We start from the raw sequence: 72,089 nt of genomic DNA, 5'->3' as shown, positions 1-72,089 counted from the left end.
GTTGTTAAGACCAACAACAATAACAAGACCACAAAAGATCGCCATTTTTAAGCGACGAGAAGCAGCAGCTATACAAACACGAAGTCATCCATTATTATTATTATTGTTGTTGTTGTTGCTGCTGCTGCTTCTTCCGTGTTGTTTTTGCTTCGATATTCGCACCAAGGTTTATGCAAACGTAGCAACGTAACTGACGTATACAGCGACGTAACTGACGTATACAGCGACGTAATGACGTGGCTTCCCTTAGCACTGCGAGCTATGGAAAAGCAAACTGGTTCTCAGCTGGGTCGCAAGTTGAACGAGTTGTGAACCAGCACCAGCACTGGCCCCGAACCAGCCCTGGAACTGATTTGGTGGAAAAGGGGTATGATACACACTCAATGGCCACTTTATTATGGACACCTGTTCAGCTGCTTGTTAACACAAGCATCTAAAATCAGCCAATGGCACTGCATCAACTCAATGCATTTAGGCATGTAGACATAGTCAAGACAACCTGCTGAAGTTCAAACCAAACATCAGAATGGGGAAGAAAGGTCATTTAAACATGACGATTTGAATGTGGCATGGTTGTTGGTGCCAGACGGGCTGGTCTGAGTATTTCAGAAACTGCAGATCTACTGGAATTTTCACACACAACCATCTCTATGGTTTACAGAGAATAGTCCGAAAAAGAGAAAATACCCAGTGAGTGGCAGTTCTCTGGGCGAAAATGGCCAGAATGGCCAGACTGGTTTGAGATGATAGAAAGGCAACAGTAACTCAAATAACCACTCTTGACAACCAAAGTCTGCAGAAGACCATCTCTGAACATACAACACGTCCAACCTTGAGGCAGATGGGCTACAGCAGCAGAAGACCACACCAGGTGCCACTCCTGTTAGCTAAGAACAGGAAATTGAGGCTACAATTCACATGGGCTCACCAAAATTGGACAACAGAAAATTGGAAAAATGTTGCCTGGTCTGATGAGTCTCGATTACTGCTGCGACATTCAGATGGTAGGGTCAGAATTTGGCGTAAACAGCATGAACGCATGGATCCATCCTTCCTTGTAGTTTCAACGGTTCATGGTGGTGGTGATGGTGTAATGGTGTGAGGGATATTTTCTTGGCACACTTTGAGCCCCTTAGTACCAATTGAACATCATTGAAATGCCACAGTCTACCTGAGTATTGTTGCTGACCATGTCCAACCCTTTATGACTACAGTGTACTCATCTTCTGATGGCGACTTCCAGCAGGATAATGTGCCATGTCACAAAGCTCAGATAATCTCAAACTGGTTTCCTGAACATGACAATGAGTTCACTGCCTCCACAGTCACCAGGTCTCAATTCAATAGAGCACCTCTGGGATGTGGTGGAACGGGAGATTCGCATTGGGGATGTGCAGCCAACAAATCTGCAACAACTGCATGATGCTATGATGTCAATATAGACCAAAATCTCTGAGGAATGTTTCCAGCACTTTGTTGAATCTATGCCATGAAGAATTAAGTCAGTTCTGAAGGCAAAAGGGGGTCCAACCCACATTGTCAGAAATAGGGGTACATGAGAAGTCAATTTCTGTCCTCCAAGGTACAATGTACACTAATGTACCCCTTAGAGTTCATTATTGGACTTCAAGGTAACTATGTGGGGGTGGCACAGTGGTGTAGTGGTTAGCACTGTCACCTCACAGCAAGAAGGCTCTGGGTTTGAGGCCAGCGGCTGATGGGGGGCCTTTCTGTGTGGAGTTTGCATGTTCTCCCAGTGTCTGCGTGGGTTTCCTCCTGGTGCTCCGGTTTAGATTAGATTAGATTAGATTCAACTTTGTCATTGCACATGTCACAGGTACAAGGCAACGAAATGCGTGGGTTTCCCCCACAGTCCAAAGACATGCTGGTTAGGCTAATTGGTGGCTCTAACTTGACTGTAGGTGTGAATGTGAGTTGTTGTTTGTCTCTATGTGTCAGTCCTGCGATGACCTGACAACTTGTCCAGGGTGTACCCCGCCTCTCGCCCATAGTCAGCTGGGATAGGCTCCAGTTTGCCCGCGACCCTGCACAGGATAAGCAGTTATGGATAATAGATGTATGGATGGTAACTGTATACCTTTTTAGGGTCAAAAAGGTACATATATTTTCCCAATCAGTATATAAATGGTACAAATAAGTACCTTGGAGGGTACAAGCCGTTGTACCCCCTAAAGGTATACTAGCTAGGTGTACCTAATAAGGTGGCCAGTGAGTGTAAATGTTTCTTAGATAGATAGATAGATAGATAGATAGATAGATAGATAGATAGATAGATAGATAGATTGATTGATTGATTGATTGATTGATTGATTGATTGATTCATCCCCCAAAGGGCAAATTGCAACATTACCTGACAGAATTAATGTTAACAGTATAATAATAAATACTTAGATTACAGACTTGAGTATTAGCACTCTTTTTCCACTTGCATTGGTTTTGACAGGTGTGATTAAGTAGAATATAAGTGCTGCAAATACAGCACTGCTGAAGCTTCATGTTCCAGCAAGAATGAAGAGTAGAGGCAGAAAACACTTGAGTAATTGTACTTACTTACGATACTCAAGTACTATTTTGCCATATTTATACTTTATTGGTATCATTCCAACTGAACACTTGTACTCTGGCTTAATGGTATGAAAAACACTTTTCATCCATCCATCCATCATCTGTAGCCACTTATCCTGTACAGGGTCGCAGGCAAGCTGGAGCTTATCCCAGCTGACTATGGGCGAGAGGCGGGGTACACCCTGGACAAGTCGCCAGATCATCGCAGAGCTGACACATAAAGACAAACAACCATTCACACTCACATTCACACCTACGGTCAATTTAGAGCCACCAGTTAGCCTAACCTGCATGTCTTTGGACTGTGGGGGAAACCGGAGCACCCGGAGGAAACCCATGCAGGCACGGGGAGAACTTGCAAACTCCACGCAGAAAGGCCCTCGTCGGCCGCTGAGCTTGAACCCAGGTCCTTCTTGCTGTGAGGTGACAGTGCGAAAACCTTTTTCACGCCTTACAATTTTATTTAGACCTCCAAAGTAGTCATTACAAATATCTTCTCGCTTCCCACCAATGACTGTATGCTATACATCATTCAGCGCGCCTAGTTTAGTATCTGATATTTTCTGTTTAGCATCTCATCTAAAAGTTCAGCAATGTAGAAAAAAAACCTGCCAGTTGTGACTTGTATAAAATGTGGTGTTTGCTTTGCCGTACTGTATGGCATGAACTTCAGCCAATTTGAAAAAGCTTGCTGAGGTACGTTTCAATAATTTGCTAACAATAACTGGTTATATTGAACTAAGCTAGCTTGTTCTCCTTGCTAATGTCAAGTTAGACTAGCATCATTTCCAGAAGCTAGCATAATTAGCTAGGGAAGTGAGGTAAATTCTAGCTAATAGTAAATACCAGGTATGATATTTCACTTTTGATTGTTTTTTGAAAAATATATGTTCATTCTGAATTTGATGTCAGCAACACGTTTAAAAAAAGTTGGGACAGAGGCATGTTTGCCACTGTGTTGCATCACCTCTACTTTTAACAACACTCTGTAAATGCTTGGGAACTGAGGAGACCCATTGCTGTAGTTTTGAAAGAGAAATGTTGTCCCATTCTTGGCTGATATACAATTTCAGTTAATCAACAGTTGTTGAGATATTCATCATATTTTGCGCTTCATAATGTACCAAATGTTTTAAATAGGAGACAGGTTTGGACTGCAGGCAGGCCAGTTTAGCACCCGGACTCTTTTACTACGGAGCCATGCAGTTTTAATATGTGCAGAAAGCGGTTCGGCATTGTTGTGCTGAAAGAAGGAAGGCCTTCCCTGAAAAAGATTTTGTCTGGATGGCAGCATATTGCTCTGAAATGTGTAGATATCATTCAGCATTAATGATGCCTTCCCAGATGTACAAGCTACCCATGTCATGTGCACTAATGCCCCCTCATACCATCACAGATGCTGGCTTTTGAACTGTGCACCGATAACAAGCCGGATGGTCCCTCTCCTCTTTAGCCTGGAGGACGTGGTGTCCATGATTTCTAAAAAGAATTTCTACTTTTGATTTGTCAGACCTTGGTATAATTTTCCACTTCGCCTCAGTTCATCGTAAAAGAGCTCGGGCCCAGAGAAGGTGGCGGTGTTTCTGGATATTGTTTATATCTGGTTTGAACTTGCATTTGTGGATGCAGTAATGAACTGTTTTCACAGACGATGGTTTTCTGAAGTGTTCCTGAGCCCATACAGTGATTTCCACTACAGACACGTGTCTGCTTTTAATGCAGTGTCGCCTGAGGGTCTGAAGATCACAGACATCCAATGTTAGTTTTCAGCCTTGTCTCTTGCATACAGAGATTTCTCCAGATTCTCTGAAAATTTTAATAATATTATGTACCATAGATGATGCGATCCCCAAATTCTTTGCAATTTACATTGAGGAACGTTATTCTTAAATTGTTGCACTGTTTGCCCACACAGTCTTTCACAGAGCGGTGAACCCCTCCCCATCTTTACGTCCAAGAGACTCCGCCTCTCTGGGATGCTCTTTATATACCCAATCATGTTACTGACCTGCTGCCAATTAACCAAATTAGTTGTTTTTTAGCATGACACAACTTTTTCAGTCTTTTGTTGCCCTTGTCCCAACTTTTTTTGAATCGTGTTGCTGACATCAAATTCAAAGTGAGCATATATTTTTAAAAAAACAATAAAATTTCTGGTTCCACATTTGATACGTTGTCTTTGTACTACTTTCAACAAAATATAGGGTTTCCAAGATTTACAAATCATCATTTTCTGTTTTTTATTTATGTTTTACACAGTGTCCCAAATTTATGGATTTGGGGTTGTATCTTTACATCTAAGCCCTGTGATGACCTGGCGACTTGTCCAGGGTGTACCCCGCCTTTCGCCCGTAGTCAGCTGGGATAGGCTCCAGCTTGCCTGCAACCCTGTAGAACAGGATAAAGCGGCTAGAGATGATGAGATGAGATCTTTACATCTATTTTGTCTGCATGATGCCTGTCTGTAATGGAAATGTCTCTGACAGCACCTCTACATCAACACATGTCCTATGATGTCCTACGGTGTCACCATAACATTTTGAAATACAACGTCTTGACTCTTGTGTACTGAATGTCATGGAAAAGGAGCGTGAGAACATACATCGCCCTCTTGTGGACCGCTCTAGAGGCTTTCTCAATCAAGTACTGTTCTCTTCTGTATGTGAGTGAACTTCATGAACTTTAGGGTCACCATAAACTATGCAACATACCTCGCAGCTTCAAGATGCCTTTCATTCCAATTAACAGGATAATAGAGCTCGGAAAATATGCGTCATTAAAAATTTGTCAGGAATGTTTGGAGTTGAAAAGTAAGACCCAGACTTAATCTGCATAAGAGGAAGCTGGGTATTCATACTGTTACCATTAAACAAACAAACAAAAAAAATCATTATGGAAGAATGTTGATTAGATGACATTGTTGATGTTCTGCTCCACGTATGCATTCATCACATTCTTCTGTTCAGTACCTGAAAGACAAAACACACACAACTGGCAGCAATATACTGTACTAGAGAAACACAATTAACAAAATTTAATTAAAACTGATTAGAATATCTTGGCTACATGCCTGTGATGTTTGGTGTATTTGAATTTAGGGAAATAGAAAATGCCTCAGTGTTGCTTTCTTTTTCTCCCTTTTCACGAAGCACGAAATGAAATGAAAAGAAAATTTGAAGCAAACAGCATGCTGACCTGACAGCGTGAACACAAAATGCAAGTCTTTTTCTTTACAACTGCAAAATTATCGTAGAAATCAGCATGCAACTAAGTGACTGAAAGCAACCATTGCTGCACTTTACCCCAAACCCAGGAAGAACGGTCGTCTCCAGGCAACAGGCGAAGGTTTTGATGTCCAAATATTTGCACACTAAATGTCTCTTTAACTCAATTCTGTAATGCAGTGTTTTGAAGATATGCATCTCTGCTGTCTTTGGTGGTCATCCTGGCACTCACAGGCATGTGACCGGAGCAATCCCGCACTGTGGACCAGTTATAAATATGCTATAAATATATACGCATCTCTTTGTGCTATTGTTCCACTGAAAGAACAAATCTGTAATCGGACAGGTCTGATCGAGATGTGCGCGGGTCTAATGGCTGTGTATGATTCAGAGCGGCGAGGTTATGGGTGGTAAGACAGAGTGCAGGCTGAAAGCCTCAAACCACATTAAGGTGGTATATTACATATATTAGAAATGGTATACATTTACAAGCTTGCTTTCATGTCAAGACCTTTGAATTCAAATTACAGTATAAGGTTATAAATCTGACCTTGTTTTGAGAGGGAAAAAAAGACAAAAATATGTTATGTGCGGCTGAATATATGGGAGAAGCTTTACACGCCAAAAAAAACCAACAAAAGAAATCCTCATCTCATTATCTCTAGCCGGTTTATCCTGTTCTACAGGGTCGCAGGCAAGCTGGAGCCTATCCCAGCTGACTACGGGTGAAAGGCGGGGTACACCCTGGACAAGTCGCCAGGTCATCACAGGGCTGACATATAGACAACCATTCACACCTACAGTCAATTTAGAGCATGGGCGATTGCTCTAAGACAACGAGGGAGGCTCAGCCTCCTCTAAAAATGACGAACATCGTGTAGGATGAATTGCGCTAGGCTTATGTTATAGCCGACCTTATAACATTGCTATTTCAGATCCAGAATCATAGAAATATATGTGCTCAACCCAACTACAGTGCGAAATCATTCCGTTATAACTTTCCCCAGTTCGCCTAATGTGTGCGTGAGTTTTTCCCCCTCGTGACAACGCGATGCAGCCCAGCCTCAGTGGATTTGGAGCTATGTGCTTGTCAATCTCAAAATGCAAGACGATTATTGGACAAATACTGTGAAAACGCCCGCCCACGGAGTCTCACGGACTCCCAGCCTCAATGGACTTCAATGGCATTTGGGAGCTATGCGCTTTTCAATCTCAAAATGCAAGACGGTTATTGGACAAATACTGCGAAAATGCCCGCCCACGGACTCCGAGCCTCACATGGGAGGGACATGGCAGTTTCCGCGAGGAGACTGGTGATTGGTGAAAGCGGCCGGATATTTTCTTTGATTGACAGCTCGTTTCAACTATAGACAGGCAGCGGTTACAGTGTTGCCAGATTGGGCAGTTTTAAGTGCTTTTTGGCAGGTTTTGAACATATTTTGGGCTGGATAACATCAGCAGTATCTGGCAACATCAGTTCAGTCCCATGCGGATTTGCAAGTGCTGTGGTGTATTGTAAGAGATCGGCTTACATTTCGATTTCATTCATTACATACGGTTTCTACCAGCTTTTTTAGTTTGTATATATTTTCACTGTAAATATAGTGTTGTCAAGTTTGCTATCTTAGTTCCAGAAATTTTGTTTATTTGAGTGACTGAACTTGAACTTGAGGGGGCTAGTCAGCTAGCAAGAAAGCTGCGCACGGATGCCAAGCATTGCTGATTTAATTTTGGTGAAGCCATTTGCCAGTCTTCCTTTCGAGGAAAAAATTAAAATTAAAGAGCAGGGTAGACCAACGCCTCAAATTGACTTGGTGAAAAAGGTAGGGAATAATACTCATTCCTTTCAGCTTTCCTGGTATGAGAAAGTGAATTGGCTAACAGCAAGTGACCCACATCAACAACAGTAAATAGGCTACTTATGTCATGGATGGACCAAAAATATAGAATCTATTTAAAATATTTATGTTGAGTATATTATATTGGAATATATATTTTTCTGGATATGAATTAAACACCGCTACAATTTGGAAAACATTTTTAAACAAAAACACAGCCTAGGTCAATTTTTAAACAACATGCCACAATTTTAAAATATAAAATATACCCCCCCCCCCAACACCACCATCATGTATATTGGACAGTAGGCTAATGGGCCAAAAGAACCTGTTATTTCACAGTTTGTGACCCTGCCAACAATCAGCCAGATCAGAGGTAAGAGTATGGGCAAAATTGATGTGTTTTTCTTTTAAAATCTGGAAATATCGTAACCGACCAGCCTCCCCTGTTTGAAAGACTACCAGCCGCCACTGATTTAGAGTCACCAGTTAACCTAACCTGCATGTCTTTGGGGGAAACCGGAGCACCCGGAGGAAACCCACACGGACAACATGCAAACTCCGCACAGAAAGGCCCTCACCGGCCACGGGGCTCGAACCCAGACCTTCTTGCTGTGAGGCGACAGCGCTAACCACTACACCACCATGTTGTGAAACATCCACAAGACAATGTTATAGCAGCTATAACCAGTCATTCCCTCAGCAGCCTCTCTCCCTCTCTTTGTCTTAGCACTGTTATCTCACAGCAAGAAGGTTCTGGGTTCAAGCCCAGTGGCTGGCGAGGGCCTTTCTGTGTGGAGTTTGCATGTTCTCCCTGTGTCTGCTTGGGTTTCCTCCGGGTGCTCCGGTTTCCCCCACAGTCCAAAGACATGCAGGTTAAGTTAACACGGGGCGGCCTTGAGCTGAAGTGCCCTTGAGCAAGGCACCAAACCCCCAACTGCTCCCCAGTCGCTGTAGCATAGCTGCCCACTGCTCTGGGTATGTGTGTGTGTGTGTGTGTGTGTGTGTGTGTGTGTGTGTGTGCATGCGTGTGTTCACTGCTTCAGATGGGTTAAATGAATGAATTTCACCGTGCTTGAGTGTGCATGTGACAAATAAAGGCTTCTTCTTCTTCTCTCAGTTAATAAGACAAAAAAAAAAAAAGCCACCGCTTATAATGTTGGAAAACTGGTACAAAGCATTGACACTGGAGACTCCTTCCATTCAACGTCTCCTAACAGAAAACAAAACCCTTGACTTGCAAGTGACGTCAAAGCAAAATAGAAACCCGGATGTCGGCCATGTTGATGGAGATACAAATGCGGGGTCAAGTGACATTCCATAATCACACGTGCGCAACTCTCCCTGTTTTTCCACTGCTTTAAATGTTCTTTTAGCTCTGCCATATCTTTGTGCTGTATATGGTTATGGTCACAACAGTACTCGTGACCGTGGCATGTTCTGATTTTTTAGAATTCTGTCCGTGATTCGGAAAGAGGGCGAGGAAACTCTGAGGCTTAGTACGGAGAGGAGACGAACACGGCTGAACAACATCAGCAGGGCTGATCTAACAGAGACTAAAACCAAAACAGCTCGTGTTTGCAGTAATCATTTTATCTCAGATGAGATTCAAAAGCTTTCTCAATAATATCATGGAAGAATTTTATTTTGTGTTGCTAGAATTTTGCTATAAAATGAGCGTTCTCTTGTCGTGGTTCACTCGGTCGTTGTTATAATTTTAACAAGTGTATTACCATTTCGCTTCTAGGAGCGCCAGCAAAATTATACGATAGAAACAATCCAGACTGGGCACCCACTCAGAAAATGGGCTATGTTTTGTCCAAGGTCGAACTTGATTCTTCGGCAGCCAAACAAGATAGAACGCGACATCTGGGTACTCGATGGTTAGTAGAAGCGTCTTATCATCAGAAAAGTCTGACTTTTTTGTGGGTCAAAACCACACATATCTATCTTCTCTTTGTATCAAATCTTCGCTCAACCGTTCAAATCGCGGTAATACTGAGAAAATTCAGCATTGTTTACAGACACGCTTTCAGCGGCTGCCATCTTAGTTGCTTTGTATATCCACCATCATGGCGGACGCTCATGACGTAGCACATTTTGATCACATGGTTGCAAGTCATCTATATACGGTCAAAAGTTTGTGGACACCTGACCATCTCATCTCATCTCATTATCTCTAGCCGCTTTATCCTTCTACAGGGTCGCAGGCAAGCTGGAGCCTATCCCAGCTGACTACGGGTGAAAGGCAGGGTACACCCTGGACAAGTCGCCAGGTCATCACAGGGCTGACACATAGACACAGACAACCATTCACACTCACATTCACACCTACGGTCAATTTAGAGTCACCAGTTAACCTAACCTGCATGTCTTTGGACTGTGGGGGAAACCGGAGCACCCGGAGGAAACCCACGCGGACACGGGGAGAACATGCAAACTCCACACAGAAAGGCCCCCGCTGGCCCCGGGGCTCAAACCCAGGACCTTCTTGCTGTGAGGCGACAGCGCTAACCACTACACCACCGTGCTGCCCACACCTGACCATAACACTCATATATGCTTGGTGAACATCCTATTCTAGATTTAGTTCCCCTTTCCTGTTATAATAACCCCCACTCTTCTGGAAAGGCTTTCCACTTGATTTTGGAGCGTGGCTGTGGGGATTTGCGTTCATTCAGCCACAAAAGCATTAGTGAGATCAGGCACTGATGTCAGGTGAGAAGGCTTGGTTTGCAGTCTGCGTTCACTGCAAACCAAAGGTGTTAATTTGGGTTGATGTCCTTGACAAACCATGTCTTCATGGAGCTCACTTTGTGTACAGGGACATTATGATGCTGGAACAGGTTCGGGCCTCTTAGTTCCAGTGAAGGGAAAATGTCACGCTATAGCATACAAAGACATTCTAGATAATTGTGTGCTTCCAAATTTGTGGCAACAGTTTGGGGAAAGAACGACATCCACAGATGTCCACAAACTTTTGGTCATGCAATGTATTAAGAAGTATACATTTGTCTTTGTTAAATAATATGTTTGTAAAACTGGGTTATTATTAATACAGATATGTAAAAAAAATGTATAGATACAGTAACTTCTTAGACCCAGAGCATTAATATAAGCCTGATTTGAATTAGAACTGGAACTGCTGTGATCAGGGGCGTCAGAAGCATTTTTAATGTGGAGGGGACACACTGGTGGGGGGTCTGGGGGTCCTCCCCCAGAAAATTTTTAATTAATTAGATGCCATTTCCTGCATTCTGGTGTATTTTTAACAGGTCGTTAAACACCTCATTTTACCTACAAAAGTCACTTAATTCAATGACTATTTTAGAGACTCAACAGTAAGTCCTCATTCAACTAGTCCATATATTCATCAGCCTGTTTTTAAACCCACTGCTCTGCCTAAGATAATGAGATGAATGTGACACAATTTATCACCAACAATGACTTTATGGGTGCATTTTACTTTTTATTTTGTGTTTCCTTTTTTATTTAGTTTTAGATGTAACACAACATGCCACTGTGCCAAGCAATAGTGACACTCAACTGTATGTTTAAAAATAAGAATATTCATAATTTCACACAATGAACAGGCATGACATGGCATCATGCAAACTTCATAACACAAAATCACACTGTGCCGAGCAACGGTGACACATAAAAAATAACTTCACACAATGAACAGGTGCAATTCTGTTAACCACCAACAGTGACTTTAGTGGGTGCATTTTACTTTTTTCCGCTTTAGTGATACTCATAACAAAAACGACATGGCATCATGCAGTCTTCATAACACAAAATCACACTGTGTCAAGCAACGACACATAAAAGAGAACGTCACACAATGAACAAGTGCAGTTTTGTCAACCTACATGCAATGGTGGTACTACAGTAACATTTACAGATTAGTACAACAAATAGATTTATAGATATAACTCCTTACATTGGTGCCACCACAATTTCTACCACTTCATTACTTTTATCCCCCTTTCCTTCACAATCCACCTGGAATAACATCCATCTCTCTCCATTGCTTTCCTTTCTATTATTCCTTCCCCATACACTGATTTCCCATGTTACTGTCCAGAAAACTGGCAAAGACCAGACAAAACAAGTTCTTCAAATCACAACAAGGAATCAATAAATATCATCAGAGCAGACTTGACCTCATTCTTGGCATTACAGTAAGGCAGGCCTACTGGGGTTGAATTAAATGATAGCTAACGTTAAGCTAGCTGATACATCTCCTAACATTGACTAGCCAGCTAACTGCACTAACATTTCCATTGGGACAAAAAAAAAAAAACGTCCTGTGGGGAAATTTTGACTGACTTTCCGCTTCTTTGTAAAGAATTTCCTGATGTCCATTGTGTCTGGGGAGGGAGCAAATACTGCAAACAATTCATCATCAACCAAGAATACCCCATTAGGCTAAGCTTATTTCATTGTTTAGTTGAACATTAATTTAACGCGGCCTAGGGTTAAAGGAACAGTCCACCGTACTTCCATAATGAAATATGCTCTTCTCTGAATTGAGACGAGCTGATCCGTACCTCTCCGAGCTTTGTGCGACCTCCCAGTCAGTCAGACGCGCTGTTACTCCTGTTAGCAATGTAGCTAGGCTCAGCATGGCCAATGGTATTTTTGGGGGCTGTAGTTAGATGCGACCAAACTCTTCCACGTTTTTCCTGTTTACATAGGTTTATATGACCAGTGACATGAAACAAAGTTCAGTTACACAAATTGAAACGTGGCGATTTTCTATGCTATGGAAAGTCCGCACTATAATGACAGGCATACTAACACCTTCTGCGCGCTTCGACAGAGCATTGATACCTTCACTCCTGTTTTCCCCCTCTCCCCCGCCCCCCTGACTTCCGTCAATACACAGCCAATGTGACTGGAAACATCAGTGCTGTGGTCAGTAATAGTCAGAGGTTAGTCGAGGGGCGGGGGAGAGAAAAAAAAACAGGAGTGAAGGTATCAATGCGCTGTCGAAGCGCGCAGAAGGTGTTAGTACGCCTGTCATTATAGTGCGGACTTTCCATAGCATAGAAAATCGCCACGTTTCAATTTGTGTAACTGAACTTTGTTTCATGTCACTGGTCATATAAACCTATGTAAACAGGAAAAACGCGGAAGAGTTTGGTCACATCTAACTACAGCCCCAAAAAATACCATTGGCCATGCTGAGCCTAGCTACATTGCTAACAGGAGTGACAGCGCGTCTGACTGACTGGGAGGTCGCGCAAAGCTCGGAGAGGTACGGAGCAGCTCGTCTCAATTCAGATAAGAGCATATTTCATTATGGAAGTACGGTGGACTGTTCCTTTAATTTTGAGGGCGTATAACAAAAGAATAAGGTTTTAGCAAAAGCTAGACATTGTGAGGTGGCAATGGGGATGACGTTACCTCCTCCACTTTCGAGCACCTTGCACCAAAATTTCTCTGCTTGCACTGAGATTCACTTCACTTGTGTGCAGTGAGTTGCTGTAGGTAACGCCCAGAAAACCCGGAGTGGATTTTCAGTGGTATGTGTATTCTCTTATCGATCAAGTGGAATAGATTCTTTCACGAAGCAATAGAAACGGCGCTGGGTGAACTAATATTTTATGTTAAATGTGGGGGGGTCCAAACGAAGAATTATGAAATGTGAAGGGGACACGCCCCTTCACATTCAATGGTGGCGACGCCCATGGCTGTGATAGAAAATTTAAACACCTTCTGACCAATCAGAATTGTGTATTTAAAATACGCTGTGGTACAAAAGATTTTAATATCTCAAAATAATAGAATTGCCAGAATGAACCTTATAATTGCAAAACCTCTATGTATTTACATCAGGAGCATTACAGCATCTACGACATCTTCAGTACATCAATGCATTTGATGACAATGTTCTTTTTTCTCAAATCAGTTTTATTCTGAATACAAATATGCATATTTTATCACATTAATCAATAATTATCAAAGCTATCTTGTACTAAGATAAAATTTTAAATAGCATAACCATTACAGGAGCAGTTTGTAATTTTTATTGCTACCCGTATATGATGCGTGGGGGGCGGCATGGTGGTGTAGTGGTTAGCACTGTCGCCTCACAGCAAGAAGGTCCGGGTTCGAGCCCCGTGTCCGGCGAGGGCCTTTCTGTGTGGAGTTTGCATGTTCTCCCCGTGTCCGCGTGGGTTTCCTCCAGGTGCTCCGGTTTCCCTCACAGTCCAAAGACATGCAGGTTAGGTTAACTGGTGACTCTAAATTGACCGTAGGTGTGAATGTGAGTGTGAATGGTTGTCTGTGTCTATGTGTCAGCCCTGTGATGACCTGGCGACTTGTCCAGGGTGTACCCCGCCTTTCGCCCGTAGTCAGCTGGGATAGGCTCCAGCTTGCCTGCGACCCTGTAGAACAGGATAAAGTGGCTAGAGATAATGGATGAGATGAGATGATGTGTGGGAGTTGAATTGGAATTGCAGTGAAAGGCTTCACATGCCTTTATATTTCTCCCAACTAACCATTTAGATTGCCTTTTAAGGAAAAGGGGCAGCTGAGCAGACCTGGGGGTGGAGCTAATTTCAGGGTCAGAAAAAAAAATTGAAAAGATTTCCAACATCTACAGGAATGACATCTTCAGTACATCAATGCATTTGATGACAATGTTATTTTTTCTCAAATCAGTTTTATTTTGAATAAAAATATGCATATTTTATCATGTTAATCAATAATTATCAAAGCTATCTTATACTGAGATAAAAGTTTAAATAACATATCCATTAAAGGAGCAGTTTGCAATTTTTATTGCTACCGTATATGATGCCTAGGTGTTGATTTGGAATTGCAGTGAAAGGATTCACATGCCTTCATATTTCTCCCATTTAGATTGCCTTTCAAGGAAAAGGGGCAGCCGAGCAGACCTGGGGGTGGAGCTAATTTCAGGGTCAGAAAAAAAATTGAAAAGATTTGACGAAAATAATACTTAGCCATATTAGTTCATGATATCATGAATTAGTATTTCTATACTAGGTCTAGAAAACGGTTTAATAAATTACGAACTGCACCTTTAAATCCTGTACAGACCAGATTACATAATAATTGCTTAAAAACAATGTCCACCTTAAATTTTATAGCTCCCACGATATAGAGTTTATCGCTCCCATAGTAGAGATTTCTCCCAGTTACAATGACCATGTACATATTTTCACATCAATATGTTTCTGACACTTTTCCTTTCTTGGGCTTATAATTTTCTGAAAAAAAAAATCATGCAGGTGTAAAAGCACTCCCGAGGCATGTTACGAGAGCACAATGGAGGAATCAATTACACGTAAATGACCCGAATCTTAAGCACAAATCAATATCAGCCTGGATAAGACACTCCGTTTCAGCCATTGTGTTTGGGAGTAAACAGGGCTTGAGGTTCTCCAGAGCTCTCGGCTGTGCTTGGTGTCATGAAGGGGACTGGAGGAAAGGTAATTGCAGTAGGGAAGCTAATGGCTATTCAGGACACCCTAGCGCTGGACAATTACACAGGTGGTCTTCGCTGTTATTTAGGCTCTCAGAGGCAGCTCAGTGATGAAGACGCCCTCGTCTCTTAATCTCCCCCCAGCTCCAGTCATATAATGGGTCAGAAAATGTAGCAGAACAAAGGTTTTTATCGAAAAGGCCATTGTTGGAGATGGTGCTAACAGTGAAATTCACATTTAACACAGCTGGCTCTTAATGGGGCCCAAAGAATATGACAGGCGGTGTGTACTTTTTTCCAAAAATGCTTCTTTTGACAGTGTATTTTGGGATAAAAAAGTGCAATTTGGACGTGTGGAAAAAAAAAAAGAAGAGCTTACAGACAGGCACTAGGGACTACAATTCATCTGAGCCAGGATTTTAGTTCCACAAAACCTGCGTGAAAATGTACCGCAGTGACAGTTCTCTCTCCTAAACGCACAACTCAACTTAATTAACTTATTCAACTTATTAGGTGCCTGAAGCTAAACACACACACACAAAAATGTGCAAATGAAAAACCCATAACTTATTAATCATGTAGGTCTTCAAGTGAATCGCGAAAAGAGAAGCGTACCTTCAAAGAGCCACATTTTCTATTATCCCTTGGCCTCCATTTTAACCTTGTTGGGTCCAATTGTGCACTGCTGCATCATTACACACAGAAGAAAATGTGACCTCTGCTTTTTCAGAAGAGCTTCTCTTCCACTGTTTCAGTAAGTAAACCCAGATTTCATCACGCAACTTTATTGCAGGACAAAAAGCGCCAGTCTGAGCCATTAAAATGAAGCATCGCTTCTGCTTTAAGCGAGCCTTTTGTTCGAGGGATTAAATAAAACACAGCCTTTGGTCTGAAGGTTATTAAGTGTGACTGAGCGATGGAGATCAATTTATTCCTCTTCTATTTGTTCAAAAGTACACAACAGGACAGTCACACAAAATGGTCAGTGGTGAATGAGGAAAGCACAAGGACAGGAATTCGTTTTTCCTCTCAGCCCGTCAGGCCTCACACACATGCATTCAAACTTCAACAGTGAAACAAATGATCGTGCCGACCTTCACATTAAACTGCATGAAGGAATCCCCCCCCCCCGAATAGCCACATTGCATTCTTACCGTACAAACTAGTAGCAGTCGTCTGCTTATGGTTTGAATTCTATGATTGCCTTGGGGTGGAGAAGGCAATTTCGTGTCTGTTTGTTCCAGATCTATAGAAGTTTCATACAAGCAGAAAGAAAAAAAAAAAAAAACACTGAAGCCTTTTCAACAGCACAATGAAGTGCCTGAACTAGATAATTTGGTCTGTTCACTTAATAGAGAACAAGACAAATTCCTCTATCCTGAACGCCACGCAACAATTTAAAATAAAAAGTAAAAGACCTTGCTGTTATTTATTTCCTCATTTTCTATCACATTAAGTGAAAAAATCTAAACTGGAAGCAGTCTGGCTGTCACACAGGGACAACTGGGGAAGTCGTGCAGGATTCACTCGAGATGAGGACACATGACAGGATGAGGACATATGACATGTGGAATAGACCGATTTGATCGAAATACAGCTTTATCCTGGACCTGGGTGTAATGGATGGTGAGCCTGACTAGAAGACATGATTTGTTCTGATAATCACTTCAGCTTTAAAATCCAAAAAACACTGATGAAATAAAAACAGTTAATATATATATTTAAAAAAAAAACAAAAATGAGAAACACACTTGGCATGAACCCAATATTAATTTCATCACTTAATCCATCACTGTGTAAACTAAAATGATAATATTACGATTTTATAGCAGGTTGGATAAATACAGAGCAGACTGAATACTGAAATAATACTGAATACTGCTAATAATAATAAAATCCTCAGCTAATACTGATAAGGATGTCATTCCCAAAGTGAGGGTTCTGGACCAGGAATTCATTCCACATTCCTGTACTTGGTAAAGAGGTTGTAGAGGACACGTAATGTAGACTTTAGGTCACAGTTGACAATGTCTGCGAAGACAGAAAAAAAGATGTAAACAGGTTAAGGTTATGCTTCAGTGGAATGCTGTGAGGTCAATCGCTCGATCAAGCACAAAGCCATTGTTTGAGCCGTAACTCTCATTTGTCTCACTTGTACTGTGGCTCACATAACTCACATTTGCTAACTGAGCATGTGTAAGTATAAGGTGTTTCAAAAAAGTTGATATTATCTCATCTCATTATCTCTAGCCGCTTTATCCTGTTCTACAGGGTCGCAGGCAAGCTGGAGCCTATCCCAGCTGACTACGGGCGAAAGGCCGGGTACACCCTGGACAAGTCGCCAGGTCATCACAGGGCTGACACATAGACACAGACAACCATTCACACTCACATTCACACCTACGGTCAATTTAGAGTCACCAGTTAACCTAACCTGCATGTCTTTGGACTGTGGGGGAAACCGGAGCACCCGGAGGAAACCCACGCGGACACGGGGAGAACATGCAAACTCCGCACAGAAAGGCCCTCGCCGGCCCCGGGGCTCAAACCCAGGACCTTCTTGCTGTGAGGCGACAGCGCTAACCACTACACCACCGTGCCGCCCCAATATAAGATTTATACTTCAAAATTTGAATGAGAAATTCAAAGGTATGTGGATTCCATGAGCAATTTCTGAGACGCAGACAGCCTTCCTCTTTGAACTTTTTGTGCCATGTCCAAATCTGCATTGCAGTTGGTGCATTTTTAGAGAATTCTCTCATAAATGCACGCTGCATGGTCTTGTTCAACTGTGTTCGAGTGTACTCTAACGCACAAAACGCCTTTTCTTTTCCAGTCAATGGCATTTCTATACCTAAAAAGATAAAAACAAAAAACATCAAACATAAAATTTTGACCATGGTGGTGTAGCACTGTCGCCTCACAGCAAGAAGGTCCTGGGTTTGAGCCTAGCGGCTGGCGAGGTCCTTTCTGTGTGGAGTTTGCATGTTCTCCCCGTGTCTTTGTGGGTTTCTTCCGGGTGCTCCGGTTTCCCCCACAGTCCAAAGACATGCAGGTTAGGCTAATTGGTGGCTCTAAATTGACCGTAGGTGTGAATGTGAGTGTGAATGGTTGCTTGTCTTTATGCGTCAGCCCTGCGATCATCTGACAACTTGTCCAGGGTGTACCCCGACTCTCGCCCATGGTCAGCTGGGATAGGCTCCAGCTTGCCTGTGACCCTGTACAGGATAAGCGGTTACAGATAACGGATGGATGGATTGTGACCTGTTTCCACACATGCTGTTAAAATTTGAGGTCAACTGAACGAGAATTGGCAAAGTTACTAGATTGTGAAATTATATCAAATTTGAAACGCCCTGTATTTCACCCTGTACCTTAGGCTCTGATTTACTAAGGCTATGTCCACACTAATATGTTTCAGTTTCAAAACACATCAGTTCGGTGGCATAGTGGTTAGCACTGTCACTTCACAGCAAGAAGGTTCTGGGTTTGAACCCAATGGCTGACAGGGGCCTTTCTGTGTGGAGTTTGCATGTTCTCCTTTGTCTGCTTGGGTTTCCTCCTGGTGCTCTGGTTTCCCCCAAAGAACATGCAGTTATGTTAGCATGGGGCAGCCATAGCCTAAAGGTTGGGCTGAAGTGCAGCACCTAACCCCCAACTACTCCCTGGGTGCTGTAGCATAGCTGCCCACTGCTCTGGATATGTGTGTGCGCTCATTGCTCGCATGTGTGTGTTCACTGCTTCAGATGGGTTAAATACAGAAGAGACATTTCACTGTGCTTGAGTGTACGTGTGATAGATAAAGGCTTCTTGTTTATACCTGGCACCCACACTACTCTGGAGTTTTTGAGCCCCCAAAACAGAGACTTTTGGAAACACTTCTGGCCTCATTTCAGTTTGAAAACTCCGGGGTAGCATTTTAGTGTAGACGGATGAAACTGGAGATGTTTGGAAATGATGACGCAGACACCCACATTCACACGCATGCCCAGTGTACATTAATGATCATGTGATATGTGTTTCCAGGCGTATTAGTATGCACAGAGATCATTTCTGATATGGAGCTAAAACACTCATCTGGACGGAAATCATTTTCGTTTTAAAACTAAAATGTAATAGTGTGGACGTAGCCTAAGATCATCAATAAAGAAGTTAATTTGCATGTGCAATCTGGTATAGATACAAAACTAGGGGACATGTTTTGGGGAACTTCCAAAACGGGGTATGAAAAAATATTTAAATGAGTTTTTTGCTAAATGTTCTTGATAGCCATGTTGAATTTGGATCTCACATAGATTAAATGTTGTAAGGTGTGCTGAAAACATGTGTTCAAAAAACAATATACATTTAAACAAATACCATGTTGATGCCATTCTGTTCTTGATGTATGTACATGTAAAGGAAATGCTAGTTGCATACGTAACCGTGGATGTCTGAACCCTGGGGTCGTGAACAAAGCTTGAATAATCAACTGAGTGGATATGTACGCATGCAAAAAATACCAACAAGATCATATAGTGACAACAAATACCACAATCATACAACAATCTACAATACCTAGAACAATCTTCCACCAAGGAATATTGCCGATTATACAGAGTTCATAAAACCACAGTTAAATATGTAGCTAGTGTTTTATTTGACACTTTCAAACCGCCAGCATTGGTGTATAACACCTGGATAAATTCTACCAACAATCTCATAGGGAACAGGACTCATCCTAGGACTGCCCTGCCAATATGAACCTCATAAAATCTGAAGAATTTCCCACATCTGGAGACACCCAGGTAGCAGCAGTACAGACTTACTGGAGGAGTACGCCTATAAATAAGGCCCAATACGAGGAGATGCCTTTTGTACAGTGGTAGGTTACTGTAGGGGCTGAATGTCCACCATGCAGTGGAGTGTCTTAGAAATTAAAATGCTGGTTTGAGGACAGCATGACTGTCTAAAAGGCATCACAAGGCTTGCACAGGCCTCAGCAAGTCAAATTCAAGGAGGTTTTAAGACACACAAACACAAAGACAGAAGTGCCATTGGAGGCTCCAAAAAGACCATCGCAAATGGTGGCACCTCAACCTTGTTCTAATGTTAGTAATAAGCCGATGGGACTCGAGAGAGATGCCATCCATGGAATTGTTGAGCTGCAAACATCTTTGGCACATACACCTTCAGGATAGATGGACTTACCTGTTAGGTGATCATCAGCCTGAAGGAACCTCCCAGCTACAGCTGCAGACTTGTCATCCACACAAGAGAAGGATGACTGGCCACTGAGTTACAGTATAAGGAGGGTTATGCTGAAGAATGCAAGCCTCTGAGTTACATCGTCTCAAGTGCTGGATCACTGATTTCAGCTGAACCATGTGTGCTACCATGTTAGTCATTTGTCTAGAGAGCAACTCAAACTGCTGTTTGGGCTTCACTGCTTATCAATTGTCACTGGGCCTGGGCATTTAAAACCAACAGCCTGTTTAGACTGAGGAGTTTGAGCCAGATTCAGCTCTGAGCCCAGATTCAAAACTGCCAGCCATGCATATTATGTCTGCACTGGCATCATTATGCTGTCAACACAGGTGTTGTCAGAATGGATGTCTGAAGGAGACATGGCTTCCTTAAGATGGTCAATACTAAGTCACTAAGTCAGTGGGTAAATAGCTGATATCCAGCATGGTTTTCCAAGAGATTAAGACATTGTTTGTCTAAGCATCCTGTAGCATGGTTAGCAGTGGCTGCCTGCTTGGTACAATGTGGACTCTGGGGGCAATCCACCCCACATTTGTATGGAGGGAATACCCATGCCCAAACAAAAAGTCGTGAACTAGCAAGAATTAGCAGGAAGCTAAGAATTGCAGACTCAGCAGTGAACAGAGTGTGGTATGTAGTGGGAGTACCAACTACAATATAACCCTGACACTTAGCAGCACATGTTAGCCACAAGCTCCATTAGCCAGTTCGCAGAACAGACTATAATGTGAAACAATTGAAAAGACCAAACACAGAGGAAGGATCAGCTGGTGGGGGAAAAAAAAGAAAAAAAAGAATTGTACTCTATTGTGCCACTCAGTCAATAGGGAATCACTCAACTCACACACGACCACTCAAGGTAAACAAAGTGTGACAATGCTCTTATGTGACCACTCAGTGTTCTATTGCTGCTTATGTAGCTGGCTATTGCTATGCAATAAGAATGCAAGCAACTTAAAAGCAGAGGGAGATCCATCCATTATCCGTAACCTTGATAAAGCGGCTAGAGATAATGAGATGAGATGAGACTTATCCTGTGCAGGGTCACGGGCAAGCTGGAGCCTATCCCAGCTGACTATGGACTATGGGCAAGAGGCAGGGTACACCCTGAACAAGTTGCCAGGTCATTGCAGGGCTGGCACATAGGGACACAACCACTCACTCACATTCACACCTACGGTCAATTTAGAGCCACCAATTAGCCTAACCTGCATGTCTTTGGACTGTGAGGAAAACCGGAGCACCCGGAGGAAACCCAGACATGGGGAGAACATGCAAACTCCACACAGAAAGGCCCCCGTCGGCCACTGGGCTCAAACACAGAACCTTCTTGTTGTGAGGTGACCGTGCTAACCACTACGCCACTGTGCCACCCCAGAGGGAGAGCCATTTCAATGAAATTACTGTGTATGGTAAATGATATTGATGTTACAGTTCAGAATTTTAGGTCAGGTGGAATTTTTCAAACTAGGTTAGAATTTTTAACCCAGTTCATAATTTGCTACTTGTATGAGGGAGACTTACTATATCTCGGGTTAGGTTTAGGGCTAGGATTTGGGAAGACTTTGTATTTTAAGCTACTTGATGATGTAATAAGACTGGACTCATTAATAAATTCAAAATATATATCATGCCTTCCATTGCAATTGTACTGTAGCTGGTTTAGTGGTTAAGGTGTTGGGTTAAGAATCAGAAGGTTCCAAGTCTGAATCCCAGTTAAGTATGAAAAATGCGTTTTTTTTTAAATGCTAATTAGGTAGATAGGAATAGGTAGACAGACAGACAAGAGGAAATACTAGGTAAGTGTAGACAGAGATGATGTGGATAGAAGAAAGAGCAACAAAAGAAGTGATGGAAAATCCCTTTTAAGAATCTTAGATAATCCAAAATTTGACCTAGGTTGGAAATTATGAACTAGGTTAAAAATTTTAACCCAGGTCAAAAAAAAAATCACCTAGGTTGAAATTTTTTGATCTGTAACATCTACAAAACCCAGACAATGTTATCAACACCGCAGAAAGAAGGATTTGCCTCTCTGGCACCCGTAGAGGTGACCATCTGATATATAACAAGATCAACTGTGAGCTACTGCTCACTTATGTATCCCCCCGCTCTCGCTTATATCAGAATGCAAGCAATCGAAGGAATAGGACACTTATTATGAAGGTTGACTTCAACAAATAATTAACCCTGAAACAAGTAAAGAGCAGTGTTCTCAGGTATTTCAAATAACATCCTGGTAAACTGTCATTTTGAAATACCATTTTGCTTCTTGAAATAGCATCAAAATCCACCCTATATGTTTTGTAAATACATTCAGTCGGTAAACAGGAAGTCGATGTGCGACATACCTGAAAACGGTATACACGGTATAGAACCCCAAGCTGAAGCTCAGTACCAAATATCGAGCAGTTGTGATTTGTAGCTGCTGAGAAAAGTGTTATGAAAATTTTGTAAATCCACGCTATATGTTTCGTAAATACATTCAGTCAGTAAACAGGAAGTCGATGTGCAACAGATCTGAATATGGTATACACAGTATAGAACCCCAAGCTGAAGTTTGGTACCAAGTACCAAGTGGCTATGATGTGTGGTTGCTGAGAAAAATGGTGTTTTGGACGGACAGAAATACGGAGATACGGACAGAGGTAAACCAGTATACCTCCTTCCTTCGAAGTGGGGGTGTTAAGTGCAGAGCTGTAAAACACACAAGGGATAAAAACTAACCCAAGGCTAGCCATCGCTACAGTGCCTAGGAGGTATGGGTATTAAATAATCCCCATAATGTCACAAATGAGAACAGTTTCCTTCTAGCTTTGGAGGGCAGTACACCCGTAGCTCTGACAATCGTTCCAAGCTGCAAAAGCTTGCTCAGGTAGTTTAATAGTGGTCAGGAAAGAATGTAAAAGGGAATAACTGTTGAAAGATAGCAGTATTTGCTGTGAATAATAAATTGCATTTCTTACTACGTGGCCTTGTTGTGCATACCTGCACAAATACAGTGAAAAGAGATGGAACAAAAGCCTTTTCTCCGGACTTTTTGAATGCTCTTGTCATAGGCATGCATTCGTGGCAAATATCTAATATGAAACCAACTTTACTGCAGTAATAATAACAAGAGAAACATTATAATTACTCTGGGATACTGAGTCATAACTTCAAAAAACTTTAATAAAATAATTAATTTGTATTCAAATAGTAGATGCAGACTTACACAAGTTTAATACTTACCCTTCAGTCATATTATTTCACACACTATCATGTTATTTATATGTTTTAATGTACATAAATCAGAGCCTTAGAGGCTCAATATCTTAGAAACTGGATCAAGCCATGTTTGCTTACAAATGCTTATTGGTGAAGTACATATAACTGCAGCCCACGCATTGATTAGCTTCCCAGTCATTAGAGTGCAGCCATGTTCATGATATAATAACAGTGAAATGATACACATGGTAATTATTATTATTATTATACATACAGGACACTTTTTCACTGGAATAAAAATATTCTATTCCCTTCTAGTGGGTTTCATTCATTTGGTCAGTGTTGTAGTCGAGTCACTACATTTTGAGTCCGAGTCCAGTCTGGAGTCCCCAGTGTTCAAGTCCGAGTCAAGTCCAAGTCATTAAAGAAAATTTCGATTCGAGTCCACTATTGATCCGAGTCAAGTCCGACACAAATGCATTTTTTCTCACTGCACGAGAAGTCTGTATTAGCAAAGCGGACAATCCTAGGGGCGTTCTCTCCAGGCATTTTAACACCATTAACGTTAGTTTGTTCCTGAACATGACGTATGAACAGGTGAATGTGCATTCTCTTGCACAAAATTAGTATAAAAATTAATGTAGATATAAATATCTTATGCCAAATTATTATGGCATGTTACAAAAAATAAAGAAAAAATCCGAGCCACTATTTTCAATTTACAAGTCCAAATGCAGTTAATGCACAAGTCCGAGTCCAAGTCGTCAGTGCTCAAGTCCAAGTCAAGTCACAAGTCCTTAAAATTAGGGCACGAGTCAGACTGAAGTATTACAAGCCCGCATTTGGTTTGATAGCATGCAATATTGTTAGCATATCGCTTATCCTACGTGTATTACATCACTCTACCCAATGGAGAATGAAGGTTGAATAGGGTTTACGATATTGTATGGTTGTCAAGACAACATGACGTCACATGTCGGAGACATAAACTTCCGCACTAGCAAGCGACTGTGACAATTTGTAAATGAGCATGGCCACCAGGTTTGCTTCGTTAAATACGGAAGATTTTGGGAGAATTTTGAAAGAGAAAGACGCACTGAACACCCGAAAAGAATGTATAATAATAATAATAATAATATTGGATGGCTATTTTTCATGGTATATCAGATATATTCCATTCAGCTAGCACGATATTGAACTTGTCTTCAACTTGTTCAATATCATGCTCGCTAAATGGAGTATATCTGATATACCACTCAACGCCAGCCGATATTATTTAATTATTACCATAAACTGTAGTCGGGTGTTGCCAGGCAACATGGCTTAACATTTTACTGCATATTCAGACTTCTAAAACCAGTCACAGTATCTGGTAGTGTTGTAGTCAAGATCACCTAAATCGAGACCAAGTCATGACCAAGAGCAAAGTGTGTCGAGACAGAGACAAGACCAAAACTTTGAGGGGTTGAGACCAAGGTAGGGCAAGATTGAGTCAAGACTAGATTAGTGGGTGTGAAGGGGGTGGGGGAGGGGTGACAGCCGTTAACAGAAAGAAAAAATTTTCTAATTATCAATGAGTCACATTACTGGTTGTGTTTGAAGCAACAAATTTACATCCAATTAGAGTAACGATGTTACCAAATAAATTACACAATGTAGAGGCAATTTAGTGAAATCTCCACAGTTCTGGTCTTGAAATAAAATCCAGAGTTCTCGATAGATAGTTTTCACTGACGTCACGGCATTCCGGGGAATGCCCTCCAGCCGCCATCTTGTGGGGCAAACAAAACGGACCATCGCCATTACCGGCTACGTTATCTCGGACGAATTTATGAAGTTATATAGTCAGTTTTCGAAAATAAAGATCAATGTCGGTAAAATCAAGCAAACAGAAGTATATAGATACATTAGACGACATCTCACGACAACGGTATGCAGCCAAACTGGCCTTGATTGGGGGAATTGACCCCTACGAAGTGGACAAAGATGCATTTTCAAGTGACTATGCAGGGCTGCCAAAGCCTGAAACTGCCAAAGCCTGCTCCAAAGCCTGAAACTGACTTCATCAAACTTTAAAGGCTGTCTGATATATACAACTTTATATATTCACAGCGCGCCTTTTGTCGGATGCCGCCTTTTTCACGGCTGAATCGCGCAGATCCGATTTTTTTTTTTAGGGGGGGCATTGGAGTGTCTGACTATAATTTCAAAATAAATTCTGTATTAAAATTACTAAATAAGCAAATCCGTAACAGTCCATGAAACAGGAAGTATAAGGATGAGAAAAAAACAGTTTAAATCGCAAAGCTGCACACATTTGCGCAGTCCTGCACACTGCTCGGGCTGCACAAATGTGCGCAGCTTTGCGATTTAAACTGTTTTTTCCTCATCCTTATACTTCCTGTTTCATGGACTGTAACTGATTTGCTTATTTAGTAATTTTAATACAGAATTTACTTTGAAATTATAATCAGACACTCCAAAGCCCCCCCTAAAAAAAAATCGGATCTGCGCGATTCAGGCGGCATCCGCCAAAAAGCGTGCTGTTTGCATCCCAAACACAAATCAAATCATAAAGAATAGACCTCAAATGTTTTTCAAAAATGACTCTTGCGTGAGTGAAGTGACAAGTTTCAAATAGAAACGTGACAAACGAGCGATATTAAGTGTACATTACAATGTAAACGTACACTCAGAGGTTCCAGTTAGGCATTCTCCAGATATTGTTCACATGATGTTTTGGTTTCCAAAAACAAACTTAAACACAATTGATTGTTTATTTAAACAACTTACCACTTATAAAATGATCGGAGCAGACTTTGCTGTGTTTGGAAGGCTGATAATCCTTGCGGTTGATTCTCGCAAGCCATAGATTTCTCCTTTGTATGCTGAGTTTCTTTGTTTGCTCGCCTTCATGCTCCCGTACAGTGGGAATTCCATAAAAGCTCCGCTTGACTTCATCATCTGACCTATTACGACAGCCGTGAATACAACAGGTGTGCACCATTGCTAGCTTTAAATAGCCTGCTTGGGTTCTTTTGAAGACTTTGTCCTCACGCGTTACAATGTGTGCTCAGTCACCCGTACGGTAAGCTTGACCCGCAAGATGGCCGCCACTAGGGAATCCCCGACTCTGTGACGTCATGTGAAAACTATCTATATTCCGAGATGAAACCGAGACCTTAGCAAAGTGGTCTCGAGACCAAGACCGATCTCAAGTACTACAACACTAGTATTCAGATATGTATTTTGCTTGATGACTTTACAACTGATGTAAATAGCGGTAAGAAAACATTAACACCAACCTTCAGGCCTTGGCTTTGGCTTCTCCAAACCGCCATCTTGCATCAGTTCAAAGGAAAATGAAACGTTGTGCACCTACAATACAAAATTACAAACCTTGACCATCTTATGAGAAATTAAGAGCATAAATAATTTTCAACCATATTGTAAGTACATCTAGTCATCAGCTTCTTCCAGAGGACGTGTGTCCTTGGATTCATACATACCCTGTTGAATATGGAACACTTTCAGTCATAGAAAGTCATAGAAAGTCTCTGAGTCTACATTCATTCAGTCCAGTTCACAGTGTTATACCATACATTTCAACAACGCTGAAAGAATTATGAAATATAGTATGGTCCAAAGGTTTTAGTTCAGTATTAAATTGACCGTAAAATCAATTTTACTTCATATGAATAAGCATAAATAGATTTTATGCTTTTTTTCGGCCAGCGGGGGATAAAAACATGTAAGATCCTATCGCACAGTTAATTTTCTTGATCTCTAAAAAATAACACCTGCCATTGGCTTACTGAGCGTAGTATTATAATTGCTAAAACATCCATGTTTTTTTCCATTTCTTTTTTGGTTTGTTTCCTTGCTGTTTAAGGAAAAACTTTTTTTCCTTCCTCGCTTTGACATGGTTTGTATGATTAACGACGGCTTCAAACAAAGAGAGTGATGACTGTTTATTCTACCAAATTGTTCATTCCCATCCACAAGCTAGCGCTCCCCTATCACATGACCACTACAAATCAGGGATAGTGAGGACTAACATAAAGCCACACACAGCATCTTTACTGTACCATACAGTCAGCTGTTCGTACGGCATCACAGGACAGGTAATACACTCATCGTAAAACACTATCTGCCTACAGTACATTTGAGATACATTCTACTCACCAATGCAATTTCACTAATAACACACTGATTGACAGGGGATTAGTTACTAAGCGCCAATTATGCTCTCTTGGACCCCTGGCCATGAATAGCTGTGGCATCGTAAGGAATTGATCTTGCAATCTCCGGGTGATATGATGAATGATTTTCTGTTATGCTACTCAGGAGCCAAACCTGCATTAAATTTTAATAACTGATAAACCAAAAATACGTCCTAATAGTGAAGGTTTATACCCTCTTGGAATATACGGTTAGTTTAACCTATAATGCACTTTAGCAAGCTTTTTTGTGCCAGGAAAATTATCTTTAAATGGCTGTATAGCTGTTTGCACTTCAGGCACACTGCATGATCAGACAGATTGGTGTAATAAACAGAATTAATAGCAATACCTTATGGTCAAAATTGTCAGGGGTGAGGAAGAAGTTGTAGAGAGGAACAAAATATCCTTCCAGGAGACCCATCAGCAAAACCAAGTACACGCCATCTGCAAACTATTACAACAGGATTATAGAGAAAAAAAATTATATATGATATTTCACAGTTGCATGAAGATATGAAATTTATCTTCGAGTGGTGAACATATTCACGAGTGAGTGAAGGGAACAAGTGAAAATATTTTCAACATGAGAAGATAAACTTCATATCTTCGCACCACCATATAATGTTCTTTATATTATATGGACACATCCACAAAAGAAAAGAACACGCAAGTGATTCAAAAGAATTTAAATTTTGAACCAGTTTGCTATTTTGACAACATGCGTCTAGTCAGCGGGAAAACACTGGGAGTGACGTCATCGGCGTAAAATATCAGGAATTATTATACATCCAGGACACTTTTTCCATGGAATAAAAACATGTATTCTATTTCCTTCTAGCGGGTTTCATTCAATTGGTTTGATAGCATGCAGTATTGTTCGCATATCGCTTATCCTACATGTATTACGTCACTCTACCCAATGGAGAATGAGCGTTGAATATGGTTCATGATATTGCATGTTGTCAAGACAACATGATGTCACACGGCGGAGCTGATGCAAATATCCAATGAGAAAGTTTTCTGCTGCGGATGTGCACAATCATTTCTGTCTTTGCCAGGAAAGAGAAAGACACGTTGAACACCCGAAAGCCTATGAAAACTTCATTAGATATTCTTCGTGCTTATTTACAAAAGAAAAACATACCAACGGACATTGAAAAACTGGAAAAGAGACACATCGGAGATGTAAAGCTTCTACACTAGTGAGCGACTGTGACAATTTGTAAATAAACATGGCCGCCAGGTTTGCTTCATTGTGTGGAGCTGTCGATGTTGATTTTAAAAGTAACGAAGTAAATTACACAGTGAAATGAATACTTAAATCTGAGTGAAAAATGCTGCAGCAAGCGAGTGTGGAAGAAGAGTCTGGAGACAGAAATCTTAGTTTCTCGGTCATTAGCCTGTGCTACTTGCTCTCGATAGCATTGGCTTAACTGCTTTATTAACATTCGCTAACACTACTGATGAACGCTACACCGGCTGGAAGGTAACTTCACCGCTGCGCTAATGGCGCTGACTTGCAGGTAAGCTAGTATTGGCCTTCGAGAATGCTGATATGAAGAGAGTGTGTATGTATTATAATAATAATAGAATAGAATAGAATAGAATAGAATAGAATAGAATAGAAAGCCTTTATTGTCATCACACAGAGTATAATGAAATTCAGAGCTGCTCCATAAAGTGCACACACACATAGAATAAAAAGAAAAGGTATATTCAAAATACAAAAACTACTATTGAACTACTAGTTACTATATACAGACACATTTGTATAGGTCCTGCATGGAGAATACACACAAGACAAAGCACAGTAGATAAAACCTTAAGGTCAAGTAAAGTGGCTGATAGTAGCAGCATCCAGTGGTGTGCAACCATGTGTAACATAATTACAGTTCAAGTATATTGGCATTGTAATAACAGTGTATACCTACACATATACACACACACACATATATATATATATATATATATATATATATATATATATATATATATATATATATATATATATATATATATATATATATATATACATACACACACACACACACACACACACATATACACACATACATATACATACACACATACATTGAGCTCAAGTATATTGGCATTGTTGGCATAATTGGCATATTGTGCATAATTGGCATTATAATAACAGTATATACATATATATATATATATATATACATACATACATATGCATGTGTATGTACATACACACACACAGCTCAAGTATATTGGCATCAATACTCCAGTAGTATAAGTAAAGTGGCTAGTGATAGCAGCATTCAGTGATAAGGTGACATTTGTATTGACAGTGCAAAAAGACATGATGCAATACACACACACACACACAAAGTTACCTTTTGAACAGTTCACAAGTAGGCCAGTTCTCAAAGCACCAGTTCCTCAGTGCAGGCTGGAGTTGAGTATGGTGACTGCTTTAGGAAAGAAGCTGTCCCTGAGTCTGTTTGTTCTGGCCGGTATGGACCTGTATCGCCTGCCAGAGGGTAGCAGATTGAACAGATGGAAGCCAGGGTGGGTGATGTCCCTTATGATGTTTTTTGCTCTGTTCAGACATCTAGAGTTGTAGATGTCAGTTAAGGAAGGCAGAGGGCTGCCGATGATCCTTTGTGCAGTGTTGGTCACCCTCTGCAGCCTCTTCCTGTCAGCCACTGTGCAGCTAGAGTGCCACACTGACACTGCGTAGGTCAGCAGACTCTCTATGGTGGAGCGGTAGAAGGTCACCAGCAGGCTTGTGCTCAGTTGCTCCCTCTTGAGCACTCTAAGGTAGTGTAGCCGCTGCTGGGCCTTCTTGACCAGGGCTGACGTGTTGGTTGACCAGGAGAGATCAGCAGAGATGTGGACACCCAGGAATTTGAAGGTCTGCACTCGCTCAACACGCTCACCGTTGATATACAGGGGGGCAGGGGTAGCGCTGTTCCGCCGGAAGTCCAGGATGAGTTCCTTTGTCTTAGAGATGTTCAGTGCTAAGTTGTTGGTTGCACACCACCTCTCCAGGTTCAGGACCTCATCTCTGTAGGCCTCCTCGTTCCCCCCTGTTATCATCCCCACCACTGTTGTGTCGTCAGCGAATTTGACGATGATGTTCTCTGGGTGGGTTGCACTGCAGTCGTATGTGTAGAGCGAGTACAGGAGTGGGCTCAGCACGCAGCCCTGCGGTGAGCCAGTGCTGAGGGTGCGGGCAGATGAAAGGTGGCGGCCCAGCTTCACCTGTTGTGGTCGGTTGATTAGAAAGTCTTTGATCCAGGAGCAGGTGGATGATGGGAGCCCGAGGCTGGTTAGCTTGGGGATCAGGATGTCCGGTATTATGGTGTTGAAAGCTGAGCTGTAGTCGATGAAGAGCATTCTGACATAGCGTCCTTGTCTCTCCAGATGGCTCAGCACAGAGTGGAGAGCAGTGGCTATTGCATCCTCAGTCGATCTGTTAGGCCTGTATGCAAACTGGTGGGGGTCCAGGGTGGGGGGGAGACAGGTTTTTATGTGGTGCAAGATCAGTTTCTCAAAGCACTTCGTTATGACGGGGGTGAGTGCTACGGGGCGGTAGTCGTTGAGGCTGGCTGTGGGTGACTTTTTGGGGACCGGGATGATGGTGGCAGACTTCAAACAGGTCGGGACGATGGCTTGTTCCAGTGACCTGTTGAAGATGTCCGTGAAGACCTGTGCAAGTTGGTCAGCACAGGCCTTGAGCACCTTCCCTGGTACGCCATCTGGGCCAGTTGCCTTCCTGGGGTTTATGGCCCGGAGCACCCGTCTCACATCCTCAGGCTCGACCTTCAGAATGAGCGGGGGAGTGCCAGTGATTGCTGTCGGTTGAAGTGGGGGTTGGGGTGGAGTGCTGGGGGGAGGTGTGAGCTGTAGTGGCAGCTGGGGAGATGGTCCGGGGGGTGGTTTGGCTGTGTGCTGCGCCTGAGCTTCAAAGCGGGCGAAGAAGCTGTTCAGCTCCTCCGCAAGTGCCGCATCTGAGTCCCCGGCTGACACAGCACAGCCCCTGTAGTTTGTTATTGCCTGAATGCCCTGCCACAGCTGCCTGGGGCTTGTCAGCTGCTCCTCAATCCTTCTCCTGTGGTCCGCTTTGGCTGCGCTGATGCCTTTCTTCAGGTCGGCCCGAGTCCTACTGTATAGCGCTCGGTCGCCGGATCTGAAGGCTGCATCCCGGGCACGTAGGAGTGCACGGACCTGGCCGGTCATCCATGGTTTCTCATTCGGGAACACCTGAATGGTCTTTACCACGGTGACCGTGTCAATGCAGTGCTTGATGTAAGCCAGCACTGCATCCGTGTATGTGGCCAGGTCCTCGTGATGGAAAACTTCCCACTGTGTTCGTTCAAAGCAGTCCTGGAGTCGGGGGAGGGCGTCGTCAGGCCAGGTGGTAATTTTCCGTCTTTGTGGCTTTGATTGCCGGCTGAGAGGGGTGTATGCGGGGGGTAGGAACAGGGAGAGATGGTCAGACTGACCGAGGTGGGGGAGGGGAATAGCTCTGTAGGCATGTTTAAGGTTGGAATAAACATGGTCCAGATTATTTACTCCCCTCGTTGCACACTTAACATGTTGGTAAAATTTAGGCAACACCGTTTTGAGGTTTGCCTTATTGAAGTCTCCTGCAATGATGTGCGCGCCGTTTGGGTAGGCTCGCTGGTGGTTGTTAATGTTGTTTGCGAGCAGAGAGAGAGCGGTTTTGACGTTAGCGTCCGGTGGTATGTAGACTGCAGTGATGATAACAGCTGCTAGCTCCCTCGGCAGAAAGAAGGGTCTGCATCTTACGGACATGAACTCTAGGTCAGGAGAACAATGCTTGTCTAAGACTGTACTGTTGTTGCACCAACCTTCATTCACGTAAACACAGAGCCCCCCTCCTCTGTTTTTCCCGGAGTCGCTATTCCTGTCCCATCTGTGTAGCGTGCGGCCTGCTAGCTGCACCGAAGCGTCGGGGATTAGCGGTTGTAGCCATGTCTCCGTTATAATGATTGCACAGCATTCACGAATGTAGCGGTTACCAGCAAGCTGTAGTTCCAAGTCGTCCGTTTTGTGTACCAGGGATCTAGCATTGGAAAGATAGAGGCTTGGTAGCGGAGGTTTGAGTGGCTGTTTCCTGAGCTTGTTCAGCAGGCCCGCTCTGCAGCCCCGTTTTTGCTTCCTCTCACGTCTCCGCCTTCTTCCTCTTCCAGACCCGATAACAATCCACGGAGACCCCGGTGCTCTCGCTATCTCCTCCGGAATGTTGTGAGCGCGATGAAAGTCGTTTGAAATGATCATTTCTTGCCGAATGCCTATGTCTATCAGATCCATATGGGTGTATCTTGTGTTGAAGTCCGTAGGTGACGCGAAACAAACAGTTATAACACACAAAAAATACAAAAACGTGCACTTGAAAGGAGAGCTGTAAGCCGCTGCGTCCTGACGCGCCGCCATCTTAACTCCTTAACAATAATATGGGCTGGCTTTTTTCATGGTATATTAGAGATATTCCATTCAGCTAGCATGATATTGAACTCCTCTTTGACTCGTTCAGTATCATGCTAGCTGAATGGAATATATCTGATATACCACTCAACAACAGCCAATATTATTTAAATATGTCACTCAGATCCGCGATGTATTTCATATGAAAAATGCAAGTTTTTCAACACTGCATATCTTCAAGCCAGCATCTGATTTTCTTTTTATTATATCGACACATTCACAAACAAAAAGTACGCAAATTTATCAAAACAATTCATCGATTTCCTCACGAGTGACATATAGAGATTTATGTCACAGTTTTAGTTCTCCATATGGAGCCCGTATGAAAAATACGAGTGGTGTATTTCCCAGTAAAACACGTGTGTCCATATAATATATGTATAATATTCTCTGACATTGATGGTTGGCATTTGGTCAGCTGTTACCTGTGTGTCCAGCTCAGACACCTCCAGGTTCAACTTGTTTAAGTGCTTGTTCACAAATGTCAAAAGAGTCTGCAAGAGAGACCATGTGGTTTAAAATAGCCTTCAGATATGACATCTGTTTATGAATTCTAATGAATTGAGCATACGTACTTTTTTAACCACGTTCAGCTTGTCTGGTGCATGATCGAACAAGGTGTCGAATGCATCACGCTCTGTGTGTGAGAGTGCAAGAACACACTGATTGGTTTATTCTTCTTCGGTGTTAGAGACATTTACAATTAGCTTTGTGTTGGTAGTTATGGGCTGTGCTCAGAGCTCAGTAGTAGTGAGCAGTTAATCCAGAAAAGGTGCATATCAATATTCAGATCTCAAATGTACAGTGAATATAAAAAGTGTACACACCCCGTTAAAATGATGTTTTTCTGATGTAAAAAAATGAGACCATGATAGATCATTTCAAAACTTTTCCCACCTTTAATGTGACCTAAACAAATCTGTTCGGGGGGAAAACATAAAAAATATAAAACATACAATAATCTGGTTGCATAAGTGTGCACACCCTTAAATTAACACTTTGCTGAAGCACCTTTGGATTTAATTACAGCATTCAGTCTTTTTGGGTTCACACCTGCCATCAATTAAAATGACTCTGATTAACCCCAAATAAAGTTCAGACATTTACTCAGTTGCATCCTCCAGCAAAAGCCAGCGTTCACAGAGAGCTTACAAAGCAGCAAAGGGAGCTCATGGTTGAAAGGTATCAGTCAGGAGAAGGGTACAAAAACATTTCCACGGCATTAGATATACCATGGAGCACAGTGAAGACCGTCATCAAGAAGTGGAGAAAATTTGGGACAACAGTGACATTACCGAGAACTGGACGTCCCTCCAAAATTGATGAAAAGACAAGACAAAAACTGGTCAGGGAGGCTGCCAAGAGGCCTACAGCAACACTGAAGGAGCTGCAGGAATTTCTGGCAAGTTCTGGTTGTGTACTACATGTGACAACATTCTCCCGTATTCTCCATATGTCTGGACTATGAGGTAGGGTCAAAAAAAAAAACATCCAGGCCCGGCTAAATTTTGCAAAAAAAAAAAAATACATCAACTCTCCCAAAAGCATGTGGGAAAATGTGTTATGGTCTGATGAAACCAAGGTTGAACTTTTTGGCCACAATTCCAAAAGGTATGTTTGGTGCAAAAACAACACTGCGCATCACCAAAAGCACCCCATACCCACGGTGAAGCATGGTGGTGGCAGCATCATGTTTTGGGTTTGTTTTTCTTCAGCTGGAACAGGGGATTTAGTCAAGGTGGAGGGAATTATGAACAGTTCTAAATACCAGTCAATTTCACCTCAAAACCTTCAGGTGTCTGCTAGAAAGCTGACGATGAAGAAGAATTTCAACTTTCAGCATGACAGTGACCCCCAAAAAAGTTTTGGAACGGCCCAGCCAGAGCCCAGACCTAAATCCAATTGAAAATCTGTGGGGTGACCTGAAGAGGGCTGTACACAAGAGATGCCCTCGCAATCTGACAGATTTGGAGCACTTTTGCAAGGAAGAGTGGGCAATTGCCAAGTCTAGATGTGGCAGGCTGATAGACTCCAACCCAAAAAGACTGAACGCTGTAATTAAATCAAAAGGTGCTTCAACAAAATATTAGTTTAAGGGTGTGCACACTTATGCAACCAGCTTATTGTACATTTTTTATTTTTTATGCTTTCCCCCGGGCAGCACGGTGGTGTAGTGGTTAGCGCTGTCGCCTCACAGCATGAAGGTCTTGGGTTCGAGCCCCGGGGCTGGCGAGGGCCTTTCTGTGTGGAGTTTGCATGTTGTCCACGTGGGTTTCCTCCGGGTGCTCCGGTTTCCCCCACAGTCCAAAGACATGCAGGTTAGGTTAACTGGTGACTCTAAATTGACCGTAGGTGTGAATGGTTGTCTGTATCTATGTGTCAGCCCTGTGATGACCTGGCGACTTGTCCAGGGTGTACCCCGCCTTTCGCCCGTAGTCAGCTGGGATAGGCTCCAGCTTGCCTGCGACCCTGTAGAAGGATAAAGCGGCTTGAGATAATGAGATGAGATGTTTTCCCCCCAAACAGATTTGTTTCTTTTCAGTTGAATTGTACAGGTTATAGGTCACATTAAAGGTGGGAAAAGTTTTGAAATGATTTATCGTGGACTCATTTTTTTTACATCAGAAAAACATATCATTTTAACGGGGTGTACACTTTTTCTATCCACTGGAACTATACGAGGGGCGACTGATAAATTTTGAGCCTTACCCAGAAACAGTGAGGGAGACAAATTAAGTTCAGTCTACATAATCTGCCAAACATCATTATTATGCTACCCAAGTTTCTCAGTCCTAAGGCTTTTTGTTTCCTTTTTGCGGGCTCTGAAAGTGGACGCACTTGACAAGTATTGTGAAAATTCAGAAACTCGAGAACTGGTCTGTGATCAAGTATCTTCACTTGAAAGGCATCTGAGATCCATGAGGATATGGTGAACACACTAGGGGAAAATGCTCAGGCGTTTGCCCCAATCAAATGTTGGGTCAGAGAATTCAAGCGTGGCAGGGACAGCCTCGAAGATGATCCAAGGTCAGGGTGGCCATTAACTGTGACCATACCAGAGAACCTTGACGTTGTTCTCAGGATGGTTATGGAGAATCAGTGGCTGTCATCTTGTCAAATAGGAGACAGTTTGGGCATGTCCCAGGAGCTAGCCGACAACATTCTGAGGAACGAGCTTGGCTGTGCGCTTGCTGGGTGCCATGTCTCCTGACCCAGGAACAGAAGCGCACACAGTGTGCCCTACTCTGTCCACCAACGATCTGGAACCCTTTGAAGCTGATCCGGAAAATTTCCTGGCTCGATTCCTGGCAAGATTTTTATTGGCTATGATTTCCTGGAGGCTCAAAACTTACCAGTCCCCCCTCGTAGATATAACTTACGGGCTATACAGAGCGTTTAACAAGAACCGTGCACATATGGTGGACTTTCAGTAAAAGAGAGGCATGTCTTAGTGTACATTATTATGAAATTGGACACTTTTCTTGTACAGTGTTAACTCAAGCCAGAATCTGTTTCCAAGTCCAGGTTGAGGTAATTACCATTTGTCGTGCTGAAATTTATATTTTGGACTATGAATTTACTCAAAAACCTATGAAATCCCAAGAGGCCAATATTAAAGGTAGACTGCCTTTCAGATTTTTCAAGTTTAGGTCATAAAAAGAATTTTCCCCGACACCCAATTATTTTTGTTTAGTGGACCAAAAGCTACTGAATTCAAATCACAGACTTCCAATTTTATTAGTTTATTTTTAATAGAACAATTAATGAATTTAGGGCCCCGTGGCCCTAAATTCTCTGCTATTATTTCTTGCTTCACCGTGACGCAATCCAAGATACTACGTCTTGCATGATGTGGTGGGCTTTCCCTGTTCATGCAAGGCATTGTGGGATACAAATTTGAAACCGGAGAGAAAAATGAAGGATGCTAATGAAACATGAAAGACCAACTCCAGTAATGGAAAGCAAGAAGAAAAGACGCTATGTTATATACGAAGGAAAGGAAACGCAAGACCAAACTAATAAATATCGGCGGTCAGCAAACACCTCGGTGTGATCAGCTGTTCATTTAGCAACAGAATGATGGAACTGTCAGCGCATGGTCAAGGTAAACCTGTAGATGGCAGTAATGAAACATTGTGGATGCCAGCTGCCGTAAAACCCAAAAGAAGAAGACGACGATGCCGAAAGGTAAATTTGTACATGTGCACACCGGACTTCCTCTGTCTGCTTGACTGAATGAAGCGAGCGATTTCATGCACATTATTTTCTCGGGAAATAATCTCCTCAAATTAAATAATTTCCCAGCCACAGAAAGGCCTGTTTATTTATTTATTTATTTTAGATATTACAGAAATAAACATATATCACAATGACCAAATTTCAGCGGGAACTAAATTTCACCGGTTTTATGAAATCGAAAGGCCGTCTACTTTTAAGTTCATCAATATATCAAACACTTTCTTAATATATTTAGACAACTGAAAATAGCATCTTAAAAATATGATAAAATCGCCTACATACGATGCATACATTGTTTCATGACCTCAATAAAGTGTCACATGGTCTCATTAAGTTGTGCACACGATTAAAAAATTAGAAATATACAATATCATAAAGCTAAATAATAGGATGTACTGGATGAAGTGCTATTTTATAAGCTGCCAAATAATGGGCATGGAAATCATGCTGTTGCATTAAATCTGGGAGGCGTGAACTATACACTAATGATTTGCATAATTTGAATCGATGTCAGTGGATGTGTAACCCAAGTCCGAATACTTTCCCCGTGTTAAGTACTGATCTAACTTTGAGACTTAAATAGTCTCTTCTGAATACAGCCCAATGAGATGTTTCTGTGAGTCATGTATGATACAGACCATGCCTTCCAGAAAGTGCCCTGAAAAAAAAAAAAGATACAGTTCAGTTTAAGATGAAAACATACAGGGAAATGTAAGGACCTTATTATTATGTGGTAGAACATTTTAAAGCAAGGAAGACCATAAAAAGGCAAAGAAAAGGTTAAATAAGTAAAAGGACAATCACACAGAGATAATTTTTAGGATTCTGGCCTGGTGGACATCTGCCTACCAGTGCCTCGTCTTCACGCTCAAATCTGCCTGGGCAGAGGCATGCTACGGCAGCTGCTGCCCACATGCCAGGCAGCAGCCAAAAGCCCTGAGCCCTTCCTATCCGGGCAGTTGATTTGTGCCCACTGGAGTGCTATTAATCAGAGCTCGGCAGCAGTGGAGATCTGGCAGGAGCAGAGCGCTGGTGCTTGGGCCCATCTCGCCACAAAGCTGCTCATCAGCAAGGAGATCCAACTCCACACCTCTCCCCTGCTCCTTCCCCAGGGTCTGGCATGTCACTGCATGTTTCTCACTTTTCAACTCTACGGACACTTTTAGGTTCCAACAATGAGACAGGCTGATCTCCTGATCTGATCTCCCACCCTTTCCAAAAATTAGCAATAAATATTAATACGAGGGATATATTGCTACGTTCAGCCGTTTGTCACCCTTTTCTCAATCTTTCCCTACCCGTCATTTTTTCCCCCTGGAGAATCTAATTTGTTCTTTTGGAAGATATCAGCAGATCCCGTTTCACTTGCACAGCTGTGGCCGGGTACTGAGAGGAAAAAAAAACCCACAGTAATGACATACTCGGTATTGCCAGTAATTTCCTCTAGGACTTGCTGAGACTGAAGGATGCCCTCACGTTTCTGGGAAAAGACAAAATGTGAGTAAATAATGAGAAAATAAAAGCAAACAAACAGTCTCATTAGCATCATTAATGTGCCAAGATACTGCAAAACTTTTATCAACCTTTACAAAAAAAAGAAGTTTATTCAAGTGTACTTCTTTTAAACTAAAAATAAGGGAGTATGCTTTCAGTTTACTTTTTATTTACTTATCAGAGATATACTTAATAAAGTTATACATAAGTACACTTGGCTTATACTGAAAAGTATATAGAAAAGTCTAAGTATATTAAACTTATACTTAAACTTTTGATCAAGATATCTCATCTCATCTCATTATCTCTAGCCGCTTTATCCTTCTACAGGGTCGCAGGCAAGCTGGAGCCTATCCCAGCTGACTACGGGCGAAAGGTGGGGTACACCCTGGACAAGTCGCCAGGTCATCACAGGGCTGGCACATAGACACAGACAACCATTCACACTCACATTCACACCTACGCTCAATTTAGAGTCACCAGTTAACCTAACCTGCATGTCTTTGGACTGTGGAGGAAACCAGAGCACCTGGAGGAAACCCACACGGAGAACATGCAAACTCCACACAGAAAGGCCCTCGCCAGCCCCGGGGCTCGAACCCAGGACCTTCTTGCTGTGAGGCGACAGCGCTAACCACTACACCACCGTGCCGCCCTGATCAAGATATACTTAACAAAAGTGTAATAAAGTTGTGCTTATCCTTTTGATAGTAGCCTATAAAATACTTCTTTTTCTACACATATTGGCTTCTTTGTGATATACGGCAGCATGTTTTAAATCCCATCTTTTAAACCTACACGTACCATAAGTTTGTGGTCAGCTAACTTAAGAGTAAACAGTGTTGGAACTTAAACTTATCTTTAATGTACATAGTGTTATTAACCCATAAAGAGACAGATAAACATTTCTCTTATTTTATTTGCCAACAAATTTGAAAACAAAGGTGAGAACATTGTGACAGACTTGAATCATACTGACTGTCGTTATACGCCATCACCAAAATACATCTGAACTTTTACAATTTCATTAAAAAAAAGTCAAATTTCAACAAAGGTGTTTTTTTTATTTCTCCTGAGTGGGATAATAAATTTTTCTTTCTTTCTTTTTCTTTAGAACTTGGATGTCAATTTCAGTTGTCACTGCTATGTTTTTATACTTTGGCATTTAGTACAATGTTTCTTTAAATTTTGATTTTTAAAGAAAATGAATATATTCTTAATCCTGAGTATCTGTTGTTATTTTGTGAATTCTTACCTTTATAACTTCATTGTAACTTAAGGTACAAAACTGGTAGTGTGCATGAGGTAAGGGTTCAAGTCAAAGTCAAAGTCCTTCCCACGCCCAGTACCTGGTATTCCTAGGCAGTCTCCCACTCAAGTACTAACCAGGCCCAACTCTGATGGTGGCGCATCGGGCGGCGCCGATCTCCGTTTCCGTAGCCCTCGGCCTCTCGCCTATTACATAGCTAGGGTTACAGTGGGGGGCTAGTCCTCTGGTAACCACGAGAGTTTAACTCCCCATGCACATCTGTATTGCAGCGTGCCTTGCCAGATGGTAGTGGGTACCATTTTTATGATGGTCTTTGGTATGACCCGACCGTGAATAGAACTCACGATATGACGTAAGGGTTAGGGCTAGAAAACTAATAGTATGCCTAGAAGGGTATACTTCAAAACTAAAAAGTGGACTAGATGTATATAACCAGTAACTAATAGTATATTTCCAATATGCTATAAAGTATACTTTTATAAACTAAAAAGTGGACTAGAAGTATAAAACCAGTAAACTCATAGTATATTTCCAGTATACTATGAAGTATGCTTTTGTAAACTAACGAGTGGACTACAAGTATAGAACTAGTAAACTATTAGTATACAAGTTTACTTGTGGTATACTTGCAGTACAAAATAAAAAATACTAGTTGTATACTCAAAGTTGACTTCTCTTAGACTTAAAGTATACTTTTTGTCAACTAAAAGTGGGCCGATTTAGTCCCAAGAAGTATTAGATTAGTTTATTTACAAGTATACTGTAAGTACATTGATATCAGTATACTTGGTACACAAAAGCATACTTAAGGAAATATACTTTAACTTTACTTAAGTATACTTAATAAAATGAACTTGAAGTATACTTCTTTTTGATAAAGGAAGTCATATAAGAAAAGCCAACTGAACTACGTACCTGAACCACGACTACTTGTATAGACACATGGTCTGGGAGTCGGATTGGAGCGCGGAAGTGCTGAGACAGAGCCACCAACAAGTGAAGTATGGCGACTATGCTCTTGGCATGTATTGCTGAGAAACAAAGTAAAGATGGAGGCAAGGTTATAATATAAATGCTTAAAACAACAAATCTAATTTAAAAAAAAACCCAAACAGTTTTTACACACAATGTTGGTCTTCAACACGAAACCAGACAAAAACCCGAGTAGGCATGCTGCAACTGATTAATCCAAAACATGAATCTATTTACAGTCAATGTTCCATTTGATGTTCCTGGAGGACACTTTGAGTGTGTCATTGATCTTTTCCAGGACAGTCTGTAGCTTCTGCTTCTGGGCAATCTCGGACTGGGTAACCTCAGCGACATTAAGCTTCTCTCCTTCCAGCTTCTCTAAACAAACAAGAACAAAATAACAAGCTTCCTTTCCCATCTCAAAAAGGGGTGAAAAAAAGAGGGTGGGTTTTTTTTTGACTGCTGCACCAAAGTATGATTTTTACCAAAGAGCTTCTGAAGAACCTGTCCATCATAAAGGTCCTCGGCTAGATCTTTGACGATGATTCGTTCTCCTACTAAAACATCATTGATCCAGTCGATGAGCACCTGTATCAGAGGTCATGTGCGTGTTAGCTTCACAGCCATTCAATCCCTTTGGTTAACTCACACTAACTAACGACAGAGTTTATATAATGTAAGAATTGCATTAAGTAATTTCCTGTAAGTCTATCTATCTATCTATCTATCTATCTATCTATCTATCTATCTATCTATCTATCTATCTATCTATCTATCTATCTATCTATCTACACTGTAAAAAAAGAATAGTTGAGAATACTTGAAATTTCAAGGCAACAGTCTGCATTAAGAATTTTATGTTTTGCCAATGATGTGCCCATGATAATCCAAACTATGATAAAACTGTTATCTTTATTAAGAATTCTTAATTAAGTTAATTTTCAATTCCTCATTCTGCCAACATAGATTTCTCTTTTTGCTGAACAGTGGCATTCACAGTAGTACAAAAAGGCAATTGAGGTTATCAGACTTTTTTGGGGGGCTTTTTTCACCTTTATTTGGATAGGACAGTGTAGAGACAGGAAATGAGCGGGAGAGAGGGATCAGGAAATGACCTCGTGTCGGAATCGAACCCAGGTCCCCGGATTTATGGTATGGCGCCTTATCCACCTGAGCCACAACGCCATACCTATGATGTGGGTTTTAAAAACTTTATTTCAATATTGAAGTTTTGTAATTGTGTAGAACAATGAAAAAAGGCATGTATAGTTTAATGATAAATTGTGATAACTTCGGGGGTGTCGTGGCTCAGGTGGATAAGGCGCCATACCATAAATCCGGGGACCCGGGTTCGGTTCCGACCCGAGGTCATTTCCCGATCCCTCCCCGTCTCTCTCTCTTTCCCGCTCATTTCCTGTCTCTACGCTGTCCTATCCAAATAGAGGTGAAAAAAGCCCCCCCCAAAAATTGTGATAACCTCAATTGCCTTTTTGTACTACTGTGAATGCCACTGTTCAGCAAAAAGAGAAATCTATGTTGGCAGAATGAGGAATTGAAAATTGACTTAATTAAGAATTCTTAATAAAGATAACAGTTTTATCATAGTTTGGATTATCATGGGCACATCGTTGGCAAAACATAAAATTCTTAATGCAGATGGTTGCCTTGAAATTTCAAGTATTCTCAACTATTTTTTTTTACAGTGTATCTATCTATCCACATTCACTGGATATGAGCAATTGCGCGCTCTGATTGGCTACTCTATTACTAGGATATCAGCTCATATACCATGAGTAGAAAAAACAAAATGGCGGAGTGTGTTGCTGAACCAACCGAGGACGAAATTAAAACTCTACTCGAAAACAAAACCCTAAAAAATACAAAAGAAAGAAACAAAATATGGAATAAAATTATTCCATGGTAAGAATATATCTTTTGTTTTAATTTTTCAAGAATTATTATTATCGCGTTTTTCACAAATTGCTCCTGTCATTTTGCCGGTTTGTTTACATTCGAAGCAGAAATGATTTTGTCAGATGTTTTTGTATAAAGTTTTTATTTATCAAATTTGCAAAAAATAAAAATGCTCCGTTTCTCAAAATCCAGTGACTGTGGATAGAATAAAACAGTTATTCCACTCAATCTCATCGTACATACGGTAGCTTAGAGCCAACTCGGTACTATGCGCCTCGTCAGCCATCAGCTCATGTACGACTCGATTTCGTGGGATAACTGTTAAATATATCTAAAGAATAAAACATGAAGATGTGCAAAGTTTTTTTCTAGTTATACCACAGCAATTTGCCCACAAGTACACATTTTTAATGACATTTAATGTCGTGGAACATCCACAAAACAAGTATATAACAGCTATAACCAGCTTCTCTTTTTTCTCTTTCTTGACTAAATAATAAGACATGAAATGTTTATTAGCTTACAAATAAACCAGAAAATGCAAAGCCAATACCCGAACCTAAGGTCACAGCTGCACCTCTGACGGTTACAATGTGCTGACACTTGAGATTCCTTCCAAAAATAAAAGTCTCATTCCGTCAAGGTGCACAACAAAAAACTATTTGTCCTAACATCAGGAGAAGTTTGTATCCCAGTGGGTGATGTCACAGCCATCCGCGGCCAGGAGTATAGAGAGCAAAAAAATGGGAGGGAACTTATACTCTCTCTACTTTGTCAATCAAAAAGACACTAGCCATTTGTGAGTTTGCGAGAATTTGTGTATGCAGAAGAGGGTAGATAGCGCTTTCCTGTAAGTATTTCGCTGTCCTGTGATGCAGCAGTTTCCTTCACGTGGCTAGTGTTATAGAAATCAACACTTTCTGGCCAATCAGAATTGAGAATTCAAAATTGCTGTGGTATTTAAGTTATTCCATGAAATCGAGTCGTACATGAGCTGATAGCCAATGAGGCACGTAGTGCCAGTTTAGCTATAAGCCATGTACAATGAGATTGAGTGGAATAACTGTTTTATTCTATCCACATTCACTGGATTTTGAAAAACAGAGCATTTTTATTTTTTGCAAATTCAATAAATAAAAACTTTATACAAAATGTCTGACAAAATCATTTCCTCTTAGAATGTAAAAAAAAAGGTGAAATGACAATAGCAATTTGTGAGAAATACTATAATAATAATAATAATTCTTGAAAAATAAAAAAAGAGATTCTTATTATCAAATACTTTCATTCCATATTTTGTTGCTTTTTTGTATTTTTTGGGGTTTTGTTTTCGAGTAGAGTTTTTATTCCATCCTTGGTTGGTTCAGCAACACACTCCACTATTTTGTTTTTCTCTACTCATGGTATATGAGCTGATAGCCTAGTAGTAGAGTAGCCAATCAGAGCGTGCGATTGCAATTTATGAGGAATAGCAATTTGTGAGAAATGCTATAATAATAATAATAATAATAATAATAATAATTCTTGAAAAATAAAAAAGATACGTTCTTACCATCAGATATTTTCATTCCATACTTTGTTACTTTTTTTATTTTTTGGGGTTTTATTTTCAAGTAGAATTTTTATTTCGTCCTCGGTTGGTTCATCAACACGCTCTGCCATTTTGTTTTTCTCTACTCACGGAATATGAGCTGATAGCCTAGTAGTAGAGTAGCCAATCAGAGTGCGCGATTGCTCATATCCAGTGAATGTGGATAGAATGAAAGGTGTTATATAATTGTGACTGTGCTTATCACACAGCAAAATCCCCAGTGTTGAATCAACACAGACAATTATTATATATATCCAATTGGACGCAAATGAATTCTGAAAGCGTTAAATCAGCATTCTAGGTGATAAATCAACAATAGGGATTTTGCTCTGAGCAAGTTTTTAAAGGTTCTGACTGCAAAGTCATCTGAAATTTTCAATTGTTTTTATTATGCATGGCATTTTCCTGTGTCTCACAAGACACAGGAAAATCATGTGGACGAGATATGATCGTTTTGATGTGCTGAGGGTCGCTTTCCTCCATTTTGAGGTAAACAGTACGGCCCTATGGAAATAGCCGAACGTGAGGAGCTTTAACCAATTAGCATAACTATGGAACTGCGTCACACCAAGACGGCGGCACACGGAAAACATCGTGACTCTGCATCGACCTCAGAGAGTTCTGAGTCGCAGGGATGTAATTTGTGGTTGACATTTGCGAATAGATCCGTGAAACAGAAGACGAATATATCTTTTCTCTGTTACTGCTTTTGTGTTACTGTTTCTTTCTCTGTAAGATCAAAACATTAGGTGTATAACTCCATACTCGTTACCATGAAGTCGAACCCACGCGTTCTAAACCTAAGATAGCTAAGCGCTAGTGAGAATGGTTTAGTTATCGGTCCAGAAAAATGACGTCATCTAACCTTACTCCATCTTGCAGTTGCACTCATTAGGCAGGCTTTCCTTTTCTTTTCCGCTGAAGGGAGAGCTGAGTCCGCCATATTTGTCCATGCCGACTTGTTTTGGTTAAAAGTGGGTCAAACACACCCCATAGTGGTCACGTGATACTGTTGCTCACTTGCTTCGGAATCGTAAAATGCGGGACGCTTTTTATCTCGGCAAAACATTTACACACAGGGTACACGGTGTGTGCAGCAGCGAAACATCTCGAAACTCCAACAGCAACAGAAAAAGAACATTTTACCCAGAATTCAACTTTGCAGTCAGCACCACCTTTAAGTAATGAACAAAATTGTCTGAACAATTCAAACTCAGGCTGTTTATTATGATAAAGTTTATGACATTTATGACAACAAAGCCACCACACCTTCATGAGCTCCTGGAGCTTTGGGTCATTTCTCGAGTTGGGATCGACCATTGTCCGAACTTCATTCTCCTCTTTGAAAACAAAGGATGCACACAGTACTTTTTAGGCATGTTATTTGGGATTATTTATATCAATCTGGCAACCTATTTTGTATTTATTAAGCAGTCGTTTAGACACAAACTACCTCTGTAGTATTCAAAATCGAATAAATTAGCATAATTAACCTTGCTAATTTATCCACATTATGTGTTGGTATTGCAAGAGAAAATAAAGAGAAAGTGAGATTTTTCATTCTGACACTGCGAAATGTTACCCAGCATGGTGTCCTCAGGATCCAGCTCAAACGGAGTCGGACTCAGGGGAAGGTTGATTGCATTCATGCCCTCTTCTTGGAGCTCAGAAACTGTAAAGAGCATCAATAAATGATAAGATGCTGTCCTTGGGGATCAGCTACACTCCTAATATTATTACAACACCCAACATTACATTAAACCACAAGCATCTTTGGGTTTTCATTGACCATTTTGGGAATTTTTGCTTTCATCAGCTTTCAACAGATGGTTACATCATGCTGTTTCTGCATGTTTCATTATAATAAGGGCAGCTAATAGAGAGTAGCAGACACACCATCTCGCAGCAGTATGCTCTGTACTAGGCTGTGCCTCTCATCATTAGTGGTCAGTGATGTGGTATTGGTTTTAGCAGAGGGAGGCTGCTCAGAGTGCCATATCTAATGCTATGCATTCAGGCCTAAACACGTCTGGGTTAACCAAAGAGCTACGATTCAGCCTTGCGATCGATGCACATCTTTCCATAATCGGTATCACAGGCAAGCAAACACAAAGCAGAAGCACTTTAAGGCTTTTTTATCATTCAAATAGATGTCTCAAGCCTTGTGAATGCTGCATGTGAACTGTAAACAGTGCAATTTGATCCAAATATGACGATGAATATGGAGTTCTAAAACTGGGCGATATGGGGAAAAAAAATTACAACATGATACAAATGTACTGTATTTTAGGAAACTACCTCGAAAATGATTGCGTGAAAATAATTCAGAAAAATGTCTCCAGGGTCACGTTTTCATTTTGTCTGTAATTATAATAATAATGAGATTCTGTCCTTGTGAATTCTATAAATTATGCATATTTTTGAAAAATGTTTAGCATAATTCGGTAAGCAGACATCTGAATTTCTAACTGGTTAATTTCTCAGAACAGGACTAGACTAGGATATTTACAGTGGTGCTTGAAGGTTTGTGAACCCTTTAGAATTTTCTATATTTCTACATAAATATGACCTAAAACGTCATCAGATTTTCACACAAGTCCTAAAAGTAGATAAAGAGAACCCAGTTAAACAAATGAGACAAAAATATTATAGTTGGTCATTTATTTATTGAGAAAAATGAGGCAATATTACATATCTGTGAGTGGCAAAAGTATGTGAACCTCTAGGATTAGCAGTTAATTTGAAGATGAAATTAGAGTCAGGTGTTTTCAATCAATGGGATGACAATCAGGTGTGAGTGGGCACCCTGTTTTATTTAAAGAACAGGGATCTATCACAGTCTGATCTTCACAACACGTTTGTGGAAGTGTATCATGGCATGAACAAAAGAGATTTCTGAGGACCTCAGAAAAAGCGTTGTTGATGCTCATCAGGCTGGAAAAGGTTGCAAAACCATCTCTAAAGAGTTTGGACTCCACCAATCCACAGTCAGACAGATTGTGTACAAATGGAGGAAATTCAAGACCATTGTTACCGTCCCCAGGAGTGGTTGACCAACAAAGATCACTCCAAGAGCAAGGCGTGTCATAGTTGGCAAGTTCACAAAGGACCCCAGGGTAACTTCTAAGCAACTGAAGGCCTCTCTCACATTGGCTAATGTTAATGTTCATGAGTCCACCATCAGGAGAACACTGAACAACAACGGTGTGCATGGCAGGGTTGCAAGGAGAAAGTCACTGCTCTCCAAAAAGAACATTGCTGCTCGTCTGCAGTTTGCTAAAGATCACGTGGACAAGCCAGAAGGCTATTGGAAAAATGTTTTGTGGATGCATGAAACAAAATAGAACTTTTTGGTTTAAATGAGAAGCATTATGTTTGGAGAAAGGAAAACACTGCATTCCAGCATAAGAACCTTATCCGGTCTGTGAAACATGGTGGTGGTAGTATCATGGTTTGGGCCTGTTTTGCTGCATCTGGGCCAGGACGGCTTGCCGTCATTGATGGAACAATGAATTCTGAATTATACCAGCAAATTCTAAAGGAAAATGTCAGGACATCTGTCCATGAACTGAATCTCAAGAGAAGGTGGGTCATGCAGCAAGACAACGACCCTAAGCACACAAGTCGCTCTACCAAAGAATGGTTAAAGAAGAATAAAGTTAATGTTTTGGAATGGCCAAGTCAAAGTTCTGACCTTAATCCAATGGAAATGTTGTGGAAGGACCTGAAGCGAGCAGTTCATGTGAGGAAACCCACGAACATCCCAGAGTTGAAGCTGTTCTGTACGGAGGAATGGGCTAAAATTCCTCCAAGCCGGTGTGCAGGACTGATCAACAGTTACTGGAAACATTTAGTTGCAGTTATTGCTGCACAAGGGGGTCACACCAGATACTGAAAGCAAAGGTTCACATACTTTTGCCACTCACAGATATGTAATATTGGATCATTTTCCTCAATCAATAAATGACCAAGTATAATATTTTTGTCTCATTTGTTTAACTGGGTTCTCTTTATCTACTTTTAGGACTTGTGTGAAAATCTGATGATGTTTTAGGTCACATTTATGCAGAAATATAGACAATTCTAAAGGGTTCACAAACTTTCAAGCACCACTGTATAACATTCTTTATTTATCTGAAAGTGTAGAAAGCCTTGTCTCCTTTCTAATTTCACTGAACATCATGCTCATCCAATTGCTCTCATTGCCGGCCCAGTGTCCGCTCTGATTGGTTGAGAGGTTCTGGCTGTTGGTAGGGCTGCACAAGCACATCACATTAAAATGACAAACTTGATTTGTTTCTCAATGTATAAAACACAGGTGGGTTTCCCAAAAGCCTCTTAATGCTAAGAGCATCTTAAATTGGAGAGAGAGCACTCATTTGGCTGCTCGCTCTACCATTTAACAATAATATTTGTGCTGTGATGCTTTTGGGAAACTCGGCACAGTGCACTATTATTCCTCTGTATTCACTGCGACTAATAAACGTATTGCGTGACATCGAGTGTGCACCCATTTCTACACAAACGGTGAGGAAATATATAAAATGTATAAAATGAATGAATGAATGAATGAATGAGTGAGTTCACTTCAGCATTCTACAATCATTGACACAGCAAGTAAACAAGAAGGAGGAACGAGGATCACATTTTAATAAGAAACAAACAGACCAAGCGGGAAAAAAACTTTCCCACAATGCCATCAGTTCCTCACTTTGGTTCTGTATACCGTAGAGGGCTCATTTACAAATGCAAATCAATACAAATGCATGAGCGATAGGATGTAACCTGAGGTAATGATAAACGAATGGAATACCACAGCTTTCACTGTTTTATTCCTTTTATAAAATGGAACATTATTTTGTTTTGTATTTGATCTTGACCTGCATTTCGGGGTCGCTGGTTGTGGTGGCCATTTTTGCATTTAGAGTAAAACAGCACAAATCACTGTGGTGCAAAAAAACAAAACAAAACACAACAGAGAAATACTAAATATTGAGTATTTTTTGTTGAGTATGCATGAATTTATTGCAGTATATATAATTATTATACATACAGGACACTTTTTCTATGGAATAAAAACGTGTGGGCGGCACGGTGGTGTAGTGGTTAGCGCTGTCGCCTCACAGCAAGAAGGTCCTGGGTTCGAGCCCCGTGGCCGGCGAGGGCCTTTCTGTGCGGAGTTTGCATGTTGTCCGCGTGGGTTTGCTCCGGTTTCCCCCACAGTCCAAAGACATGCAGGTTAGGTTAACTGGTGACTCTAAATTGACCGTAGGTGTGAATGTGAGTGTGAATGGTTGTCTGTGTCTGTGTGTCAGCCCTGTGATGACCTGGCGACTTGTCCAGGGTGTACCCCGCCTTTCGCCTGTAGTCAGCTGGGATAGGCTCCAGCTTGCCTGCGACCCTGTAGAAGGATAAAGCGGCTAGAGATAATGAGATGAGATAAAAACGTGTGTTCTATTCCCTTCTAGCGGGTTTCATTCATTTGGTTTGATAGCATGCAATATTGTTAGCGTATCGCTTATCCCGTGTGTATTACATCACTCTACCCAGTGGAGAATGAGCGTTGAATATGGTTTATGATACTGCATGGTTGTCAAGACAACATGACGTCACACATCAGAGACGTAAAACTTCCTTGCTAGCAAGTGACTGTGACAATTTGTAAATGAACATGGCCACCAGGTTTGCTTCATTAAGTATGGAAGATTTTGAAAGAATTTTGAAACAGAAAGACATTTTGAACACCCGAAAGGAATGTATAATAATAATAATAATAACAATAATAATAATAATAATAATAATAATATTGGCTGGCTTTTTTTCGTGGTATCTGATATACCACTCAATGCCAGTGTCAGTAATAGCACTGAAAACCTGAGTTCGGCGCAGCCTCCAAACATGGCCGCTCCGGACTATACCTCCTAAGCACCAGGCTTGTAGCACTCAAGTCCAGGACTCGGACTTGAATCCGACTCGTGCCCTAATTTTAAGGACTCATGACTTGACTTGCACTTGAGCACTGATGACTCGGACTTTGACTCAGACTCGTGCATTAACTGCATTCGGACTCATAAACTGGACACGAGGACTCTGATTTTTTCTTTATTTTTTGTAACATTCCATAATAATCCGGAATAAGATATTTATATCTATGTTAAATTTTATACTAATTTTGTGCAAGAGAATGCACATTCACCTGTTCGTACCTCATGTTCAGGAGCAAACTGACGTTAATGGCGCTAAAATGCCGGAAGAGAATGTCCCAAGGATTGTCTGCTTTGCTGATACAGACTTCTCGTGCAGTGGGAAAAAATGCACTGCAATGTGTTCCATATGTAGAAGAACTATCGAGGAGACGACGGGGACAACCTCGAACTTCACTCGTCATTTGATAAGACTCCACCCAGAGAAGGAAGTGACACGCTATGTTCATTGCTCTGTTGATAGCGGGGCTTGCTTGCTGAGCGATGAACTAGCTAGTGTTAACCCTCTCTCATGCTATTTGCCCTGTTGAGAGTGGGCGGGGCTTGCTGAGCGATGAACAAGCTTTTTATCTGTAGCCTGTTAGCTAAAATGGGGCAGTCGAGCAGTAACGTTAGTCCAACACAGTAGCAGAGACGGTTTCACATAAAGGCAGCAACAGCCACCATCAAATCGTGCAGATGGAGTCTTGTTCTCAGACTCGACTCGGACTCGACTCGAAATTTTCTTTAATGACTTGTACTTGACCACTGGGGACTCGAGTCTGGGCTCGGACTTGAGGTTTAGTGACTCGGCTACAACACTGCTAAGCACCACAGGGCCCTTCATCTCTGGAATTCTAGGAAGTACACCTCTTTCCCATTTCCCTGTAATTACTTCTCTATATAAGCCCAGTATTCACAAACGCTCACCGCGAAGTATTGTTCTATGTCCCCGTGCCTGATCATACCAAGCCTTTGGACTTTTTGCCTGACTTCTAGTGCTTTTGACTTCGTTTCCATTTATTTCCAACTATGATTACTCACCTGCCCTTTGACAGTCTGTTTGTTAATCGACCAACCCTTGCCTGTCCCTGACTGTCTTCAGATTGCTGTATTGTATTTGGTTACCAGTTTGAGATGCACCCGCTCTCCACTGCGCTTGCATCCGTAAGTACCTGCACCCTGACAGCCCAGCCATCTCATCTCATCTCATTATCTCTAGCCGCTTTATCCTGTTCTACAGGGTCGCAGGCAAGCTGGAGCCTATCCCAGCTGACTACGGGTGAAAGGCGGGGTACACCCTGGACAAGTCGCCAGGTCATCACAGGGCTGACACACAGACACAGACAACCATTCACACTCACATTCACACCTACGGTCAATTTAGAGTCACCAGTTAACCTAACCTGCATGTCTTTGGACTGTGGGGGAAACCGGAGCACCCGGAGGAAACCCACGCAGACACGGGGAGAACATGCAAACTCCGCACAGAAAGGCCCTCGCCGGCCACGGGGCTCGAACCCGGACCTTCTTGCTGTGAGGCGACAGCGCTAACCACTACACCACCGTGCCGCCCACAGCCCAGCCAATATTATTTAAATATTTCTAGAAATAATTGACTACTATATTCATATTTATATTTTCCTCACTTGTTCTTAGAAGATATTTTGAAAAAATGAACGTTTCAGCTTCACTTAAACAAATACCCAGATCAACTGTTCAGAAATCACACTGATAAAACAAATACAAATGGTCACCCAGCTTCATGGAGTCTGCTCATCTTATCCAGTGCAGCAGTTTCTGATTTCTACATGTCTGAATGTGATGAATGCTTACCGATTTCTCTACACTGATCTCAGTGTAAACCAGCACATGTACAGGGGATCATAGATCTGTGGCAGCTGATATCACACCTCTATAATGACTCATGACTCATCCTTGGTTTGTTTGTCCAATCACTGCAGCCAGGGTTCTGTACATGCCTACGAGAAATTCCGCCAGGAATCAACATCCCTCGACACATCAGCATCCTGTTTTTATTTCCTTCTCCCATTACGTCAGCTGTCTGAACAGTGCTTAGCTGCATGCCGGCAAAAAGACAAAACATAGGCAAAACCTGCCTGTCAGTGTATCTAACATACTGTATGTGTGCATAATAGGCTTGTACAATATTGATTTGACCTCGTTTGCAATTTACTGTTTTTAAAAATTCTGATTTTTACTATTTAAATCATCCAGAACTGATGGTCTAAAACAAAAAAAACCCAGGAAATTTCACATTTCCACCATTTTCCGTTTAAGAGAAGGCGAAGGTGCAAGAATATTACCAGCTGTGGAGTCAGGAACTGCTTGCTGGCAGCGGCAATCGCAAAAACTCCCAACAAAACCGTGTGGTGGATTTTTAAGTGATTTCGCAGTAATGCGTAGTAGACAGTTAAAAAATCATAACAGTACATTTTTTGACATTATCCTTTTACAAATCATTTGTCTAATGTCTCATGTCTACAGGGCCGACATTTTCACTGCTGATCTGCTACTGTTCGAATTATCTGATTTACATCTAACATCATAAAGTGCTGATGCAAAGTGTTAGATTTGATACTTTATTGTAGGCCTGGTTAATCTTTACTGCGCCTGCAACGGAGTAAGTGGGGCGAGGTATTGTAATTAGTGCGGTTTGTTTGTGTGCCAGCCTGTTAACAATCTAGCATCTAGATGGTTGCACCGATAGACTTCAGATTTTCAGGGTAGGTGGGAAATGATCCGTAGATTACCTGATTAAATTTTGGGGGTGATCGGGTCAAGGTCACCGGAAAGGTCAGCCTTTCGGTCGAAATAACATTTTCCATTATAAGTCAAAAATGAGCATATAGGAACTCCCATATGCCCTTTCATTTGGCACCATGATCTTTGACCTTGAAAAGTCAAACTCAAGGTCACAGATTTTCAGAGGGCTGTAACTTGAAAACGGTTGATAGTAGACAGATATTTACCATTATCAACTTATAGAAAGTGCCATATGGACTTTCATTTGGCAACATGACCTTTGACCCTGAATGGCTTTGAAATGTCAAACTCAAGGTCATGGATTTTCATAGGACTATAACCTGACAGCTGATGATTGAGAAATATTACCGTTATCAACATATAGGTGTAACATAAGTGCTGCCGGATGAGGTTTGTTTTGCCTGGCAACACTTGTTTTAGGTTAAAATTGTTGTCTTTTTTCCTCTTTCACCAGAAATGCTTGAAACGTGCCAATTTTGGAGGGTTTTTTTTTGCCAAAATGTTAAATTAGCATCTCTAATAAAAATGTTCTCTCTCTCTTTCTCTCTCGTTATATGTCAATCCTGAGACACCAGTGATGCTGACCTCTCCTGCTCTTTGGACCTGCCTGATCCATCCTGATGCCCTACTTCTAGCTGGTGTCTCATCGCATCATTCCTGTGGAGGACGGCTCCATATGGACAGTCGAAAGTTGCACTAAGAAGACGACTCTGGACACTTAGAGTCTTGCGACAATGGTTTAGGACTACAATTGACATGATAACTTTAGGGCTGCAGTTGTCATGAACAGTTTTGCACTCAAGTCTCCATCAATGAACAGTTGATAACTTCAGAGAAATAGACTTCATTCTAAAACTATAATGAATTTCCTGGTTATACAGTTGTACTTTGACTATATAGGACACAGTTATAGAAGCAAGTTATTTATAAATCGCGTTATCTATTATCACCCAGATGAGGATGGGTTCCCTTTTGAGTCTGGTTCCTCTCAAGGTTTCTTCCTTGCGTCATAGGGAGTTTTTCCTTCCCACCATTGCCTCAGGCTTGCTCATTAAAGGAGAACTGAAGTCATTTTAAAACTTGCTTTATTTCTTAATTAACGTGTGATTCAATTACGCTTTCGGTTTTAGTAACCTTATATCGTGACTCGTATTGGCAACTAATTGCAATTAAATATTATACTTATCGGCCTATTCGGTTTTTAGCCATGTTGAATTTAGTTCGTTTGGTCCACGGCAGACGTCGCTTCATGAGACTTGTGCGAGACTTCGAAACGTGAAGTGTCAGCCAGGTGTCAGTGCCGCCATTTTGAAAACTGTTTTCCAAATGAAATATTGCACAAAACCGAGTTTAAATGACGATTACTGCCTACTTTTTTCAAACTTCCCTGATTGCTATCAAACAAACAAAACTTCCGGCTTGATTACATCAGCATTCGAAAGAGGGCGCACGCGTCTTTTGACAACATTGGCAGATGTTGGTCACTTTGATTTCCGCTGTACGTTTTACTTCCGTCCTACGATGTCTCACACAGGTCTTAACGAATCTCGTTTACGGCCGTTGCTTTGACATATGGACTGACATATTACAGAGCATATTTCAAACACTCAAATTGCTATAGCAGTGACAAAATAACTATCAAAAATGCATTCCTATATTTAATAAAATGAGATAAATAGAATTTTGATAATAAAAAATTTGCCTTCAGTTCTCCTTTAAGGATAAATAAATTTTTAGAGATAAAATTAGTTCATGTTTAAAGTCCTTATTTTCTGTAAAGCTGCCTTGCGACAATGTCTGTTGTTAAAAGCGCTACACAAATAAACTGACTTGACTTAAATATAGTTTAACCATTGATCGATTTTATTTCATATTAATGAAGAAGAAAACATTCTCCCATTAGTTTGACAGAAATCGAGGGATCCTTACACGTCCCAAGAGCTCTGAGAGCATGTGAGATTGGGGAAAGGAGGCGGAGCTTCCAGGTGGGTGTCAGTTAATATTGAATATTGGAGAGTCCGAAACACCAGCGCCAATCATTCCTGATTCATATGTTGATTGGTTCAGGTCTAGTTTTATTGAGGAAGAAAAGACTGCTTTACTCTTACTTGTGTATGTAAATTTTACGCATTTTATACTGAGTGTAATATTGTGTAGAATATGCCTAAGATATAAACCCATACTTTCCCCATGTTCATCTAAAAAAGCCGGCTTGCTTCTCTCATGTCTCTCCCACCATCACTAATTCTGTGATACATTCTGCATGTCTTAGCACTCGTAACTTAATATATTTCTGCCATACAGAACCAAAGAGGCTCTCAGTGGAACCAAACAAATGCAAGTAATTTGTGTTCACCTCCATGACCCAGGTTTGAGTGGTTAGGGCTCAGGTGTGGGCAGACTGTTGAAGAGCTGGAATGGCTTACTTAGAGGAAAAAAAAAAGACTAAAATTTATTTATTTAGTAGAAGAAAGAAACAGACAGCTAATAAGCAGACCCTTTTATCCTACTTATTTCCTTATGTATCATGTGGTCGATGTGGTCCCAATCAGGCTTTTAAGTTAAAACACAGCCTAGAGAAACATTTCATTCAGCAGTAATGCAGGATGTAAGTGTGATGGTCGACAGTCAGCACGTTCCCATATAAGGTTCAAGCCAGGCTTTCTGAGAACACTCACAAGGGTGCGTCTTACACAGAACGACCGAGAGCGAAGTTATGAGAAACTGGCGTTGGGCTATGACTTGCTATAACTATGACCAGACGCCTGATCATGATTAACATGCTTTAACAGAACTTTTATCACAGTTTAGATTTTAAAAGAAATTCTAAATAGCTTATACAAAATGTACAAATTAAAACAAAATTAAATACTTTCGTAATATCTTTTGTAATAGCCATGCCATGCATGCTGAACAGCACAATATCTACAACAGTGCTGTTGAAATCTGATTGGTCAGAAGGTGTTGATTAATTTTCTATAACAACAGCTCTGACAGTAGTTCCTACTGTAACTCAAATAACAGTTTTATACAGAATTAATGCATTCATTTGGTTCTATATTAATAGCACATAAAGCCTAATAATACGAATAAAAATAAATTTCTCATGCATTCCAAAAAATTCTCAGTGCCCTTATTTATATCTCATCTCATCTCATTATCTCTAGCCGCTTTATCCTGTTCTACAGGGTCGCAGGCAAACTGGAGCCTATCCCAGCTGACTACGGGCGAAAGGCGGGGTACACCCTGGACAAGTCGCCAGGTCATCACAGGGCTGACACATAGACACAGACAACATTCACACTCACATTCACACCTACGGTCAATTTAGAGCCACCAGTTAACCTAACCTGCATGTCTTTGGACTGTGGGGGAAACCGGAGCACCCGGAGGAAACCCACGCGGACACGGGGAGAACATGCAAACTCCACACAGAAAGGCCCTCGCCGGCCACAGGGCTCGAACCCGGACCTTCTTGCTGTGAGGCACCAGCACTAACCACTACACCACCGTGCCACCCCTGAGCAGAAAGTATAGCTCTAAAAACTTCAGAGTTCATCCTGCAATCAATACATCAATATATACCAATCAGCCATAACATTATGACCACTGACAGGTGAATAACATTGATTATCTCATTACAGTGGCACCTGTCAAGGGGTGGGATATACGTATTAGGCAGCAAGAGAACAGTCAGTTCTTGAAGTTGATGTCTGAGTTGACAGTATCTAAGGTGGCAGACTATTCCACTGTTTCACAGCATTGATCAGAAAGGATTTTTGGCCATGACTCTTGAACTTAGGGATCATTAAACTGTATTGGCTAAAACGAGTATTGTAAGAATGTACATCAGCCACTCGAACAATATCAGACGTAAGATAAGGTGCAGAGAGACCATGTATAATTTTATAAATATGGAAATAGGACTGCAGTTGTCATGAACAGTTTTGCACTCAAGTTTCCATCAATGAAGAGTTTATAACATCAACGAAACTGACTTCATGTTAAAACTGTTAATATTATAGTCATGCTGTCTGTTGTTGCCCAAATGAGGATGGGTTCCCTTTTGAGTCTGGTTCCTCTTGAGGTTTCTTCCTCGTGTCGTCTGAGGGAGTTTTTCCTTGCCACCGTCGCCACAGGCTTGCTCATTGGGGATAGATTAGGGACAAAATTAGCTCATGTTTTAAGTCATTTAAATTCTGTGAAGCTGCTTTGCGACAATGTCGATTGTTAAAAGCGCTATACAAACAAACTTGACTTGGATCCACATGCATATCCGGATTTGCATCAGAATCTAATCAATTGTTCCTTGGCTCATGGCTCACCTTTCCTCAAAATATCATTAACAAAGTTGGCAGAGGTAGAAAATGTTGCTTACCAATAAATAAATAAATAAATAAATAAATAAATAAATAAAAAATATGGCCTAGATTGCTGTAAGGAGATTTTGTTTAAAGTTTTTGGAAGGAGTCTCCAGTTTTAGTGCTTTGGGACAGAATTTACACTTTGTGGTTTCTTGGAAACATGACAACTGTTTTTTTAAACTTCAGTAGAGAGGAAAACCAGAGGCTGGTAACAGAATGTCTGTTTATAGCCTCTGTCACGTAAGTGATAACAGTAACTAATGTGTTTCGTGGATGTTTCACAACATTAAACATAAATAGTAGTTAAAAAGTATGATGTGGCATCCATTATCTCATCTCATTATCTCTAGCCGCTTTATCCTGTTCTACAGGGTCATGGGCAAGCTGGAGCCTATCCCAGCTGACTATGGGCGAAAGGCGGGGTACACCCTGGACAAGTCGCCAGGTCATCACAGGGCTGACACATAGACACAGACAACCATTCACACTCACATTCACACCTACGGTCAATTTAGAGTCACCAGTTAACCTAACCTGCATGTCTTTGGACTGTGGGGGAAACCGGAGCACCCGGAGGAAACCCACGCGGACACGAGGAGAACATGCAAACTCCACAAAGAAAGGCCCTCGCCGGCCATGGGGCTCGAACCCGGACCTCCTTGCTGTGAGGTGACAGTGCTAACCACTACACCACCATGCCGCCCGGCATCCATTAATAAATTTGAATCAAAGTAATTGGCAAATTTGCTGCGGTCTAAGAGGAATAAACACGTCTGGGCGTGTCATTATTGGAAAATAATCAACTTTGGCGTGGTGAAAGCAACTCTGCTTCATGTTGTATCGCATCACCATATTGTGGATTTTTCCTATAACAGCATGTCACACTGTGTTTTGTTCTTTAGTTATTTTTATTTTGATTCAACTCTATTCTATTCTATCCTGTTTATCGAGTTCAGTATGATATTGTCATATCACACAGTCCTACTGAAAATACATGAATACATATCCTGCTGGAGAAGAAAATGATCAGGCCTGAGTTTCCCAAAAGCATCGCAGCACAAAGATCATCATTAAATGGTACAGCGAGCAGCGCAATGGACACTCTCTCTCCTAGTTAAGATACTCTTAGCATTAAGAGGCTTTTGGGGAAACCCACCCCAGTAGTGTATTATTTGTTGTATAGGGATTGAGATTATTAAAGGTCTCATTGCATCGTTTTTTCATTAATTGTGCGGTGGTCTCTAGGATGAATGAATGCCCTGTGAATCGGTTTTGGTGAAAAAAAAATGCTGTGGTTCTCCTGTTTCAGGCTGTTCTAGTTTGGTGGAGGAGTGGGTGGCAGGAGAACGACAGGATTTCAGCTCTTACTCATTAATATTCATGACATGTAAACGTGTTACCTCTGATTGGCTAACAGCAATCAGTAAACGTGTTACCTCTGATTGGCTAACAGCACTGTGACGCTACCTCCAGTGGGTCAGAACAAGCGGATGTGGGTGTCTTTGTAAAAACTGTTTTGATTGGCTATTATGGTCTCGACATCGACGTTTTGACCAATAACAATGTAGATAACACGAATTTTACATCACATTCAACGAGATTTAAACGAGACTAAAGATGGCGACTTACAAATAATGTGTAAACATCGTTGGAGTTAATAAAGTTTGAACAGCATGAAGGAACATACCCCAGCCCCCCGAAATTTATAAAAAAATATTCTCAACGGATTTGGCATAATATAAAAAGGTCATTTTTTACTCAGAAAAAGCGGAAATCCGCCGAAAAGCGGAAAACTCTCATCCCTGCCTAGCTTGTGACCATGTCATGCATGCTAACGTGGAGAATATGAACATGCTATTTTGTAACAAAAACCTTCAAACTAAAAGTTCATGTTTTACTTACAGCTTGTGAGCTGGTGGTCGATTGTCTTGACGGTACAGATCCAAGTATTAAAAATGACCTCGAAGCAAAACCACTACTGAAGGCACCGAAGTTTGAAAAGTCACTGTGGTTGAAATGATCAGAACACAGTACTAACGTTGCATTATACTTCGCTGGTGGTGTTCCAAAGATAAATTCCAACCATTTCTTCTTCACCTCTTCTATCTTGCAACATTGCTCCGCTTAGGTTTTGTTTCTGTCAGCGGCTCCAGCCCGACTTTGAACGCTCATAACTCGCGCAGGGGAGGGCCCAGCCTCCCCAAACATGCAACGTTGATGTGTTACTGCCACAAATAACACAGGCACGAACTTGTTCAGCCATGTTTTCAACTTGCTGTTGGGTCCTCTTCGTTAGCTACTGACGAGATGGGCTCTGCTATCTCTCCTCAAGCTTAAATCTGAACTTTCTTCCCGTGGGCGGTCGCAAGCCAAGGTGGGCGAGGCCATGAATACTAATTTTCGAAGTGACATAAGTTCATAGGGCTTTTTCAGATTCACTCGTTTTTCCGACAATTTTCTTTCATAAGCTAATACAGGGAATGGGAGTAGAATTACATTTTCACATGCAGCATGCATATGCAACTCGGAGTGAATTATGGTATTTCAAAAAGAGCCAGTATTAAACGTTTTTGGTGGAAGGGCGGGCATCATGGTGGTGTAGTGGTTAGCGCTGTCGCCTCACAGCAAGAAGGTCCGGGTTCGAGCCCCGTGGCTGGCGAGGGCCTTTCTGTGTGGAGTTTGCATGTTCCCCCCGTGTCCGCGTGGGTTTCCTCCGGGTGCTCTGGTTTCCCCCACAGTCCAAAGACATGCAGGTTAGGTTAACTGGTGACTCTAAATTGACCGTAGGTGTGAATGTGAGTGTGAATGGTTGTCTGTGTCTATGTGTCAGCCCTGTGATGACCTGGCGACTTGTCCAGGGTGTACCCCGCCTTTCGCCCGTAGTCAGCTGGGATAGGCTCCAGCTTGCCTGCGACCCTGTAGAACAGGATAAAGCGGCTAGAGATAATGAGATGAGATGAGATGGTGGAAGGGTACGTTTAAACACTTCAGTAGAGTTACAGACTTTGCCACTAGATTTGGTGACTATTTAGATGCCTTCAATGACTTGAATCCAAAATAGAGCTGAGTTACAAATCCAGTGACTTTTTCAGCACGTTACTGACTGTCTTGAACTTGATACGGCTCTCTAGGTCACATCATAGCCGCTGTTATACAAGTTTATAAAGCAGGTTCATTCCACTCACCATCTGTGCACTGTCAGAAATAGGGGTACAGGACCACAGTGGGCCACATCAAATTAAATGGACCACAAACTGCTGAAAAAGTTAATGCTAACAACTTTCTGTTTTAGCCAGCATTAACTTTTTCAGCAGTTTGTGCTACAGTAGCTCTTCTGTGGGATTGGACCATATGGGCGAGCCTTCGTGTCCCATGTGAATCGACGAGCCTTCAGCACCCATGACCCTGTCACCGGTTCACCAGCTGTCCTTTCTTGGACCACTTTTGGTAGGTACTAACCACTGCTTACCAGGAACACCCCATAAGATGTGGTATTTTGGAGATGCTCAGACCCAGTCATCTAGCCATCACAATTTGGCCATTGTCAAAGGTCAAAGTTGCTCAGATCCTTATGCTTGGCCATTTTTTCTGCTTCCAACACATCAACTTCAAGAACTGACTGTTCTCTTGCTATCTAATATATCCTACCCCTTGATAAGTGCCACTGTAATGAGATAATTAATGTTAATCATTTCATCTCTCAGTGACCATAATGTTATGGCTGATTGGTATGTCTATGTTCCTACGCAGTATATAAAGGATACAAATAAATACTCTAGCAGGTACTGCCCCAGTGACAAACCATTGTACCCATAAAGGCACTTCATTTTCTGACAGTGTGTGCAACATTTGACTGTGACCAATCACTGATCACCATGGTTCCCTCAGCACCCAATCACTGATCACCATGGTTCCCTCGACACCCAATCACTGATCACCATGGTTCCCTCGACACCCAATCACTGATCACCATGTTTCCCTCGACACCCAATCACTGATCACCATGGCTCCCTCAACACCCAATCACTGATCACCATGGTTCCCTTATCACCCAATCACTGATCACCATGGTTCCCTCATCACCCAATCACTGATCAGCATGGTTCCCTCGACACCCAATCACTGATCACCATGGTTCCTTCGACACCCAATCACTGATCACCGTGTTTCCCTCGACACCCAATCACTGATCACCGTGGTTCCTTCGACACCCAATCACCGATCAGCATGGTTCCCTCGACACCCAATCACTGATCACCATGGTTCCCTCATCACCCAATCACTGATCACCATGGTTCCCTCGACACCCAATCACTGATCACCATGGTTCCCTCATCACCCAATCACTGATCAGCATGGTTCCCTCGACACCCAATCACTGATCACCATGGTTCCCTCGACACCCAATCACTGATCACCATGGTTCCCTCGACACCCAATCACTGATCACCATGGTTCCCCCGACACCCAATTACTGATCACCATGGTTCCCTTGGCACCCAATCACTGATCACCATGGTTCCCTTGGCACCCAATCACTGATCACCATGGTTCCCTCGACACCCAATCACTGATCACAATGGTTCCCTTAGCACCCAATCACTGATCACCATGGTTCCCTCAACACCCAATCACTGACCACCATGGTTCCCTCGACACCCAATCACTGATCACCAGGGTTCCCTCGACACCCAACCACTGATCACTGTGGTTCCCCAGCAGTGGCGGCTGGTAGGTAGTATTTCAAACAGGGGAGGCTGGTCGGTTATGATATTTCCAGATTTTAAAAGAAAAAAGAAAAAACACATCAATTTTGCCCATACTCTTGCCTCTGATCTGGCTGATTGTTGGCAGGGTCACAAACTGTGAAATAACAGGTTCTTTTGGCCCATTAGCCTACTGTCCAATATACATGATGGTGGTGTTGGGGGGGTATATTTTAATATTTTATATTTTAAAATTGTGGCATGTTGTTTAAAAATTTATCATTATTGAAAGCAGCTCTTTGTCAGGAACCTCAGCAGTAACAGCAGAGTGTTCTGGAATAGGCACAAGCACTGACCTTGGGGAGCCAAACATAGAGCTGGGTGCCACACATTTCATTCAATGACACTTTCCCTATATTTTACTTATTTTGACTGAGAAATGTTTTATTGACAATTTTGATAACCCTTCACTTTTAATCCAGGTCTGTAGTGTGAAATGTTCTCGGCTGTGTTTTTGTTTAAAAATGTTTTCCAAATTGTAGCTGTGTTTAATTCATATCCAGAAAAATATATATTCCAATATAATATACTCAGCATAAACATTTTAAATAGATTCTATATTTTTGGTCCAACCATGACATATTACTAAAGTAGCCTATTTACTGTTGTTGATGTGGGTCACTTGCTGTTAGCCAATTCACTTTCTCGTACCAGGAGAGCTGAAAGGAACGAGTATTATTCCCTACCTTTTTCACCAAGTCAATTTGAGGCGTTGGTCTACCCTGCTCTTTAATTTTAATTTTTTCCTCGAAAGGAAGACTGGCAAATGGCTTCGCCAAAATTAAATCAGCAATGCTTGGCATCCGTGCGCAGCTTTCTTGCTAGCTGACTAGCCCCCTCAAGTTCAAGTTCAGTCACTCAAATAAACGAAATTTCTGGAACTAAGATAGCAAACTTGACAACACTATATTTACACTTTATTTACAATGAAAATATATACAAACTAAAAAAGCTGGTAGAAACCGTATGTAATGAATGTAAGCCGATCTCTTACAATACACCACACCACTTGCGAATCCGCATGGGACTGAACTGAAATTCACCGCTGCCTGTCTATATTTGAAACGAGCTGTCAATCAAAGAAAATATCCGGCCACTTTCACCAATCACCAGTCTCCTCGCGGAAACTGCCATGTCCCTCCCACTGTGAGGCTCCCACGTTTTCGCAGTATTTGTCCAATAACCGTCTTGCATTTTGAGATTGAAAAGCGCATAGCTCACAAATGCCACTGAAATCCACTGAGGCTGGGAGTCCGGTGGGCGGGCGTTTTCGCAGTATTTGTCCAATAACCATCTTGCATTTTGATATTGAAAGTGCATAGCTCCCAAATGCCATTGAAGTCCACTGAGGCTGGGCTGCATCGCGCTGTCATGAGGGGGAAAAACTCACGCACACATTAGGCAAACTGGGGAAAGTTATAACGGAATGATTTCGCACTGTAGTTGGGTTGAGCACATATATTTCTATGATTCTGGATCTGAAATAGCAATGTTATAAGGTCAGCTATAACATAAGCCTAGCGCAATTCATCCTACACGATGTTCGTCATTTTTAGAGGAGGCTGAGCCTCCCTCGTTGTCTTAGAGCAATCGCCCGTGTTCCCCAGACACCCAATCATTGACTACCACTGTCTGTCCCACCCTCTCCCTTATTTGTTCTTCATTTTAAGCTCTCTTTTTGAAAATATTACATTTAATATGCTCACTAAATAAAAGCGAGTAAACATTTTCCTTCAAAGCTACTCCCAGTCTGTGTTCTTGACAGAAAGTTTAGTATGTATAATATGCAAATGCATAAACATTTTGTTTATAAGTGCTATGACCAAAGATGACTTCTTCCTATCAGAAATAAATTATTTTACATTAATGGCATTTAGGAGACGCTCTTATCCAGAGTGACACACAATATACCCAGAGCAGCAGGAGGTTAGGTGCCTTGCTCAAGGGCATTTCAGAAATTCCTGCTGGTCTAGAGAATTGAACCAGCAACCTTTTGGTTCTGAAACTGCTTCTCTAACCATTAGGCCATGGAAGCTATATTTTAAAATAGATACCCTACGGGTACATGTGGCTACTGCTTATAAATAAAATAGCTTTCTGATCCCATGTCCAGGGCGGCACGGTGGTGTAGTGGTTAGCGCTGTCGCCTCACAGCAAGAAGGTCCTGGGTTCGAGCCCCGGGGCGGTGAGGGCCTTTCTGTGTGGAGTTTGCATGTTCTCCCCGTGTCCGCGTGGGTTTCCTCCGGGTGCTCCGGTTTCCCCCACAGTCCAAAGACATGCAGGTTAGGTTAACTGGTGACTCTAAATTGACCGTAGGTGTGAATGTGAGTGTGAATGGTTGTTTGTGTCTATGTGTCAGCCCTGTGATGACCTGGCGACTTGTCCAGGGTGTACCCCGCCTTTCGCCCGTAGTCAGCTGGGATAGGCTCCAGCTTGCCTGCGACCCTGTAGAAGGATAAAGCGGCTAGAGATAATGAGATGAGATGAGATCCCATGTCCATACAGTAAATATCACGTTATCAATTCTCCTCGCCTCATCTCTTGCAAGCATCACCAAGCCATGAGCAGCATCAGGGCTTGGAGTATTTTGGTGACCAATTTTGTTTACTGTGTTTTGCTCAAAATACAGTGCTGTGAACTAGATCCATTTTCAAAATAGATCATGAATTGTCTTAGAAACATTATTTAGTACTAATGAGCACATTTTGTTTCACAAGTGTAGTGTAAAGACTCTAAAATTCAAAATAAAATAAAAAAATTAAAGCGAATAGCAGAAGTTTGATATCGGCTTCTCAATATATCTGCCAAAAAGCTAAAAAACAACCTTACAAAACCTTTCACTTGACCTTCAGAAGGACCAAACAAAAGCTGTGATAATCAAAAGGTAAATTTTCTTAAAATAAACACCACTTACTTGATATCGAATCAGTAGCCTTGGCGAACCACGAGGTGAATTTCGTTTATCTTTTTATCTGCCGATTATCTTCCGATACTATGAAGTTATAATGAGGTTTCTCTTATTTCGTTCCTGGTTCTGATCGGTTCCGAAGTTTATCAAGAAGTAGAACGGGTAATCGAACTTGATCAGGATAAGTGCTGATTGGTTACGAAGTTTCGCTGTTGTTACACTCATTTTTACATTCTTACAACACGATGACATAGTGGCTTCACCACTCGTTCTTGTGTACCTTTGATATTGCAAGATCAACAGTTCGTATCGCGAGATCATGATTCACCGTTCTGGTGATTGTAATGCGTATGCACAAGTGTGCTATTGTTACACTCATTTTTACATTCTTACAACATGATGACATAGTGGCTACTGCCTCACTTTACTTCTATGAGGCAGTAGCCACAAAAAATAAACAATATTTAATTTTTTTTATCTAAAAAAAGTAAAAAATAATTAAAACAGACAACAGTCATCTATATCCCCCACCCTATATACCAACTATATACCAAGTTTCAAGATATTATTTGTCACATTTTTCAAGTTCTGCTGCAGGAAACCAACCCTACCTCTTTACACTGACCTCAGCAGCCCATGGCATAAGCCCACCGGACCTTTGGTGGGTGAGCTAAAAATTAAAATTTATCACATTTCTTAGTAGCAAAAGGCACATATACATTACTTAATCAACACATATACCAACTTTCAAAACCATACCACTCATAGTTTTCAAGTTCTGGTCCGGAAAAAAAACACCTAACCCTAAGACTAACCTGAGAGACCAAGTCTGAAATTGTTTCCATGGAAACATCCATCCATCATCTATAGCCGCTTATCCTGTCCTGTTCTACAGGGTTGCAGGCAAGCTGGAGCCTATGCCAGCTGACTATGGGTGAGAGGTGGGGTACACCCTGGACAAGTCGCCAGGTCATCGCAGAGCTAACACATAGACACAGACAACCATTCACACCTACGGTCAATTTAGAGCCACCAGTTAGCCTAACCTGCATGCCTTTGGGGGAAACCGGAGCACCTGGAGGAAACCCACGCAGACACAGGGAGAACATGCAAACTCCACACAGAAAGGCCCTCGTCGGCTGCTGGGCTCGAACCCAGGACCTTCTTGCTGTGAGGCAACAGTGCTAACCACTATACCACCGTGCCATGTCCATGGAAACATGAAAAATTAAAATTTCTCTAATTTCTTAGTATGAAAAGGTACATCTACATCACCTTGTTAACAAGTATACCAAGTTTCAAATCCATATCATTAATAGTTTTGGATATATGCTCCGTAAACAAACATTGCTCTTAGAACCTAAGTCAAAATCTAATTTTTATGTAAAAATTTGAAAAATACTTTTTTTCAAAAATCCAAAAGAACAAAAGGCACCAGTTTACATGTTGCTTGATATGTATGCAAAGTTTCATGAAGATATCTTCAGTAGTTTTAAAAGATATGGCCTGGAAACGAAAACGTGACCCCATTTTCTTTGTGACCCCGTTTTCTTCAGAACTTCGTTTGGGCGGGGGATAAAAACAATAAAAACATTTTGTTGATAATAATAATAATAATAATAATAATAATAATAATAATTTAAGTATTTAAAAAATAAACCATAATCTACCCTGTCAGAAATAGGACTACAGTAGGAGTCCATTTCTGTCCCCCAAGGTACGCTCTACACTAATGTACCCCCTGGGGCTCATTACTGGACCTTAAGGTAACTTAATGTAGCTTTTTAGGGCCAAACAGGTACATATAATGTTCTTAAGCATTATATAAAGGGTACAAATAAGTACTGTACCTTAGAGGGTCCTGTCCCAATGACAAGCCAAGGTACCCTGAAAGGAACAATAATGTACTTTATATTTTTTGCGGTCCGGTTTCCATCAAATTGTGCGCTCTGATTGGCTCGCAAGCGGTCCAGAATTGTACAATATGGACCCCGGTTATGGACCTTTGGCAACTCACTCATTCACAACAACAACAACCATAGTAGCAATTTTTGTCAACATTTATTTTCGCATTTCTCAATTTTACAGCATGGATAGCGATAACGACAGTGTTCACAGCGAAAGTGAGTTTTATTACCCTGATGAAGACGAAATAAAAGAAAACATTTCAGGAGAAAGCCAAAAACGAGCTTGTAGCAGGTTTGTTCAAAATATGGTTTCCCTTTTGGGCGCTCTCATTTTCTGTTAGAATTTGGTAAAGAAAAAAATTTATTTACCAGCTTAAGGTCGGTCCATATCGTGAAATACCGTGACTGAGGTCTTGAAAGTACTGAGCGAGGCCCTCTGGGCCGAGGTCAGTATTCAAGGCCGAGGTCACGGTATTTCACCATACGGACCGACCTTAAGCTGGTAAATAATATATTTATTTTTTTCTTTACCAAATTCTAACAGAAAACGAGAGCATCCGAAAGGGAAAACCGAGCCGGGGCGAGCTGCCATTTTGAATCCTCATTCACGGCTGTAATGCAAATTGCTTCCTCCTCGGTATACAAGTGCACTTCCATGGCAGGAAAAAAAACCCTACATTTTGCCGCCTATGTAGTCCCCTATTTATACAAAATTCAGTCATTCAGGATTCAGCCATGTTTTTGCTCGGCGTTAGCAACAGTTACAGGTTTTTAGCTTTCTCCTCAAATGTTTTCTTTTATTTCTTCTTCCTCAGGGTAGTAAAACTCGCTTTCGCTGTGAACACGGTCGTTATCGCTATCCATGATGTAGAATTAATGCTATTCTCCTGAGAAATGTGAAAATAAATTGCTACTATGTTTGTTGTTGTTATGAACGAGCGAGTCGCCAGAGGTCCGTAACCGTGGTCCGTTACCGGGGTCCGTACCGTAGGATACAGACCCGCTCGCCAGCCAATCAGAGCGCAGGATTTGATGGAAACCGGACCGTGAAAAAAAATATTTATTTTCTGAGCGTATAGGCTATTATTTTGCACTCTCATCAAACTCTATTTTATTCAGGCTATTCAAAGTGAACAGCTTCTTCATGTCCACTTGTTTGGGTTTTGATAGCCTATGCCATTGATCATGATGAATGCAAAGTAGTCCATGACGTCATAGAGCGACTTTCTGAGCTTGCTTAAGCTAATTTCCCCTGAAAACAGCTGGTAACACTGGAATTAAGGCTGATCCCTGTTGTGAGATGCCTTGACCAAATTAGGAGAACAGAACTGCACGGGTTTGAATGGATTATTAAAGCTGAGACTAAAGAGGTGAAAAGAAGCAGTTGAGGATGATGGTGTGTGGAATGTGTGTATGAGAGGAATAAAGGCCTGTGAATGTGGAAATCCGCTGATCACACCTTCTTTCGCCTTCTTTCTTCTGGCCAAAGTTCCTCCGAGTTTTCCGAGGAAGGAGTCGTCCTTTTTCCTGGAGGGAGGTGATCTGGGACTCGGAGATTTCGGAGAGGAAGGAGACTTTTGAGGAGACGAAGCCATTTTTAAAATCACAAACTAGGTCCAAAATGCGGAGTTTGTGTCCCTCTAGGAAGAAAAAGCGCTGCTTGTGGAATATTGCAGCTGTTTTCCAGATGTTTAGCTCTAACGGTGTCGAGTCCCGCGCTGTTTCCGCTCCAAATCCCGCCCTGTGTGTGTGTGTGTGTGTGTGTGTTGCTGAAGTCCAGAAAGGGAAAATACAATCAGTGTAGGAATCCTACTGCTGAATGCCACTTGATTGAATTTTACACTAAAGGAAAACCACACCAAACTTTCCTGTTTACACCATCAGTAATCTGTGCAAACCTATTTCAGCCACTTGGAGAGAGACAGAGAGAGAGAGAGAGAGTATGCAATGGCTTTCTCATCTCATCCTATTATCTCTAGCCGCTTTATCCTGTTCTACAGGGTCGCAGGCAAGCTGGAGCCTATCCCAGCTGACTACGGGCGAAAGGCGGGGTACACCCTGGACAAGTCGCCAGGTCATCACAGGGCTGACACATAGACACAGACAACCATTCACACTCACATTCACACCTACGGTCAATTTAGAGTCACCAGTTAACCTAACCTGCATGTCTTTGGACTGTGGGGGAAACCGGAGCACCCGGAGGAAACCCACGCGGACACGGGGAGAACATGCAAACTCCGCACAGAAAGGCCCTCGTTGGCCACGGGGCTGGAACCCGGACCTTCTTGCTGTGAGGCGACAGCGCTAACCACTACACCACCGTGCCGCCCTTCATTAGTATGACAGAGTAAATCATAATTATGAAATCATCATACGAAGTCATTATTATGAGATAGGATCTCACTATTATGTACAAGATTCCATCCATCCATCTATCCATTATCTGCAGCCGCTTATCCTGTTCTACAGGGTCGCAGGCAAGCTGGAGCCTATCCCAGCTGACTACGGGCGAGAGGCGGGGTACAGCCTGGACAAGTCGCCAGGTCATCACAGGGCTGACACATAGACACAGACAACCATTCACACTCACATTCACACCTACGGTCAATTTAGAGTCACCAGTTAACCTAACCTGCATGTCTTTGGACTGTGGGGGAAACCGGAGCACCCGGAGGAAACCCCATGCAGACATGGGGAGAACATGCAAACTCCACACAGAAAGGCCCTCGTCAGCCACTGGGCTCAAATCCAGAACCTTCTTGCTGTGAGGCGACAGCGCTAACCACTACACCACCGTGCCGCCTATGTACAAGATTGAAAATCATAATTATGATTATACCAGGTCATAATAATGACTTTCTATTTCATAAAAACGAGAACATGTTCTCAAAATTATGACTCAATACAGCATTACTATGAGATACTTTGCCTGTGTCCAAAATCGCTCACTCGTTCACTACTCCCTACTCCCTACAGTATATAGGGAATTATTATATAGAGGACCATGTAGTGAGCTCATTGGTAAAATGAAAAAACGCTTTCGGTCACTAGTCTGTCGCGCTGGTATTTACGTCATTACTGTCGCACAATTAAAACGTGCCAGATCAGACAGCTGGTGGGTTTCAAAATTATAAATACACGCATGTATTTTTGTGATAAATCCATATTATACTGAGCGTACTTCCCACATTAATCAATACAAAGTACCTGCATCTTTCTGTTCTTTAAAATCAAAGCTGAATACTTTCTTCTTTGCTGCTGCCTTTTATGAAATCAAATTTGAGACTTTTGATTTCTTTCAGCGCGACCGCAATGCATGATGGGATATATTGCTTTGGTTAGTGACCATCGTTGTACACTACTTTTCGTGATGCATTGTGGGATATTTCGAGTGCACTATATAGGGTGTAAATAATCCTCACTAAGGTTTCGGACAGCACTACAAAATGGCGTCCTCGTTATAGAGTGCTCTCTATAGTGAGTAGGGAGTGGTTTCGGACACAGGGTAAGTCATTATTAAGTGAAAGGACCTCATTATTACGTACAAGATTGAAAATCATAGTTATGAGATACTATATCATAGTTATGACTTATGTCATAATAATGACTTACTATTTCATAATCATTATTCTGAGAGAGTAAATCTCATCTCATCTCATTATCTCTAGCCGCTTTATCCTTCTACAGGGTTGCAGGCAAGCTGGAGCCTATCCCAGCTGACTACGGGCGAAAGGCGGGGTACACCCTGGACAAGTCGCCAGGTCATCACAGGGCTGACACATAGACACAGACAACCATTCACACTCACATTCACACCTACGGTCAATTTAGAGTCACCAGTTAGCCTAACCTGCATGTCTTTGGACTGTGGGGGAAACCGGAGCATCCAGAGGAAACCCACGCGGACACGGGGAGAACATGCAAACTCCACACAGAAAGGCCCTCGCCGGCCACGGGGCTCAAACCCGGACCTTCTTGCTGTGAGGCGACAGCGCTAACCACTACACCACCGTGCCGCCCCAGAGAGAGAGAGAGAGAGTAAATTATTGTTATAAAAAATTGTGTCATAATTATGAGATAGTCATAAGATAGAATTTCATTATTATGAGATAATAAGTCATAATTATGAGATATGGTGGTGTAGTGGTTAGCACTGTCGCCTCACAGCAAGAAGGTTCTGGGTTCGAGCCCAGTGGCTGACGGGGGCCTTTCTGTGTGGAGTTTGCATGTTCTCCCCATGTCTGCGTGGGTTTCATCCGGTTTCCCCCACAGTCCAAAGACATGCAGGTTAGGTTAATATGGGGCAGCCATGGCTTGAGGGCTAAAGTGGCCTTGAGCAAGGCACCTAACCCCCAACTGCTCCCTGGGCAGCTTTATGCATAGCTGTCCACTGCTCTGGGTATGTGTGTGTGCTCACTGCTTCAGATGGGTTAAATGCAGAGGGAACATTTCACTGTGCTGTTGTTCTCGTATTATTACATATGATACTATGTCATAATTATGACTTACTATTTAATTATCATTATTCTGATATAGGACCTCATTATTACATACGAGGATATTTGATAAAGTTCTTGGCCTCACCTAGAAAGCATCACAGGAGAAAGATTGTTTTTGCATTATTTTTCAAAATGGTCTCCTTT

The 72,089-nt window shown here is 41.7% G+C and overlaps 1 protein-coding gene across 1 annotated transcript; it reads right to left on the bottom strand.

Annotated features, from left to right (window-relative positions):
* Nucleotides 1-14,301: 14,301 nt before the first annotated feature.
* On the bottom strand, nucleotides 14,302-69,190 carry parvab (parvin, alpha b). The gene is made up of 13 exons (XM_060940961.1): nucleotides 68,903-69,190; nucleotides 46,331-46,420; nucleotides 46,018-46,088; nucleotides 41,729-41,831; nucleotides 41,481-41,621; nucleotides 41,187-41,302; nucleotides 38,929-38,987; nucleotides 38,146-38,165; nucleotides 33,844-33,905; nucleotides 33,694-33,762; nucleotides 28,131-28,232; nucleotides 26,864-26,936; nucleotides 14,302-17,135 (listed from the first exon to the last, which is right to left on the bottom strand). The coding sequence occupies exons 1-13, from the start codon at nucleotides 69,036-69,038 to the stop codon at nucleotides 17,059-17,061; spliced, it is 1,119 nt and encodes a 372-aa protein (XP_060796944.1). The 5' UTR covers nucleotides 69,039-69,190; the 3' UTR covers nucleotides 14,302-17,058.
* Between the last annotated feature and the right edge of the window lie 2,899 nt (nucleotides 69,191-72,089).

This window comes from Neoarius graeffei, chromosome 15 (assembly GCF_027579695.1).
Source record: "Neoarius graeffei isolate fNeoGra1 chromosome 15, fNeoGra1.pri, whole genome shotgun sequence".
Lineage (NCBI taxonomy): Eukaryota > Metazoa > Chordata > Actinopteri > Siluriformes > Ariidae > Neoarius > Neoarius graeffei.
Note: the sequence above shows the minus strand (reverse complement) of the source record. Positions and strands in the feature narration are given on the sequence as shown.

Bases quoted from the DNA above. Each gene is read 5' to 3' on its own strand.
- parvab (XM_060940961.1), bottom strand. From the start codon at position 69,038: ATGGCTTCGTCTCCTCAAAAGTCTCCTTCCTCTCCGAAATCTCCGAGT. The intron at 41,832-46,017 runs GTGTGGTGGCTT...CCTCTGATACAG, and splicing joins AGCTCCAGGAGCTCATGAAG to GTGCTCATCGACTGGATCAA. The intron at 17,136-26,863 runs GTTGGTGTTAAT...CTGTCTTCGCAG, and splicing joins GCCAAAGCCAAGGCCTGAAG to ACATTGTCAACTGTGACCTA.